We start from the raw sequence: 71,618 nt of genomic DNA, 5'->3' as shown, positions 1-71,618 counted from the left end.
AGATAGATTGTGAGCCCACCGGGACAGAGAGGGAAAATGCTTGAGTACCTGATTGTAAAAACCGCTTAGACAACCTTGATAGGTGGTATATAAAATCCTAATAAACTTGAAACTTGACATGATAACGTTACTTTCTTGGGAACGGAGGGGAGTCCGGGACATTTCTTCCTTGCCTGGACGAGCCTTCCAGCGCATATGGGAGCCTTTTTGGACAACCTTGTCTCCAGTGGCCCGTAGTTGCATTTTGAACTGTTAGTCCCTGGCAACTGCTCTTTCCCCTGTTTCCTATGCTTTGCTTGGCATCAGTGAGAGTGGGGTGGGGGTGGGGGGGAATGGGTTGTGGGTTGGGCTGGTGGGATGGGTTCCCTGGGTATTCTGTGAAATATAGAGCTGTATTGATGCTTTTTATACTTGTTTCTGATTGTTGTTTCTCTCGCTGCTCAATAAAATATATTTGACGATATATTCTTCTCACTATCTCCAATTATTCCGCAAGCAACTGAAAACCTGGCTTTTCACTAAAATGTAATTCTATCCCCCCTTACTCTTCTCTTCTATATATAAGTTCATGTAAACCTTTTTTTTCCTTCTCTTCCTATATTTTAAGTTCTTGTAAACCGTGCCGAGCTCCACATCTGTGGAGATGATGCAGTATATAAACTTAAGGTTTAGTTTAGTTTAGATTAGTTTACTATCTCCCCCTCCTTTTTTTTTTTTTTTTTACAAAACCGTGATAGCGGATTTTAGTGCAGGCTGGCACACTGAATAGAGTTTCTTTGAGTGTCTGGAGCAGCACATTCAGCGTGCTGGCCTGTGCTAAAAACTGCTATTGCGGTTTTGTAAAAGGGGAGGTATATGACATAACAATGCTTTCTCCTTTTATATATTTTCTCTTTGAATGGGCATTATAGCGATCTCAACACATCTTTTGTGTATATGGTGTTTATTTAACCTTGATAGACTATTATTTGTCTCATTCTGTACAAGATTTCTGTCATATTGTGAGATCTTTTTTTCTCTCATGTTTGATACTTATGGCGCTATTTTTTCTCCTTTTCTGCCTTGAATTATATATATTCATAAATATTTCTCTACTATCACCTCATTCATATTTTCAGTGCTTTAAATTTTATGTACTTGCTCGACCCCAGAGATCTTTGCCTAGGGCTTTGGTGCTCCTAGATGAATTCCATCTATTTTCTGGATTGGGCATTCTTCTCCATCAGGACCTGACCCAACTTTACACCCTTAATGTGCTTCCGCTGCTTGAGAAAACGGGAAAAAGGGTGCGGGCCTGGAGCTCTTATCCATTGACTCTTCTCGGTAGAATTGCACTGTACAACATGATGGTGATCCTTCAGTGGCTTTACCTCCTTCAGACTTTACCATTGTTAATCCAGCACCGTCATTTAAACTTACTAAATAGATCTTTGCCTAAGTATTTGTGGGGGATTTCATTACACACACTCACACTTCCTACTGATCAAGGGGGTCTTGGATTATTACATTTGGGGAGACTTAACTTGGCGTGCCAACTTAGACATGTGAATGATTGGTTCTGTAGGACTAGTCATTTTTCAGTCACAAAGGTAGAATGTCTTGCATATTCCTCTTATCATTTTAGCTATTTACTCCATGTCAAATGCTTGCCTGTGCATGCTCAGTCTTATGGGGATCTGTATTTATATCCAGCACAACGCACTTGGAAACACCTATGTGCACAATTGACTGTTCGGTCTGATATGACACCGTGTTTGCCTATGGCGGTATATAAAAATAAAGTTATTATTATTATTATTGGGGGTAATGGGGACTTTGTCCCTGGGATGAGTCATGGGTCTCTCAATATGTGGTCGGGGAAGGGTTTGTATTACCTGTCTCAGGTGTTACAGTCTGATGGTACTATGCAATCATTTCAGATGTTAAACGAGTCCTTTGATCTGGTGGACAGAGACTGGTTTTCCTAGAGACAACTGCAGCACTATGTCCATTCTCTTCCTAGATTGGCATTGTTGGAGGATATTCAGGAGAAGCTATCAGAATATCTCTGTTTGACTACACAGGTGCCGATACCACTGCGATTTCATCACCACTTTTTGCAGGAGCTGGCTGGTGACTTGAATTATGAGACACTAGCGAACTATTGGACTCGTAATCTTAACCTGCAGATTACTGCGGATCTACTTAAGCGGACTGTCCGGCTGGGTGTGAAGCTGTTGACTTCTGCAGCGGAAAGAGAACGTTATTATAAATTTCTGGTTCGGGCTTATTATGCACCTAATAGAGCCTACAAGGCACATATTAACGCTACGGACTGTTACCCTAAATGTGCAGCTTCCAGGGCCACTTTGGGCCATATGTTTTGGTCTCGTCCTGACATTCAGGCCTACTGGAAACAACTGTATTTACAGATACAAACTATGTGGACCTGTACCTCGGTGCCTACAGGCAAGTTTTTATTTACACTGAAACTTGTGTTGGTCTCTGTTCGACCAGGAGCTGCTGTTTTTGTTCAGAAAGCCATCTTTTTTGGGACTCAAAACTATTCTTCAATTCTGGTTGCCCCCACACGCTCCCACGCTGGCGCACTCAGATGATACAATTGGCAGGGTATGAACGCTAGGCTATCATTGCTATGGACTCTATGACTGGCACTTTGTTCCTCCGTTGCTGGTTGCCGTTTTGTTTTACTTTAACACCAACTGCCAGAAGCAGATTTTTGAATTGAAACGCTCATCATGGTCCAGGTCAACTATTAGCTGTTCTCAAGGGGGTGAGGGAGGGGGTGGGTGTTTGTTACCAATGTGTTTTCTATTGTGTGCTTGTTTATTGCATATGTTTTATGAAGCTAATATAAAGATTTAAACATAAATTTAATGTACTATTGGAGTATATTGATGCACACCTTGTGGTTTAATGTTTTGGTTTTACCTTTTTTAAAATGCATTTGTATATTTATACATGTTTCTTACTTTTATGTATTATTTTTATCCTCTGAAGAAGGCAATTCCATAATGTCGAAACATGGATCCTTGTTGGGACTCATACAATAAAGTTTTCCCCATAGGTCTGATTTGACGTCTTGTTTGCCCCTTTTGTTTGTGGGTGTCCAGATGGGAAATTATGAATCTTCTATGTGATGGCAACACTGACATTATTAAGACATTTTTGAAGCCCCTGCTTGTGATCTCAGTTTTGGCATACACTACCCCAGAACTTGGTTGTGAAGCTGAATGGCCTGTTTCTTGAAGTGTTCAAAGTTCAGCTTTATTTAATATACCACAAATCACAAACCTCTATGGCAGTTTTGTAAAAGGAGCCCAAACTCTTTTGAGCAGAAGCTTTTGTAAATGGATCTTAATAAAGCTATAAGCTGTCTCAAGCATTGTTTGGAAACGCAGGCTAAAAATCCAAGAATTAAAATCCCACATCCCAGAATTAAGTTGAACTGACACCAGTGGGTTGAGATGTGAAAATTATTTACAACGTTGTTGATTCAATTCTATTCTATTCTACAGGTTCCAGGCTAGAAATCAACTACCCAAAACGATGAATGATTTTGACATTATGAGGGAACGCAGAAGGCCAATCCTGGACAGGACAGGCACTTCTGGAAGCACTGAATATGTATACCCTGGAGGAAAGGAGGGGCAAGGGAGATACGATTAAGATGTTCAAATACTTGAAAAGCATTAACGTAAAACAAAATATTTTCCAGAGAAAGGAAAATGGTAAAACCAGAGGGCATAATTTGAGGTTGAGGGGTGGTAGATTCAAGAATAATGTTAGGAAATTCTTCTTTACAGAGAGGGTGGTTGATGCATAGAATGTGCTACCGAGGGAGGTGGTGGAGAAGAAAATGGTGACAAGAGTTCAAACAAGCGTGGGATGAACACAGAGAATTTTGAATCAGAAAATAATGGGTGTACATTGAAGGAACTAAGGCCAGTACTGGGTAGTCTTGCACGGCCTGTGTCCCGTATATGGATATTCAGTTGAGGATGGGCTGGAGAGGGCTTCGATGGCTGGGATAGTTAAGATGGGCTGGAGTGAGCTTTGACGGAGACACCATTACATAGAACCTAAGCACACTACAGAACATGGCTCTGGGTTTCCGGCCCAGAAATATCTAAGAAAAAGGACCATTTAAATTAAATGATTAATTTATAGAACGTGAATGGATGGTAAAATAGAGGTATGCAAGAGAGAGAAAGATTAATGGAGTGACACTTTAGGAAGCTAGGTTACAAATCTTGTATAATAAGGAAAGGGGATAAGGGATATGAACAAATTAACTCTAAATGAAACAAGAGGAGGGGAAAAATCCAGAGGGTGTGGAGGATCATTATGTATATGCCAAAAAGAAAACTGGAGGGTGCTGAGCAGGATAAACCTGTCATGCCATTGTATGTTTGTTCTGATGTGAATCAATATTTGAATTGTAGGTTATGTAGGTGGTACTGCATCTTATTCAGCTGGATCAGGCTGTCAGTCCCAGCTTGGACAGAAAGATAGAGGAAAGTGACCATTATTTGCTCCATATTCAGACTCATACAATTTATTTTTTATTTATTTTAGTACTAGTGTTTAAGCCCGTTACATTAACGGGTGCTAGAATAGATGTGTAGACTTTTAGCACAATGGGGCGCTGAGACCTTTCTTTCTTTTTGTCTCTCTCCCTGCCCTCTACATGTCTTTCTTTCTTTCTGTCTCTCTCCCGCTGTCTGTCTGTCTTTCTTTCTGTCTCTTTCCCTGGTCCCCTGTCTATCTGTCTTTCTTTCATTCTTTCTCTCTCCCTATGAAAGCGAATAGAATGCTAGGTATAATCAAGAAGGGTATTACAATCAGAATGAAAGAAGATATCCTGCTGTTGTATCGGGCGATGGTGCGCCCGCATCTGGAGTACTGCGTCCAATATTGGTCGCCGTAGCTAAAGAAGGATATGAACTCGAGAGGGTTCAGAAGAGAGCGACACGTTTGATAAAAGGTATGGGAAACCTTTCATATGCTGAAAGATTGGAGAAACTGGGGCTCTTTCCCCTGGAGAAGCGGAGACTTAGAGAGGATATGATAGAGACTTACAAGATCATGAAGGGCATAGAGAAAGTGGAGAGGGACAGATTCTTCAAACTTTCGAAAACTATAGGAATGAGAGGGCATTCGGAAAAATTAAAAGGGGACAGATTCAGAACCAATGCCAGGAAGTTCTTCTTCACCCAATGGGTGGTGGACACCTGGAATGCGCTTCCAGAGGGCGTGATAGGACAGGGTACGGTATTGGAGTTCAAGACGGGATTGGACAATTTTCTGAAGGAAAAGGGGATAGAAGGGTATAGATAGAGGGTTACTATACAGGTCCTGGACCTGATGGGCTACCGCGTGAGCGGACTGCTGGGTGTGATGGACCTCTGGTCTAACCCAGCAGAGGCACTGCTTATGTTCTTATCTCTCTTCCCCCTGCCTGTCTGTCTCTCTCCATGGCTCCCTGTCTGTCTTTCTTTCTGTCTCTCTCTCTGCCTCCCTGTCTGTCCTTCTGTCTCTCTTCCCCTGTCTGTCTTTCTTTCTTTCTTTCTCTCTCCCCATCTGTCTGTCTTTTTGTCTCTCTCCCTAGCCCCCTGTCTGTCTTTCTTTCTGTCTCTCTCCCCATCTTTCTGTCTGTCTTTCTGTATCTCTCCCTGGCCCCCTGTCTGTCTTTCTTTCTGTCTCTCTGCTAGGCCCCCTGTCTGTTTGTCTCTCTTTCTGCCTCTCTCCCTGCCCACCTGTCTGTCTGTCTTTCTTTGTCTCTCTCCCTGCCCACCTGTCTTTCTTTCTTTGTGTCTCTCTCCCTGCATCCTGCCTGTCTTTCTTTCTTTCTGTCTCTCTCCATGGCCCGTATCTTTCTTTCTTTCTCTCTCCCCTGTCTGTCTTTTTTTCTGTCTCTCTCTCTCCCTGCCCTCTGTCTGTCTTTCTTTCTGTCTCTCTCCATGGCCCCCTGTGTCTTTCTTTCTTTATTTCTCTCTCCCTGCCCCTCTAGCCATCACCGCTGATTTAAGCCATTGCCGGATAGGTAAGCGCAGAACCGGGCACAGCTTCTCGCAGGCCATCTCTGGGGGAGCGGAAAAGAGTTTGCAGGAGACCGTAGCCCCGGAGTGGGCCTCAAGACCTCAGGGGGGGAGAGAAGGGGGAGAGACTGGTGGAAACCGCCTTATTTTTGTGCTTTCTCAGGCGGGTAAATGCACCTTTGTGCTGTTAAGGTTAGGGAGGGGAAGGACTGAGTACGAGTTGGGTGGAAGGAGGGAGCTAAAGACAGACTTTTCCGGGTTGTCTGTTTGCCTTTAGAAAGGCTTCCAGGATCGCACAGTTTCAGCTTCCCTGCTTGGCGGTTCTATTGTACTGCACATGCGTTTGTGGCACGGAGTTTCAAAGTGCGCATGCGCGGCTAAGGGTTTTATTATTATTGATTTATATACCACTTATAACCTAAGTGGTTTACATTCAGGTATTCAAACATTTTTCCTATCTGTACTGGTGGGCTCACACTCTGTCTAATGTACCTGGAGCAATGGGGGATTAAGTGACTTGCCCGGGGTCACAAGGAGTAGCATAAGATTTGAACCCACAACCTCAGGCTGCTGAGGCTGTAGCTCTAACCACTGTGTCACACACAATAGATCATGATAGATAATGTGACATGAAGTGACATCATTGTGTAAGAGAGTTATGCGACCTCTGCTTTGATCTTACCTTACCTCAGTATCCTCAGAGATAAGGTAATGCAGAGACCTTTCAGAAGAAGGGTCCCACCATCTGTGAAAGACTTTCTCTTGCTGTCAATTAAGGCAGCTTAGTGTCCACTCAAATATATAGTTGAGGGTTAATACAAGAACTGCCCTCTCCCTACCTTCTGTGCAGCACAGAAGGAAAAAGTGGCACACCTGTCTATGAGCTGCCCTTTCAGTAATGCAGTTTGGCTAGAGGTTGCAAACTGTTAAGTATATCCTGTTCATGGTATGTGAACAGAATTTATGGGATCGAGTTACAGCCCAGTCAGCTTAGATGGGTGCTCACAGTTTCTAACTAATTTTTCTAGTGCAATAGGTGCGTCATTCTGGACAGTAGGCTATTTGCCCCATGCTCAAGAGCCATGCAGAAGGAATCCATTCCAGATTTCAACTCCTCCTCTTTCTCCAGAGGGCTCTGCTGCCCCCTTCCGTTTTTCCTTCGGCACACAAGCCAGAAGGTGTCATTCTGATCTGCTCTGTATATTTCTTTATTATTGGGGGGAATTTTATCAGTTTTTACGGGGGAAAGCTCTGCCTGTGTGGAGAAGAAGCAGACTTGGGTTTGCAGCTGGCAGGTTAAGCCCTTGTGGACCTATTTGGCCAGCCTGCAGAAAACTTTGAGGAGTTTGGGGTCCATAGCTCTAGTAGTTTAGTTCATCTAGTGAACTGCAGGGGCTTGAGCACAGGCTGTTAGGCATCCACAGGGGGCTCAGCGGGGCTCTTCAGAGTGCCAGCTGCAATTTTGCCTCCCCCGACTTCGCATGCATGGTTCCACAGGGGTTGAGGATCAGTTCAACTGTCAGACCAAAGATTTCAGCATTGAAGAACTGGCTGATTGAGTCAGATTCTTCTCTCAGATCCAGCTACCGTATTTTTTGCACCATAAGACACACTTTTTCCCACCCAAAAGTGGGTGGAAATGTCTGTGCATCTTGTGGAGCAAATATAACAATTTTTTTACCCCCCCCCCCCCCAGTACCTTTTTAAATTCTGGTGGTCCAGCAGTGTATCGGCATGAGTGAGCTTTCCGTGCTCCTGCCCTTCCCTCGCTGGACAGCTGCCTCATCATATGTTGCTTCCAGCGAGGCACAAGGCAGGAGCGAGCTTTTCGCGCTCCAGCCTGGCCCCGTGCCACTCCCTCAATGGCTGCCATCAGGACTTGCGGGAACTGACAGCAGCCATTCAGGGAGCGGTGTTAGTTGGCTGGGACAGATCGCTCCTGATATCTTTTTCCTGATATCCTGATATGAGTGTTTTAGTCACAGAGTACTGGAATGCTCCTGAGGTCTTTTCAAAGGTAGCCACGTATAAATATGAAAAAATGAATGCAGAGTGTGTGGGGTTTAGCAGTACATTTAATAGAGTGTGGAGTCCATTGACTATATTTGTAACATCATAATAATTGTAATGTATGTATTTATTTATTTTTTGAGCTTGGTAGAATTCCACAACTGGCCTTGATTCTGAGGCGAGTTCTCATCCTGATTAGTGAGGCGATGTCTGCAATAACCAGGAAACCAGGGATGTGGAAAGAACATTATGCTCCCCAGGTATGTGGACCATTCTGGAGAAAGCTGTCTGTAACATCTTGCCATTAAAAGGATTAGTTATGTGATGCAGTGGTTTCAGTTTGTCCTATCAAAATAATGTAGCTACTGTATATATGTTAATATTTTGTTCATTAATATACCTGCCATTTCCATGTTCCCTGCTGTTCCACGTCTGTCATGCCTACAGCTCTATTAAATCCTGCTTTACAGCGCCCCCTGCTGTTCCACTCCCAAGACATCACAAGCTCTGCCAATTCTGCCCTGTAGTGCTCCCTGCTGCTCTTACTCCCTGGATCACATAGCAAAAAACTTCAAATCATTCTTCAGATATGTTAAGGGGAAGAAACCAGCGAGGGAGGAAGTAGGACCGTTGGATGATGGAGACAAAAAGGGAGTGATAAAGGAGCAAAAAGAGGTAGCCGACAGGTTAAACAAGTTCTTCTCGTCAGTCTTCACAAGCGAGGACACATCCAGTGTACCGGAACCCGACGTGATCTTCCATGGTGACCAAGAAGAAAAACTGTCAGCAATAGAGGTGAGCCATGAGGATGTCCTCCAACAGATAGATAGATTGAAAAGCGACAAATCACCAGGCCCGGACGGAATCCACCCTAGGGTACTAAAAGAACTAAGAAACGAGATAGCGGGAATACTCCAAAGAGTTTGCAACCTATCCTTGAAAACTGGAGAGATTCCGGAGGACTGGAAGATAGCAAATGTTACACCTATCTTTAAAAAGGGGTCAAGAGGAGACCCGGGAAACTATAGGCCGGTAAGTTTGACATCGGTTCCAGGCAAGATGGTAGAAGCACTGATAAAGGACAGCATCTGTGAGCACATTGAAAAAAATGGGCTGATGAAAGCGAGCCAACATGGCTTCTGCAAGGGAAGATCGTGCCAAACAAACTTACTGCACTTCTTTGAGGGGGTAAACAGCCAGTTGGACAAAGGGGAACCTTTAGACATCATTTACCTTGACTTCCAAAAGGCCTTTGACAAGGTACCCCATGAGCGGCTGCTTAGGAAGCTGTGGAACCACGGGGTGGAAGGGGACGTATACAGATGGATCAAACACTGGTTGGCAGGCAGGAGACAGAGGGTTGGAGTGAAGGGTCACTACTCGGGCTGGAGGAAAGTCACGAGCGGAGTTCCGCAGGGGTCTGTACTTGGACCGCTGCTGTTCAATATATTTATAAATGACCTGGAAACGGGGACGAAATGTGAAGTTATAAAATTTGCGGACGACACTAAACTCTGTAGAAGGGTTAGAACTACGGAAGAGTGTGAGGATCTACAAAGGGACCTAAACAAACTGGAGGAGTGGGCGAATAAATGGCAGATGAAATTCAATGTAGGGAAATGCAAGGTCATGCATATAGGGAGAAAAAACCCGATGTTCAGCTACCAAATGGGGGGATTAGTATTAGAGGGAAGTAACCTTGAAAGAGATTTGGGTGTACTGGTGGATACAACAATGAAGTCAACGGCGCAATGCGCAGCAGCCGCGAAGAAGGCAAACAGAATGTTGGGTATTATTAAAAATGGTATTATGACCAGAACAAAAGAAGTCATCCTGCCGTTGTATCGGGCAATGGTGCGCCCGCACCTGGAGTACTGTGTTCAGTATTGGTCACCGTACCTCAAGAAGGATATGGCAATACTTGAGAGGGTCCAGAGGAGAGCAACACGAATGATTAAGGGCATGGAAAACCTTTCATACACTGAAAGACTGGAGAGGCTAGAGCTCTTCTCCTTGGAAAAGCGGAGACTCAGAGGAGACATGATAGAAACCTACAAGATCATGAAGGGCATAGAGAAAGTAGAGAGAGATAGATTCTTCAAAATTTCAAAACATAAAAGAACAAGAGGGCATTCGGAAAAATTGGTAGGGGATAGATTCAAAACAAATGCTAGGAAGTTTTTCTTTACTCAACGGGTGGTGGATACCTGGAATGCGCTTCCAGAGGACGTAATAGGGCAGAGTACGGTAATGGGGTTTAAGAAAGGATTGGACAATTTTCTGTTGAAAAAGGGGATAGAGGGGTATAGATAGAGGATTGCTGCACAGGTCCTGGACCTGTTGGGCCGCCGTGTGAGCGGACTGCTGGGCGCGATGGACCTCGGGTCTGACCCAGCAGAGGCATTGCTTATGTTCTTATGTTACCAAGTGCTTCCCTGCTGTTCCACTCATCATCCCCACACAACTCTGCCTTGCAGCACCCCCTGCTAGTTCACTGTATTCCTTTCTCTATAACAGAAGTCCTGTAAAATGATGAACCAGACAGTGTAGTTACTTACCTGTAACATAGGTTCTCCGTGGACAGCAGGATAGTCAGCCACATATGGGTGTTGTCCCAACACCTCCCAATTTGCGGATAAGCTCTCCAATAGCTCAGAGAGATTTTTTTTTTTTTTTTTCTCTGAGCATGTGCAGTGCCCGGGCCCCACTGGGCATGCCCGAGCCCTACCCATTTCCCCCTGCTTCCCCCTAATCCCCAGGATGTTTCTAGCTGTGGCCGGGTCGGCCGTATGGGGAGGCGGGTGGGTTGTGTGGCTGACTATCCTGCTGTCCACGGAGAACCTACGTTACAGGTAAGTAACTACACTTTCTCCTAGGACAAGCAGGATGAGTCAGCCACATATGGGTGACTCCCTAGCCGAGGGATGTACCGACTGGACCTGCGTCTTAGCGCTTTGTGCATCGCTCGCCTGGCTGTGGAGGCCGAGCCGGGCAGGGTAATCAGGCAAAGCAGGTAAAGTTGTGGAAACAAGGTTTTAGATAAAGTGCTGTGTTAACTGAGCAATAATACTCACAGAACAGTGAACTGGTCAATGACAATCAATGAACAGTGAGAAACCAACTGGTCAAAAGTGACAATTCGTACTTGCATGTGAGAATTCATACTTGCCTATTCCACATTCAGTCTAGACAGGAGTGCTGGAAGACCTACTTAACTCACAGAACAGCGAAACTGGTCAATGACAATCAATGAACAGTGAGAAAACCAACTGGTCAACAGTGACAATTCTTAACTGGTCAACAGTGACAATTCGTACTTGCATATGAGAATTCATACTTGCCTATTCCACATTCAGACTAGACAGGAGTGCTGGAAGACCTACTTAACTCACAGAACGGCGAAAACTGGTCAATGACAATCAATGAACGGTGAGAAAACCAACTGGTCAACGGTGACAATTCATAACTGGTCAATAGTGACAATTCGTACTTGCATATGAGAATTCATACTTGCCTATTCCACATTCAGACTAGACAGGATTGCTGGAAGACCTACTTAACTCACAGAACAGTGAAATTGGTCAATGACAATCAATGAACAGTGAGAAACCAACTGGTCAACAGTGACAAATCGTACTTGCATGTGAGAATTCATACTTGCCTATTCCACATTCAGTCTAGGAAGGAGTGCTGGAAGACCTACTTTATCAATATCTATAACACCCTACTTGAACAGTGTTTGTCGATATTTATAACACCCTACTTGATCAGTGTTTGTCAAGGCTGTGCTAGTGGTTGCTGTCCCTCCCGGGAGGGAACCTGTGCTTGGTGAAGGTGTGCATGGAGGACCAAGTGGCTGCATCGCAGATGTCCCCTATTGGTGTGTGGTGCAGATGTGCCATTGTGTTGGTTATGGTTCTGCGCTGGTGGGCGTTGGCTCCCACCTGCGGTTGATGCTGCGCTTTTCTATAGGTGAAGGGGATGCACTCTTATATCCAGCGCGCGCGCCTGCGTTTGGTGGCCGGAAGTCCTGGTCTGTTTTGGTCGTAGGAGACGAACAATTGAGGCTTGTCTAATCTGCTGCATAGTCAGGGCCCGCACACAGTCCAGGAGGTGTTGCTGAGGTGGCAGTTTGCCTCCCTGTGGGGAGATGTAGAGTGCCGGGAGGCACGCTGAAGCCGCCTTCGGCAAGAATCAGGGGTGGGTTCTGGGTACCACCCTGTTCTCATGAGGGAGTGTGTCGGTAGACACGATGGTCAGGGTTTTCCCAGCCAGGAATACGGGGTCTGCCTCCCCCAAAGGTTTGAAGGGGTCGAGGTGAGAAGATGCGGCACCAAGTTGAGGTCCCATCCGGGCGGTGGTGGTCTGACCGGTGGGTGCAGATTGGACAGTCCCTTCATGAAATTTTGTGATTACTGGATGCCTCGACACTGGTTTGCTGTCTAGGCCAGCGTGGTATGCCGTGATTGCACTTAGGTGGACCTTGATGGAAGTGGGTTTTAGGTCCCCCTGAGATAAGCTCAGTATGTACTGCAAGGTGTCCGGTATGGGGCAGTTGTAGGGGTCTCGCTGCGTGTCTGTGCACTGGTAGCGGAACCTTCTCCCTTTCAACCCATAGCGTTTTCTGGTTGAAGGTCTTCTGGCTGCTATAAGAGTGTGCTCCACGTCTTGTGGTAGGTTCATCCTCTCATCATCCATGCGGTCAGGGCTAAGGAACGCAGGTCGTGGTGGAGGGTGTAATGAAAACTGCACTGATCTGGAGCGGGGAGAGGTGGGTGAACCGCTATCCCTTGCCGGAGCGGGAACCATGGTTGCAGGAGCCCGATCAGGGCAATCATGATCACCGTTGCTCTGTCCTGAAGAATCTTCTGCAGGACTTAGGGTGTTCCAACTCACAGACAGACCGTCGGGGCTGAGATGGCGATGGGTTGATCTCTTTGCGCAGAAGGTCGAGTATTTTGAGTTCGGTTCGGTTGCAAACAGGTCAATGCTCGGTGTGCCCCAGGTGCTGAAGATCTTCTTCATCGCCGCTGGGTTGAGACACCACTCATCGGGATCCAGCTGGTGGCTGAGTCTTTCTGCCAGGTCGTTCTGCTCCCACAGGAGGTAAGTTGCCTGGATGGTGCATTGAATGGAGTTGGAGAACTCCCACATGTGGCAAGCTTCCTTGCATAGCGAGGTTGACCCTGTCCCTCCCTGTTTGCTGATATAGTGCGAGGCCACCTGGTTTTCTGTTTGGGTGAGGACTGCCCTGCCTGTTTGAAGGTTTCGAGGGCATTCCCTAAGGCCCTGAGCTCCAGTGGGTGGGTGGTCAGAGGTTGGGTACACTGGTCCCAGTGACGTCTGAGGTGCCCTTTCAGGGATCACATGAGTAGTCTGGTGTGTTGCACAACAAAGACCGGAGCGTGCTGACGATGAGCTGCTGGCAGGGATGCATTGGGCCAGGGATGTCATGGCGTCGATCTGGTAGTCCCGTAGGACGGCCTTGGTCTGTGTGGTGTCGATGACTGCCCAGATGAACGATATCCCCTGGGTGGGTATCAGGTGGGGTTTCATGTAGTTGAGGAACCCCAGTTCTTGGAGGAGGGTTATGGTGGTTGACGGGGCTGCCAGCTGTCGAGATAAGATAGGACGCGCACCCCTTGAAGGCGAGGAAGTGCCACTGCCACGCACTTTGTGAACGCTCTTGGAGCCGTTGAGAGTCCAAGGGGCAGGACCATGTTGTTGTCTTGGCTTTAGAAGCGACGATGCCTCCTGTGGGCTGGGTGCATGGGATACTAGCCAATACTCGGGCTGAAACAGGGCCAAGACTGTACCCAGAGAGTGCATCTGGACCTTGTGTATGCATCTGTTGAGCTTACAGAGATCCAGGGACGAGCGTTGTCCTTGTCCATGGTGACGCGGGGGTTCCTGGAGTAGAAACCCCTTGGTGATCTCCTCTGTTCGTCACCGCCTCTATTGATTCTGCTGAAGCAGGTCCTCTCCTTGCTGCAGGAAAGTTGGGTCGTCAGATGGAGGGTGCCCCGCCCACTCGGGGGGGGGGGCGGGAGTGGAGACGAATTTGGAATCCCTGCTTGATGATGCTGAGGGCCCACTGGTCGATGGTGATCCTGGGCCAAGCCTTCGCAGACAATCTGATCCTGCTGGGCCGGAGGGTGGTCAAGGTTCTGTTTTTGTCTTGGGGAGAGGGCTGCCCTTGGATGCCCCTGCCCCTCGGGCGGTGCTTGTTTGCGTAGCAGTTATGTTACTGTTGCGAGCGCTGGGGCACAGACTGCTGTCAGTGTGGACTGGCTCAGTTGTGAGCTGGAGTCTCTATTTTATTTTATTTATTTATTTCCTCTCACTGGCCTCCTGATAAAGCCGCATCTGGAACTGGAGCGCAGCAATTCGTGCGCTCAGCATTGCGCCCTCGAAGGTCTTTTTCCCTGTGGAAACCAGGGTTTTTCAGGTCCTTCCCTGACGGGGGTTGGAGGGGGGAGGAGGGGGTCGTGCTGCCCTGTTTCTCTTAAGCTACCGCATTGTCCATGTATGGCTGCTGCGGGTTGTCGAATCCCTGGGCTGGAAAGATCTGGTACTTCAATCCCAGTCTCCTTGATGTTGGTTGCCCTGAGGAGGGAGTCAGCCAAATCTCGTCTCTGCAGTCCAGGAGGTTCTTGTGGACTGGAATCGCCACTGCCTGCGTGAAGTACTGGTACTGGTAGTTCAGGCCTTGTAGTACTCTGTCTTGGGTACTTGTTGTCCACCCACGTGGATCTTGAGAAAGGCTGTGAGTTTCTGGAGGGACTCGGGATGAGTCCTCGTTTGTGGGGGTTTTTTTTTTTTTTTTTTAGTAAATATTTATTTATTTTTGTGGGTGGTGACTCGGGGCGTGGCTGGAGGCTGGTGTGTAGCTTGTTCCTCCGTTGCTTGGGTGCATGGCATGCCGCTGAACCGCGCCATGTTGTTGTGCGTGGCTCCCTCTAAAGGGGGACATAGTGGGGAGTGTAGCCCGCTGAGAGAGGAGTGGGTCAGCAGGAGGATTAACTGTGGCTGCTGGTCCCACCCCTGGTGGTTCGCAGGTTCATGTGCTGTTCCACTTGACTGGTTGGGTGGCTCCATGTACCCCACCGCCCTTCTCTTTCCTTCTTGAGAGGGGGGGAGAGCCTGCAGAGAAGGGGCAGGATGCACCCCTTCATCTGTGCCAGTGCACCTGGCTGCGTTTCCCACTGTGCCTGGAGGCAGAGAAAGAGGAGTGATAATGCCTCTTGAGTGGGCTTCTGCTGCTGTACTGCCTATTGTATATTAAACTGTACAGCGCTGCATATGCCTTTCAGTGCTATAGAAATCATGAATAGTACAGAGTCCCTCATGCTAGCTGGAAAAGCACTCTGCCTAGGTTTTATGAAGAGCAAACAGCTTTTTAGACAGAGGATTTTCAAACCCCCACCCTTGGAGAGGCATGGTCTGACATGCCGCATCTCTGAAGATATCAGCACCCTGCTGAGAAAGGCAGACTCCTCGTTCCCAACCTGAGAGGGGGAGGGGGGCGGGGTGGGAAAGGTGTGAATTGTAGACTCTGCAGGACCCCAAGAGGGAAAGAAACATCGAGTTTTATTTTTTTGTTTTTTCTTCAGCATGTCCTTTATAAGCTGAACTCTGGGGCAGCATGTCTCCTACTGGGGGGAGAGGTCTGCAGGTCCCCTCCAAGGATTGGGAGGAGGGTGGGGCAGAGCCCTCGGGGCTGCAACAGATTATCAGAGGTTTTCCCAAAAACAAGCAGATAGGACTTACCTTTGAACCCCAATCGGCTCCCTTCAGAGGCTGGCTGTAAGAGGCAGCATGCCGTCTGGAGGGTGAAAGCCCCGATCTGTTGTTTGCAGAGGCTGTGGAGTTACGCAGCAGCATGCAAGACTCCTATCGGCTGCCCTGCAGAGGATGGCTGCGTGGCAACATGCAGGGATTCCTGGAGAGATCTCTCGGTCTGGCGAGACTCCTATCGGCTGCCCTGCAGAGGCTGGTTCTAAGCGGCAACATGCAGGGACTCCGGGAGATATTTCTCTACCGGGCCAAGTGCAGGCGGGGGGATTAGCTGAGCCAGGGCATCCTGGAGGCTCCTTGCCACTGTAGCATGTGGATCCCCCGCTGCTGCATTCTGATGAGGATGGCTGCTGGAGGAAGATTCTCGGGCCTCACTTCTCTTCATGCCCTGCGGAGGCTGGCTGTAAGCAGCAACATGCAGGAACTCCTGGAGAGATCTCTCGGTCTGGTGAGACTCCTATCGGCTTCCTGCAGGGGCTGGCGGCTAGCGACAGCATGCAGGACTTCCGGGAGAGATTTCTTGACCGGGCAAGTTGCAGTCGGGGGGGGGAGGGGGGGGTTGACTGAGCCAGGTTGTCCTGGAGGCTCCTCACTGGATTCGTCTGTGGATCCCCCGCTGCTATGCTCCGATGAGGATGGCTGCTGGAGGAAGATTCTCGGGCCTCACTTCTCTTCATGAAGTCTCTCAGTGCCCTCTTTCTTAGCTTGCGTGCACGTGGTGACATGTGCGCACAATGCAAGCCACACAGAAACCTCGAGCGCCGGATCCAATCAGTGGGCACACAATTCATGAGGATCCAGTGTGTTCATCCTCCTCCTGCATCCCAGTTGTTTCTTTAGATGATTCAGGCATCTTCAAGTTGAGTAGAAAAGTTGTAATGGAGAGCTGTAGAAAAATCCGATCGATGGGAACGGGCGGAAACTAAAGACTGGGGATTAGGGGGAAGCAGGGGGAAATGCTTATCCTTTCCCTATTTGCCAGGACTCAAGGTCCTCTGATCAGCCTCCTCTGAACTGGAAGGGAATTGGGACTGCTCTCCTGGTTGTTTTCTTCCTGGTTACCATTTTCATTATCTTCCTTATGCCAGGTAAGCAATCAAATAAAAACTGCCATACTGAGGCAGACCAAATGTTTCCAACAATGGCCAATCCAGGTCACAGGTAACCAGCAGAATCCCCACACATAGCCACAGTCCATGCTGATTTCCTTCTAGACTACCTTTATCATGGTTTTGGGATTTTTTTTCCTCCAGGAACCTGTCCAAACCTTTTTTTTTAAACCCAGCTACACTAGCAGTTTTTACTGCATTCTCCAGAAATGAATTCCAGATTTGTATTACCGTATATTCTCGAGTATAAACCAAGATTTTTGGGCCATAAAAATGGCCCATAAATGGGGGATCTCTGTTTATATTCGAGCACCACCTGACCAGCTGCTTCCTGTTATCCTGTCCTCTTGTTCCCCGCTGAACTCTGGTGCCACTATCCTGAATACATGCCCCACCCCCTGGAACCACTATCCAAAATACACCCCCCAAACCCCGAGTTGTTAACCTCTATACATGCCCCCCCACACACACACACACCTGGAGCCGCTATCCTCCATACAGCATCACACTTACCTGTTGGTGCCACTGTGTGCTGATCCAGGGCAGGACTTTGAGCATCTCTGCATACTAAATGCCTGCCTGCTCCCACCCCCCACCCTGCTGAGATTCTCAGAGAAGGTGGGAGCCAGCAGGCCTTGCGTATAGAAACATAGAAGATGACGGCAGAAAGGGGCCATGGCCCATCAAGTCTGCCCACTCTAATGACCCCCCCCCCCCATGACATTACCCCCCTAGAGTTCCCACATGTATATCCCATTTCCTTTTAAAGTCTGGCACGCTGCTGGCCTCAATCACCTGAAGTGGAAGTTCATTCCAATGATCAACCACCCTTTCAGTGAAGAAATACTTCCTGGTGTCACCATGAAATTTCCCACCCCTGATTTTCAGCGGATGCCCTCTTGTGGCCGAGGGACCTTTAAGAAAGAAGATATCCTCTTCTAACTTGACACGGCCCGTGATATATTTAAACATTTCAATAATGTCTCCTCTCTCTCTACGTTCCTCGAGTGAGTATAGCTGTAATCTTTTCAGCCGTTCCTCATACAGGAGATCTTTGCAGATACTCAAGGCCCTGCACCGGTTCAGCTTATGGAATCAGTGGCAGCAGGTGATCCTTGATGGGAAGAATGCTGGCCTAGTGCCGAACCCTCAGTAAATCTGGTTCTAAGAGAGAGGTTGTAGAGGCTCAGCATTAAAGATAGTTTTTCACAGCAACCTGTGAACTACTGTCTGGGAAAGGTAAATTTGGATTTCAGTAGGTTATATCATTGTAGTTCTCTTTTTTAGCTCATCAAAATCAGTTAGGCAATAGTGTAGCCCTTAGAGTCTCTGTTAGGGTTTAATACAAAACAGTGTTTTACCCTAGATTAGTGTTTGAGGTTGCATTTCAGGGCTTAATATCAGATTAGGGCACAAATAGCTGTTGAGGAAAGGCTCTGGTGTTAATTTAATTACCTCTCGCTCACCTCAAGGCAGAGCTTTTTGATTTATAGGCTCTTCAGCCATAGTAACATAGTAGATGACGGCAGATAAAGACCCGAATGGTCCATCCAGTCTGCCCAACCTGATTCAATTTAAATTTTAAATTTTTTCTTCTTAGCTATTTCTGGGCAAGAATCCAAAGCTTTACCCTGTACTGTGCTTGGGTTCCAACTGCCGAAATCTCTTAAGACTTACTCCAGCCCATCTACACCCTCCCAGCCATTGAAGCCCTCCCCAGCCCATCCTCCACCAAACGGCCATATACAGATCGTGCAAGTCTGCCCAATACTGGCCTTAGTTCAATATTTAATATTATTTTCTGATTCTAAATCCTCTGTGTTCATCCCACGCTTCTTTGAACTCGGTCACAGTTTTATTCTCCACCACCTCTCTCAGGAGCGCATTCCAGGCATCCACTACCCTCTCCGTAAAGTAGAATTTCCTAATATTACCCCTGAATCTACCACCCCTCAACCTCAAATTATGTCCAGTCATGAACAGGTATTACTTTGGTAGACGTTTTCTGCCCTTTATGCTTCCAGGTGTTAAGTACTTCTGCACCATCGTATGGCTGGGAAACATCATATCTCCCAAGCTGCTGCTCAGGTTACACCTTCTGTCTCTGTGTAGACAGAAAATGTTACCCAGACAGAGGGAATGGTTCCATATGCAAGTTGTCTTCAGCTTGAATCTCTCATGAAGGAAGTACAGGAACTGAGAGGAGGTGGCAAGACTGAGAGGCATCTGTGAGAATGAGAGGTACATCGATGAAATGGTTCATGAGGCGTCAAATATTTCCAGCAGTGAGGAAGAGGAGGCTGTGCTGAGGGAAGACAACTGGACGCTGATTATGGAACACCTCAAGATTGGTACTGTGACTCCCCTTGCCCTTGAACTGAAGAACTGGTATGCTGTCCTGGAAGTGGAGGAGATGAGAGCATCCCAAGAAGAGGAAGAATCAAAGCTTGAAATCCCCCAAATTACTGGATCCATGACCACTAGGAGGCATAAGATAGTGGTAGTTAGTGATTCGCTTCTGAGGGGTACAGAAGCATCCATCTGCAGACCAGACACGATGTCACGAGAGGTATGCTGTCTGCCTGGTGCCAAAATACAAAATGTTACAGAGAGCTTGCCAAAATTCATCAAGCCTGATGACTATTATCTGATGCTGCTCATCCACGTTGGCACTAATGATACTGCCAGGTACCCCTGCGAATGTATCAAAAGCAACTTTGTGGCTCTGGGAAAGAAGGTGAAGCAGACAGGTCCAACCTCCCTGTCGAGGGTAAAGGCCAGCGCAGAGAAGCTCGCATCCTGGAGCTGAATGCGTAGCTATGTGGATGGTGTCGTCAAGAGCGTTTTGGCTACCTGGACCATGGGATGATTTTCCAAGGGATGGTGTGCATCTATTAAAGAAGGGAAGAAGTGTCTTTGGCAGTAGGCTGGCTAATCTACGGAAGAGGGCTTTAAACTAGAAGTGATGGGGAAGGGTGATCAAAGCCCCCAGGTAAGTAAACCTTCAGATATGCAAATCACTCAATACAGAATGCACTGCGAATGGGGCCTAAGATTCCGGTTGGCCCAGGGGCCTTAAGCTATGTTGTTTTAGATATATAACATTGATTTTGTGCGTTCTTAGATGACTTAGACCCCTGAAGAAACCATTACCGAGGCGAAACGGGTCTCATTGGGCACTGAGTATTTTGAATCAATTTTTGAGCTGAGCGCAAGACTACAGAAGATAAGTGCCATTTTGATTGATTTTGCGTAGAACTCTGCACTTTGAGTTTATTGCACATAGCATTTGCACTTTATATTATTCTTTAGAGCTCAATGAATGATATCAGTAACCTACATGAGCCGTTTGAACAATCTAATATGATTTGACGGTGTAGGTATCTGAGAGCTCTGCACATATAGGCATTTCACACACAAATCTGTTTGGGTGATTTTAAGGATTACATAGTAACATAGTAGATGATGGCAGATAAAGACCCGAATGGTCCATCCAGTCTGCCCAACCTGATTAAATTTAAATTTTTAAATTTTTTCTTCTTAGCTATTTCTGGGCAAGAATCCAAAGCTTTACCCAGTACTGTGCTTGGGTTCCAACTGCCGAAATCTCTGTTAATACTTACTCCAGCCCATCTACACCCTCCCAGCCATTGAAGCCCTCCCCAGCCCATCCTCCATCAAACGGCCATATACAGACACAGACCGTGCAAGTCTGCCCAGTACTGGCCTTAGTTCAATATTTAATATTATTTTCTGATTCTAAATCCTCTGTGTTCATCCCACGCTTCTTTGAACTCAGTCACAGTTTTACTCTCCACCACCTCTCTCGGGAGCGCATTCCAGGCATCCACTACCCTCTCCGTAAAGTAGAATTTCCTAACATTGCCCCTGAATCTACCACCCCTCAACCTCAAATTATGTCCTCTAGTTTTACCATTTTCCTTTCTCTGGAAAAGATTTTGTTCTACGTTAATACCCTTCAAGTATTTGAACATCTGAATCATATCTTCCCTGTCTCTCCTTTCCTCTCCTCATACGTCTTCTGGCGCAAGCCTCCTCTGGACCGCCTCAAGTCTTCTTACGTCCTTCGCCAGATACGGTTTCCAAAACTGAATACAATACTCCAAGTGGGGCCTTAACAATGACCTGTACAGGGTCATCAACACCTTCTTCCTTCTTCTGACTACACCTCTCTTTATACAGCCCATCATCCTTCTGGCAGCAGCCACTGCCTTGTCACACTGTTTTTTCACCTTTAGTTCTTCGGACACTATTACCCCAAGGTCCCTCTCCCCGTCCATGCATATCAGCTTCTCTCCTCCTAGCATATTCTCTCCTCCTTCCTATTATTAATCCCCAAATGCATTACTCTGCATTTCTTTGTATTGAATTTTAGTTGCCAGGCATTAGACCATTCCTCTAACTTTTGCAGATTCTTTTTCATATTTTCCACTCCCTCTTTGGTGTCTACTCTGTTACAAATCTTGGTATCATCTGCAAAAAGGCACACTTTTCCTTCTAACCATTCAGCAATGTCTCTCACAAACATATTGAACAGGATTTGCCCCAGCACCGAACCCTGAGGGACTCCACTACTCACCTTTCCTTCCTTCGAGCGACTTCCATTAACCACCACCCTCTGGCGTCTGTCCGACAGCCAGTTTCTAATACCACTTTGGGTCCTAACTTCAGCCCTTCAAGTTTGTTCAACAGCCTCCTATGAGGAACTGTATCAAAGGCTTTGCTGAAATCCAAGTAAATTACATATAGCATATGTCCTCTATCCAGCTCTCTGGTCACCCAATCAAAAAATTCAATCAGGTTCGTGTGGCACGATTTACCTTTTGTAAAGCCATGTTGCCTTGGATCCTGTAACCCATTAGATTCAAGGAAGTACACTATCCTTTCTTTCAGCAACACTTCCATTATTTTTCCAACAACTGAAGTGAGGCTCACTGGCCTGTAGTTTCCTGCTTCATCCCTGTGACCACTTTTATGAAAAGTTCATCGGCCCCTTTTTGGATGTTCTTCTCTTTTGAAAATGAGCCCCTTTGTATATTGGCTTCAAGATTAAAAAAAACAAACATATGCCATCTTGAACAGGGACCCCAATTGAATCAGCAACTCTGAAGCAACAATTCGGGTTCGGATTGCATGATGAGATTTTGAGGAAGATGATGGATTGGTGCATGGAGGAATAGCCAATGATTCCATTCCACAAATTGCCTTTTCTTCCTTTGCCCACCATTTAGCAGCTCAAAGCAATGTCCAGATGGGAAGGAGGATTACCTATCTAGAGGCCTAGAGGTGAACCAAACAGACTTTATATTCTCAGACAACAAATGGATGGTCTAGGTGTGTCCCAAAGAGCCGAGGACTCTCTTCCCAGGGACATCTCCCAGAGACTAATACAGACGGAGAGGAATCAGGCAGAATTCTTCATACAGAGAGCGAGAGAGAGATCCAGAAGACTACAGTGAAAGTCAATTTAAGGAAAGAGATGATAACAGAGAATACAGAAAGAAGATCTCAAAGTTTCCCTCTAGGAAAGGTAGGGATTTCAGGTGCTACAGTTGCCAGCAACCTGATCACTTGGCACAGAATTGATGAAATGAGAAAATTGCAGAGCATCGGAAAGAGGTGGAGATAGCAAGACTCAGTATCAGTGCTGAAGCAATAGCCAGAGGTGGGAAGGCTACCAAGAAAAACCACCAAAGATAAAACCAGAGATGCATTTTTATATGGTTATGTAAAAGCCAGTAGGGAATAGGTCTGTGAAAATGTCATTAAAAAGAAAGGGCTGGGAGTCTTGCAAGAAGAAAGCCATGATGGGACAGTCTTCAAAAGTTGATTTATTTATTGATGGTGTGAAAACCTGTTGCACCACAAACACAGGATTAGTAGTCAACAATTTTAGCCAGCTATTTCCTCAAAAATTTGGAGAAAATTAAGAAGGTTAAATGGATGAGTTAATGGTACATATTTTCCAGTCCTGGGATGCACTGAGGCCCAATTTCAGTTTTGAGGACTACTTAATTCTGTAGAGTATATTTTAATTATAAAGGACTACCTGGAATGGGGAAGTGAGTCAGATGAGTTTACAGTAGGTTTGGTGGGTATGAATATACTCCAGCATGTGGAAAACTGTTTTCTGAAAATATTGAAAGCACACAAAAAGTCACCAATAATCACCAAGGTTCAGATCAATAAGATAATAGCAATCATTAAAGGCAAAAGGAAAGAACAATAAGATAAGGCACACAAAATTATCTCATGCATATTTACTGTGGGTATCCTGAAAAGGGAAAGGGTAATGAGATCTGATATACCACTTTTCTGTGAAAACCTGACTAGATAAATGTGTCCAGAAAACTAGATTTAGATCCCATTTCAGCACTGAAACAGTAATAGCTGCATAGTTAGACTACCTAAAAAGCTTATTAAGCAAAGGCAGTAGTGCACTGGTGCTCCAATTCAATCTCGGTAGTGCTTTCGACCTTGTAGACCACACCAATCTATTGATCTGCTTGGATGCTCTGGGTCTTTAAGAAATTGTCTATTCATGATTCAAAGGATTCTTGGAAACCAGACTCTACCAAGTTAGGTTTAGGACTCAGCTCTCTTCTACCTGGAAAAAATCCATGTGGTGTTCCCCAGGGATCTCCATTTTCACCCACATCACTAATAATAAAACCCTAAGTGCGCATGCACACTTAGATGGCGTGTTCCCTGTGACCGTGGTCTCTGGGTCCATGCTGAATTCAATTTTTGAACACTGAGGCAGGGAACACGCTGGCGACCCCCCCCTCCCCAACCGCTGCCACCACTGCTGCTCCTCTTCATAGAGGATGCACCAAGTGACACTACATATCGCTATGCGTCAGGCTTTCTTCTTTCACTTGCCATTAGTCACTCGGGCTCCTTCAAGAAGTCACAGTAGCAACCTGTCGCTGGGCCAAGCACTAGGAACCCGTCTCTCACTTCCCCAGTTAACAAACATTTCACAGCTATGGTTTCTGGGCAAGTTCCCTTCGCAGTTTCAAAGGGCTCCACGTGATTTATTTAAAATTTAGCGGAGGCAGGCAAGCTCTCTCCCTGCTGGGATGAGCCAGGACCCCTGAGACACGCGCAGAGAGCCCGGGGCCATTGTGGGGCTAGCGATCGCCCTCTGCCACCCCCATGGGAGGGGAGAACAGAAGGGGGCCATGAAGCAGGCAGGCATAGCACAGCAGGGAGCCAGGGGGGAGAGGGAAAGGGGGCTGCTGTTTGGGGGGAGGGGTGTGCTGGGGGGCAGACAGCAATCATGCTTTGCTCTGGGAGGGGGGAAACAGAAGGGAGCCATGGAGCAGGCAGGCATAGCACAGCAGGGGGAGAGGGAAAGGGGGCTTCTTTGGGGGAGGGGTGTGCTGAGAGGCAGACAGCAATCATGCTTTGCTCTGGGAGGGGGGGAACAGAAGGGAGCCACGGAGCAGGCAGGCATGGCACAACAGGGGGAGAGGGAAAGGGGGCTGCTTTAGGGGGGGAGGGGGTGTGCTGGGGGGCAGACAGCAATCATCCTTTGCTCTGGGAGGGGTGAAACAGAATGGGGCCAAGGAGCAGGCAGCATAGCACAGCAGGGGGAGAGGGAAAGGGGGCTGCTTTGAGGGGAGGAGTGTGCTGGGGGGGCATACAGCAATCATTCTTTGCCCTGGGAGGGGGGGAACAGAAGGGGGCCACGGAGAGACAGGCAGGCAAGGCGCAACAGAGAAATACAGGCAGGCAGGGGGCCATGGAGAGAGAGACAAAGAAAAAAAATCCCAGACAGACATCTACTCTAGCACCTATTAATGTAACGGGCTTAAACACTAGTTATTTAATGTTTACCTTTCATTGCTAGGCTTGTGCTTGAGCAATCTGGATATAGGAATATTCAGTTACGCTGATGACATTACAATCGTCATACCCTTTCAATTTTGGAGGTAATCTGAGACAAAACTGAGTTAGACTATGATGAATTCTTGAATGCAGCAATTTATACTTAAACTCAATTCTGACAAAACAAAGTTTTTCATGGCATCTTCCAGTAAAATTCTTTATAAACCCTCCATTAGTATAAACTCATCTTTGTACGTAATCCATCCAACGATCAAAATATTAGGAGTCATCTTAGATCAGCATCTCACTATGAAAACTCAGATAGATGCAGTAGTATGTAAAAGTTATTTTACCTTATGGAGGCTTCGAACAATCAGATAGATCTTACTTTGAATTTGCTGCCTTTAGACTACTGGTTCAATCATTATTACATTACATTAGAGATTTCTATTCCGCCATTGTCTTGTGGCTCAAGGCTGATTACAAAAGAATTACAAAAAACGTATTACGTGAAGAAGATATCTGGTAATTTCTAGGGGAGATATGGAGTAGATGAGGTTGCTTTGGGGAATCGGGATGGTATTAGGGAGTGGTATTGAAAAGTGGGAAGGAGCTAGCGTTATTAAGTCATTTGCAGGAATTTCTTGAAGAGTAGAGTCTTTATTTCTTTTCTGGATGTTTTGTAGTCTGGGGTCATAATTAGTAGACTGGAGATTTGGTTGTCGAATTTTGCTGCTTGTGTGGCTAGGAGGCCATCATATAGTTTTTTTTCCATTTGACTTCTTTGATTGGAGGGTACGTGAATGGGGTGTGGGTTTTCCTATGTCTAGTTGATGTAGTTTGGATGAGACGGTTGTTCAGGTAGATTGGGCTGTCGCCATTTATGGTTTTAAATAATAGACAGTAGAATTTGAATAGTATTCTTGCCAGAATTGGAAACCAGTGTGAGTTGAGGTATGCCTCTGTGATGTGGTCATGTTTCCTCAATGAATAGATAAGTCTCAGTGCTGTGTTTTGGGTTGTTTGTAGTTGTTTTATCATTGTTGCTGGGCAGGGGAGGTAGAGAATGTTGCAATAGTCTAAAAGACCTAGGACTAGTGATTGTACCAAGAGCCGGAATTGTGTTCTATCTGTCTTCTTGACGATTGTAATATTGTCTATTTGACAATCACCAAGAAAGAACTAGCAAGACTTGTATTAATACAGTGGTCAGACTGATCTACAGCTTGAAGAAATACAATCATGTCACACCCTTTTATTGTGAGCTGCATTGGCTGCCTATGGAGGCTCGAGTACTGTTTAAGCCAGGTTGCTTCTGTTATAAGGCTCTATATCAGGGGTGCCCAACGCGTCGATCGCGATCGACCAGTAGCTCAGGAAGGCAACTCGAGTCGATCAGCCTTCCTCTCCAGTGTTCTCCCTAGGGCCTTTTAGCTGGGCGGTCCGTCCAGCTGTCCTCTGCCGCTGCTGAACATTAAAACCCCCCCCCAAAAAACCGGCTTGGAAATTTCAGCCCCTAGCGAACTTATGCTCCGGGCTCTAACGTGTGCGTGCAGGCTTCTCTTCTCTTCCCTCCGAAACCGGAAGTTATGTCCGGGGGGGGGGGGGGGAGAAGGGAAGTCTGCACGCACATGTTGAGAGCCCTGAAGCAAGCGTTCGCTACGGGCTAATGCGGGAGACAGGTTAGTGAAGCATTTGTTCTTCTTCCTGCCGGGTCCTGCCTACTTTCTGTTTCCGCGAAGGTAGGACCCGGCAGCATTTCCCCCAACAACTCGATCGCGATGCTGGTCGGCCGAAGCAGGGAGAGGTTGGGGCGGCGTCGGCTTTCGGGCCTGTTATTGGTGGCGGTTTGGGGCCTGTTATTGGTGCGGTTTGGGTCCTGGTCCCTGATGGCAGTGGCTTGGGGGAGGGCAGGGAGAAAGAAAGAAAAAGGGCAGGCAGGGAGACAGAAGGAAAGAAGAGAAACAGAAAAAAAAGAAAGGGAGGCAGAGAGAAAGAAAGGGCTGGGAGAGAGGAAGGAAAAGTTAGGGGAGGGAACGAGATCTAGAGGAGAGGAAGCATACAGGCTAAAGAAGAGAAGAAAGATTGGATGCACAATCAGAAGAAGAAAGTGCAACCAGAGACTCATGAAATCACCAGACAAGGTAGGAAAAATGATTTTATTTTAAATTTAGTGATCAAAATGTGTCTGAATTTATATCTGCTGTCTATATTTTACACTAAGGTCCCCTTTTACTAAACCGCAATAGAGATTTTTAGCGCAGGGAGCCTATGAGTGTCGAGAGCAGCGCTGGGCATTCAGCGCAGCTCCCTGCGCTAAAAACTGCTATCGTGGTTTAGTAAAAAGGGAGGGGGGTATATTTGTCTATTTTTGTATGGTTGTTACTGAGGTGATAGTGCATAGAGTTATCTGCTTTGACCTCTTTGAAAAATCCTGGAATAGGAATGATAATTAACATTTTCTATGCGTACAGTGTGCATTGTGTTTTTTTAAAATTTTATTGTTGGTAGATCATTTTGACTTGGTCATTTTAAAAGTAGCTCGCAAGCCCAAAAAGTGTGGGCACCCCTGCTCTATATGGTACAGCCCCCCTTTATTTGGTTAATAGATTTTCTTTAGCTTCATACAAACATAGCAGAAAAACCCATGTCCTGTTTAACTTTCCTTCTGTTCAGGGTTGTAAAAGCAAGACATTTCTTAATCATACTTTAGCGTTTCAAACAGCTTCTCACAATAAAGAATTTTGAACACTACTGCTCACAGCTTACTCCCACAAACATTTTAGAACATAGCTGAAGACCTATCCCAATATAATGGGATAAGGAATACTCAAACAAAAATTCCAGATTTCTTTAAAATTTCTCTGGTATTCAGTTATTTAAAGTTAGGAGACATTTCACCTAGTTTTATTAAATAAATACACAGCTGTTCCATTTCAGGGACTTTGCCAAGTTCACCATGGCACATCACATACTAGACTGGGGTAGATATTAATACCTACATAGAGTCCCTCTCTCATCAAGAAGGGAGGAAAATAGTTTACAGATTGAGAACTTTTATTAGCCTAATGTGTTGCCAAATACACATGGAAAGTAATTTTACGAAATAAGAGCTATTTAAAAAAACAACAGACTTACACTTTCTATTTAATAAATACAAGTTACAGGTTTAACTGCCTCCCACAGTAATCCCCAGTAGTACATAAATGCTCTCATACAAAGATACACCTGACTCAAGGAAAGTGCAACGATGTGGATGAGCACTAATGTAGGTACAGTTGGATAAAATAAATACAACAGCTCCACCCAAGTGTAGACCTCAGTCAGGAGCATCTATAGTACAGGCAAAGCCTCTAAAAAGTATGCATGTTCCTGTTGTCACGTATGCTTACACAAGCCTTTATAAAAGCCTATTTCCACATGAAGAACATAAACCACACACATAGAAAACACTTTTAAGACATTTGTATTCAAAGTGGTTTAAAAAGAAAAATTCCTTTTCAAAATTGCTATGAGATCTTACATGTCCATATTCCCAAAGCAGTAAAGTGTGAGAATGCACAAGCCCATGCATGGGCGATGCAGGCGTAATGTCTTTTTATCAGACACGCGGAAGGCTGGTGGTAAATTTCGGAACGGGGACGGAGGCTCTCTCGGAAAATCCTGCGTCTTGACCTCCAAACACCTCCCAGACAAGCCCAATATAGAGACAAGAGGTCTGGGGTGCAGACACACAGCTCTCCGTAAGACTAGCATCTCTCCCGCGTTCTTAAACTCCCCGCCCCGCTCGTCCAACATTCCTCCTCCAGCGCCCCGCCCCCCTCTGACGCATTTCCTGCTTCCAGCAGGGCGGAAGGCAGCAGAGGCAGGGAGGGAAGTTGGGTCAGAGTGGGCGGGGCATCGGATTAGGAGATCTGCGGGTCTGGGGTGAGAGACCTTATGCATGAGTGAAGGTAGGATGATGGTTTGGGGGGGGGGGGAATTTGAGCTCGAGGGAGGGATGCTTGATCGCAGATGGGGATATACTGGTCCGGCAAGAGCGAAAGAGAGGGAAGACCAAGGGGGAGGGGACGAGACCCTGGCCCGGTCCTCCAGTGCGTGTGAAGAAGGGTGCTTTGCGTGAGCGCGAGGGCAGTCAAACGCGTGTGACTTGGTAATTCTGGCGGCGCGCTGGCATTGTCAGTGCAGAGCCCTGGAGATCGGAGGAGGTCAGCCATCGCAGAAAATAACTTATTTAACGTTAGATGTGTTATTTACCTTAATGTGATGCATAACTTTTTTTTAACAGATAATTAGTATTTATATGAAATCCGAATGTGAAACATGAGTACACAGGTAACTATCCACTTGAGCATGGTTTGGTTTGATTTAGTTAGGCTGGACTTGGTAATGTGCATGACGTTCATTTTCTCTTTTTATTTCAGTATAGTATTCTCTTCAAACAAGAACAAGGTAAGTCACTTATAAGGATGTTGTTGGAAAAAAAAAGAATAGCCATATTGAGTAGACCAATGGTCCATCTATCCCAGTATTCTGTGTCTACAGTGGCCAATTCAGGTAACAAGTACCTGACAAAAACCCAAATTACGCTCCCCCTTTTATATTTGAGGAAGCTAAGGACAAAGCGAGCCCACCAAAAAAAAAAAATATATATATATATTAGTGAATAATTTTAGGGCTGATTCTGAACCATCCCTGCCTCCCTCCCATCATACTTCTCCATACCTTACTTTTAAAGTTTGGTGGTGAAGCGGAGCAGGAGCAATCTTCCTATACTCCTGCCCCATGCAGAGCCACTATCAAAAATGATTGCTGTGAGTTCCTGCTGCAGTCTCACGAGATTGCAGGAACTATTGCGGCTCTGCATGAGGCATATTTCGTTTTTTGGAATTTTTTGTTTTCGGAATGATAAGGTTCTTACCTTCTTTCTTGTAGATATGTCTAGTGGTTCTTTTCTAACTTCAGACCTTTTATTCTCAAATTCATCAGTGAGAGCCTAAACACTTCCTCCTTACCAAAGGCTTGGAAACATTCATTAATTCACCCTGTAATCAAAAACCCCAAAGCAAGCATGCAAGAATGCTCAAACTACAGGCCCATTGCAAACCTACCTTTTCTGGCCAAATTGGCCGAAAGGGTAGTTTACAATCAAATTTCTGACTTTACCAAAAAAACCCCAAAATCCTGCATAATAATCAAACAGGTTTTCATCAATATCACTCCACTGAACACTCCTTATTAGATCTGACCACATCGATTCAGTACTACCTTGATCATCATAAATCTGTCATTCTCATTTCATTGGATCTATCAACAGCCTTTGATTCTATTGACCATCAACTACTTCTGAAAAGATTATCTTTGGTGGGAATCACTGATTAAGTTCTTGAATTGTTTCACTCTTATTTTACAGACCGAACCTCTACTGTGATCTTTAATAATTCCGCATCTAACACCTACATAAACAACTTTGGCATTCCTCTAAGGTCCAAACTTTCCTGATTATTATTCTACATTTACCTCGCTTCCCTGCTGACGCTATGCCAATCAATAGGTTTCACAGCATATGCGTATGCTGATGATATTCAGCTTATCCATCCACTTGATCCCTCCAACAACAATGAAATTGAAATTGGGCAGTATTAGTAACTGGCTAAGAGAAAATATGTTATCCTTAAGTATCTCAAAAACCAACTCCGTGCTCTTCCCTTAGAAGGACGGAATTCATTTATCATCACCAATTTGCATAGACAATACCCCGATCAATATGGTCTCTGAGGTTAAAATCTTGGGTAAAAACTACCACGCACAAATCGAAACCGTGGTCAGAAACTGCTTCCATAAACTTTGAATGATCAGATCTTTAGTAAGCATCCTTGAGCAATCATCTCTAAACATATTGATCCATTCACTTGTGATATCAAAAATTGACAACTGCAACTCCCTATACAAAGGGATATTGCAAAAAGAGATTAGACGTCTTCAATTGATTCAAAATACGGCTATTATAATCATCATTAATTCCAAGAAATATGATCACGTCACTGTTGAAAAAGCCCATTGGCTTCCCATCCCCCACAGAATAACTTATAAAATTACGTTAACCTTCAAAACTCATAAAACTAAGGAACCTGCCTTCATTGACAAACTTCTCATCCTTCATGTTCCCCTCAGGGTTCTCAGATCTACTGCCCTACACTTATTATTTGTACCCTCACTAAAGATTATTAGCACTCACCGCACAACAATATTTTCAGTAATGGCCCTTCTCATTTGGAATTTACCCATTCACATTAGGGAAGAAAAAAAAATTTTGACAAATTTAAAGGGGCATTGAGATGTTTCCTCTTTAAAGACGCCTTTGAGCATTAATATCTCCCCATCTCATCCAAATTAGTAATCCACAGCTATAAATAAGTACAACCTTCTCCCCTCTTCCTCCTGTATTTACCTCTTTATATTCCCTTTTTTAACTTTATTGTAGTTCTACCTTCTCTCCCTACTGTTTAATAGTAAGACTGTCTATGTCCATGTAATCTGTTTTATATGTTGTCGTTTTTATATTTTGTATAACCCCACATTTTATTGCACATCGTCTAGAATCCATGATAGACGATTAATCAAATTCTTAATAAAACTTGAACTTGAAACTTGGATGGCCCAGTCCTTCGCCTAAAAGTACGATTCTCTAACTGGTTAGAGAATTGTGAAACCATTCCCCCCCCCCCCCCCGCAATAATTGCGGCAGGAGGGATGCACAGTCCCACCTGCCCAAAGTCACCATGACCCCCTTACCCCCTCCCCCCGAAAGTTCTCCAGCAGGAGAGATGCCCAATCCTTCCTGCTGAGATCCCCCAAACTGTCCCGCAATGTTCCTTGGCAGGAGGGATGCCCAGTCCCTCCTGCTGACACCCCACAAACCCCCCCCAATGAATGGTGGCAGGAGGGATGCCCAGTCACTCCTGCCGCCACCCCTGCAGTCCCCTGGAAGTTCGCCCCCCACGTGGAACATTGCAGGAAAGTTCAGGGGATCATGGCAGGAGAGATTGGGCATCTCTCCTGCTGACAATCATTTGGGGGGATCGTGCCCGCTTCGGGCAGAAGGGACTGGGCATCCCTCCTGCCATGATCGTTGCGGAAACAGGGGGACTGGTTGCATGGGCCGCTGAGCTGATCGCGGCTGCTGCGATCAGATCAATGGTCTGATCCAGAACTAATACTTGTTTTGACTTGGTCTAAGTCAAAATGTATAAGTTCCGTCCAGGCAACCTGTCAGAGTTTTTGATTATGGCTGCCGGACGACTAAGTGTAGGTCGGCCCACATCCCGCCCACCTCCCGCCTTACCCACTCCTCCAAAAACACCCCTTTTCACTCTGGGCGCACAGAGGCAGGAAAAAGGCCTAAGCTGGTTTTAGATACATCTAAAACCCTGTTTGATTATCGGTACTTGGATAATCTGCCTTTTTGATCGTCCAAGTGCCGATTGGCTGAATTTAGGACTAGATTTCCAACTATTTTCAAGATGATTTACTGAAAACTGACCTCTCTTTGTCCAAGTTCTGTACTGCTGAATGATATTGTTACAACATATAAAGAAAGACCTAATTCCCTTCCTACATAGCTCATGATGATGCCATCTGGTCTGTGGCCTGGAGAAGAAATGAGAAGGATGGCTCAGAGACGATCATCACAGGCTCTTTAGACGATCTGGTCAAGGTCTGGAAATGGTGAGTTAATGGTAATTAACACTAGTCTCCCTAGCCCCTTTCCCATTATGAATGAATAGATTATCCCAGGACAAGCAGGCATGATATTCTCACATGTGGGTGACGTCATCTACGGAGCCCTGATGCGGAAGCATTTTCAAGCAAACTTGATTGAAGATTTAAGTTTGCTCTGCTGCTCCAAGCATGCGTGCCTTCCTGCTCCACTAGGGGGCGCATCCCCTCGTGGTCTCCAGTTCAAAATTTTCCGCTGAGCCTAGAAGTCGTGTTTTTTCAGGCTCTGCCCCAACTGCCTTCTAGCACCGCAATTTTTTTCTTATTTTTCTCGATTAAGTCGCTGTGCGCGAATTTTTTCTTGTTTGAACTTGTTCCTGCTTCGTTTTTGACCGACCCGGAGGCTTCCGGGTCCCCGTGACCGCGTGGCTACTCGAGCCGCGGCCAGTTCGATTCTATGTCCCGGCCTTTGACCGGCTTTAAAAAGTGCACCCGGTGCGAGTGGCTTCTTTCCATCACAGACCCACATCGCCGGTGCATCCTCTGCCTGGGGGCCGCTCATCCAACCGACTCCTGCCCCCAGTGTGCTACTTTCCAGAACCGGGCCCTCCGCCGAAGAAAAGCCCGCATGGCGGATCTCTTCACCGCCGACCAACCCTCTACCTCGGCCTCGAGGTCGGCCCCGGCCTTGACCTCGGCCCCGAATACCTCGGCATCGCCTCGAGACTCGAATCCGAAGTCCTCGGGACAACAGAAAGCCTCGGCTCCGGGTAAGTCCCCTCTTCCCTCTTCAGGTCCTGTAACAGCAAAGAAGCCAGCCTCGGGGACACCGGCGACGCATGGCGGAAGTCCCATGCTTACAGCCCCAGCGAAGCCCTCCAAGCCTTCGGGCCGTGCCTCCACCACACGGAAATACTCTGATACGAGGTCGCCCCTGGTGGAGCGCACCGAGGCAGTGGACATGCCCTCGATGCTGTCCGTGCCCGTTTTCCAGGACCTACTCCGAGCGATGATCTCATTGGAGCTGTCCGCTGCAATGGCCCATCTACAACCGGCCTCGACCTCGACCCCGCATGTGCCAGACCAGCCTGAGTTTTGCATCGAGCCACCTCGGGGAAAAGCGCGCAAGCTTCGCCGCATTCCATCCTCCTCGGACTCCTCGCCGAGACACCCGAGGCGCTCTCCCTCCACAGACCGCCGCGGGGCAAAACGTCGTGCTAAAACGACAGAAACCTCGAACCGCCGTACCTCCAAGAAGGCCCGGGGTTCCCCCACTCTACGAGGCCGTTCACCTACACCTCGTTCGGGACCGCTGAGGGTGGCGGAGCTATCACTCTCCAACCCGCGCATCCTCTGAACTCCCCCTCGGACCGGGGCTCCGATCTGAGGTTTCAGACTTTCACCGAGGGAGTCCGGGTCGAGGTCACCGATTCGACATCGATCGGTACCCCGAACCCCGGCATCGTCTCCGAGGGGCACCTCGAGACGTCGGAGATCCACGACCCCGGAACACTTTTACAGTGCTTCCCCGGTCTCGGAGCGTGGATCGGAGCAGGAGCCTCGATACTACTCGAGGGAAGCCTCCCCATCCTTCTCCACCCGACGGAGGTCTCGTTCACCGACCCCGCAAGGGGCCTCGGGAACATCCCGCCCATCCTTCTCTCGCTTTGTCCAGGACATGGGCCACGCTTTAGACTTGGACCTCCAGTCCGACTCCAGATACTCTAAGGCAGGGGTGCCCACACTTTTTGGGCTTGCGAGCTACTTTTTAAATGACCAAGTCAAAATGATCTACCAACAATAAAATTAAAAAAAAACACAAAGCACACTGTATGCATAGAAAATGTTAATCATCATTCCTATTCCAGGGTTTTTCAAAGAGGTCAAAGCAGATGACTCTAAGCACTATCACCTCAGTAACAACCATACAAAAATAGACAAATATACCCCCTCCCTTTTTACTAAACCACGATAGCAGTTTTTAGCGCAGGGATCTGCGCTGAATGCCCAGCGCTGCTCTCGACACTCATAGGCTCCCTGCGCTAAAAACTTCTATTGCGGTTTAGTAAAAGGGGACCTTAGTGTAAAATATAGACAGCAGATATAAATTCAGACACATTTTGATCACTAAATTTAAAATAAAATCATTTTCCCTACCTTGTCTGGTGATTTCATGAGTCTCTGGTTGCACTTTCTTCTTCTGACTGTGCATCCAATCTTTCTTCCCTTCTTTTAGCCTGTATGCTTCTTCTCCTCCAGACCTCATTCCTTCCCCCCAACTTTTCCTTCCTCATCCCTGCCCTTTCTTTCTCTCTGCCTCCTTTTCAGTTTTTTCTGTTTATCTTCTTTCCTTCTGTCTCCCTGCCTGCCCTTTTTCTTTCTTTCTCCCTGCCCTCCCCAAGCCACTGCCACTGCCATTACCATCGGGGACCAGGACCCAAACGCCACCAATAACAGGCCCCAAGCTCTCCCTGCTTCGGCCAACCAGCATTCCTCTCCCCGACGTCAATTCTGCCGTCGGGAAGAGGAAGGCTGATCAGCCCAAGATCGTGATCAACCTATTGGGGGAAATGCTGCCGGGTCCTGCCTTTGCGGAAACAGAAAGTAGGCAGGACCCGGCAGGAACAAGAACAAATGCTTCACTAACCTGTCTCCCACATTAGCCCGTAGCGAACGCTTGCTTCAGGGCTCTCAACATGTGCGTGCAGGCTTCCCTTCTCCCACCCCCTCCCCGGACATAACTTCCGGTTTCGGAGGGAAGAGAAGAGAAGCCTGCACGCACACGTTAGAGCCCGGAGCATAAGTTCGCTAGGGGCTGAAATCTCCAAGCTGGTTTTTTGGGTTTTTTTTTTAATGTTCAGCAGCGGCAGATAACAGCTGGGCGGACCGCCCAGCTAAAAGGCCCTAGGGAGAACACTGGAGAGGAAGGCTGATCGGCCCGTAGATCAGGACGGCAACACGAGTGCGATCGACTCGAGTTGCCTTCCTGAGCTACTGGTCGATCGCGATCGACGCGTTGGGCACCCCTGCTCTAAGGAGTACCTAGCGGAGCTGGATATGCCATCACTGCCCAGAGAGTCCCTTCGCTTACCGCCTAACCCGGTTCTCCAATAGGTTTTCTTCAGGAACCTGGAGACCCCCTATATGGTCACAGCAGTACCCTCCAAAATGGAGGCCAAGTACCGTACAGTACCCTTCCCGGGATTTGAACAACCGCAGCTCTCCCACCAGTCGCTGTTAGTCGAATCCTCCTTGAAAAAGGCTCACCCCTCCAGGGTCTCAGCGGCGGTCCCCCCAGGCCGAGAAGGCCGAACCCTAGACAAGTTCGGCAGGAGACTATATCAAAATGCGATGATGGCCTCTAGGGCGCAAAGCTACACTTTCACCTTCACATCCTACCTCAAACACCTCATTGGACTACTGAGAGCCTTTGAGGCTGACTTACCGGCCCCCCGCCAATGAGCGTTTAGCCTGCTTTCAGAGTCCCTCTCCAACCTACGCCTCCATCTATTCCACGCGGCCTACGATGGCTTCGAACTCTCCTCCAGAGAGGCAGCCTTTGCTATCGCCATGCGCCGCCTAGCTTGGCTGCGCCTGGTCGACATGGACCCCAACTTACAGGACCGGTTGGCTAACCTCCCCTGCGTGGGTAAAGAACTGTTCGATGACACTATCGAGGCGGCTACAAAACGCCTCTCTGAACACGAACGCTCGTTTGCCTCCCTCGTGCGGCAAAAGCCTAAACCGCCCGCGTCCAGGCCGTTCAGGGCCCCTCCGCGCCGCTACCCACAAAAATCCACTCCTGCCTTCTCGCGGCCTCCGCCCAGGCGTCCGCAAGCCCACCATCGGGCCCTGCCCAAGCCCCCTCCGCCATAATCCCAGGCCTTCTTCCCATCGGGGGTCGTCTCAAAGTCTTTTACCCTCGCTGGGAACAAGTCACGTCGGACGCATGGGTCCTTGGCGTGATCTCATCAGGATACTCTCTCAACTTTCGGGCCATTCCTCCAGACAACCCCCCAAGGAATTGCCCTCCCAACCGGACGCAGCTACCCCTACTCCTTTCCGAAACTCGAGATCTGCTTCACCTGAGAGCAGTGGAGGAGGTTCCCCCCGGCCAACGGGGGAAGGGCTTCTACTCCCGTTACTTCCTGGTACCGAAAAAAATGGGAGACCTTCGCCCAATACTAGACTTGAGACACCGCAACAAATATCTGGTACGGGAAAAATTTTGGATGCTTTCCCTACCGACCCTCTACCCCCTGATCGACGAGGGCGACTGGCTCTGCTCCCTCGATCTGAAGGAGGCGTACACACATGTTCCAGTGCACCCCGCTCACCGCAAGTTCTTGCGTTTTCAGGTGGGAGACCTGCACCTGCAATACCGAGTCCTCCCCTTCGGCCTAGCATCGTCACCTCGGGTCTTCACCAAGTGCCTCGTGGTGGTCGCAGCTACCTTACGCTCCCAAGGTCTTCAGGTATTCCCCTACCTGGACGACTGGCTGATCAAAGCCCCGTCCAGGGAAGGGGTTATCTCAGCGACCCAACAGACTATTATCTACCTACAGAGTCTGGGGTTCGAGATAAACTTCCCAAAATCCCAACTACGCCCCTCGCAGTCCCTACAATTCATCGGGGCCACGCTGGACACGGTTCACCTCCGTTCCTTCCTCCCCCCTCCGCGTCTAGAGGCGTTAGTAAGTCTGAGCCGAAGGATCTCACTGCTGATCTCGGTATCAGCGCGACAGATGATGACTCTCCTGGGCCACATGGCCTCCACCGTCCATGTCACACCCTTCGCCCGTCTCCATCTGAGAATCCCTCAATGGACCCTGGCCTCTCAATGGCGTCAAGACCGGGACCCGATCGATCGTCCCGTGACAGTGACTCCTTCCTTGCAACGATCGCTCCGCTGGTGGGCCGACTCTTCAAATCTTTCCAAAGGTTTGCTCTTCCTCGCCCCTCCTCACAGCAAGGTACTCACCACGGACTCGTTGGAGTACGCTTGGGGAGCCCACCTGGACGGCCTCTGCACTCAGGGGATGTGGTCAGCAGAAGACCGCCGCTGTCACATCAATGTGCTAGAGCTACGGGCCATCTATCTCGCAGCTGTAGCTTTTCAACACCTGCTTCACGACCGGGTGGTCCTCATCCGAACCGACAACCAGGTAGCAATGTATTACGTAAACAAACAAGGGGGGACAGGGTCTTGGTCCCTCTGTCGGGAAGCCATGCGCCTCTGGAAATGGGCAATCTCCAACAACACCTTCCTTCGAGCGGTGTACATACAAGGAGAACAAAACTGTCTGGCGGACAGACTCAGCCGCCTCCTCTAGCCACACGAGTGGTCACTGCACTCTCAGACCCTACGACAGGTGTTTGAAAAGTGGGGGACGCCTCAAATAGATCTGTTCGCATCCCCCCACAATCACAAACTGCCCCTCTTCTGCTCCCGGATACACTTCCCGGACCGACTCGAGGCCGACGCCTTCCTCCTCGACTGGGAGGGAAGGTTTCTGTACGCATTTCCGCCATTTCCTCTGATCCTGCGGACGCTGGTCCACCTGAAAACGGTGAAAGCCACCCTGATCCTGATTGCTCCTCGCTGGCCACGCCAGCCTTGGTTTTCCCTTCTACTTCATCTCAGTGTCAGAGATCCACTGCCTCTGCCTCGGTTTCCCTCTCTACTATCACAGAGTCTGGGTTCGCTGTTACATCCCAATCTTCAATCTCTTCATCTGAATGCTTGGTTTCTTTCCCCCTGACTTCTCTCCCCGTGTCTCAATCAGTCAAGGAGATATTGGAGGCCTCTAGAAAGACCTCGACGAGAACCTGCTATTCTCAAAAGTGGACCAGATTCTCAGCCTGGTGCTCCTCTCACAGCCAGGACCCGGTGTCGGTCCCCGTCCCTCTGGTCCTTGACTATTTACTTCAATTATCTCACTCCAGCCTAAAGACCAACTCCATTCGAGTACATCTCAGTGCGATTGCGGCCTTTCATCAGCCCCTGGAAGGAAAAGCCCTATCGCTCCACCCCTTAGTCTCTCGCTTCATGAAGGGTCTTCTGAATGTCCACCCTCCTCTCAAACCCCCTCCGGGGGTTTGGGACCTTAACGTGGTTCTGGCTCAACTAATGAAACCTCCATTTGAGCCCCTAGACAAATGCCATCCTAAATTCCTCACGTGGAAGGTGATTTTCCTGCTTGCACTCACTTCCGCCCGGCGAGTTAGTGAGCTACAGGCTCTGGTAGCGGACCCACCCTTCACTGTTTTCCACCATGACAAGGTGGTACTCCGCACACATCCAAAGTTCTTGCCTAAAGTAGTGTCTGATTTTCACCTCAATCAGTCCATCGTCTTGCCCGTGTTTTTTCCCAAGCCCCACTCTCACCCCGGAGAGGTGGCACTTCACACTCTTAACTGTAAGAGAGCGTTGGCCTTTTATCTCCAACACACTCAACCACACCGGAAAGTCCCACAATTGTTTCTGTCCTTCGACCCAAACCGGTTAGGCCACCCAGTTTCCAAGCGCACCTTGTCCAACTGGTTGGCCGATTGCATCACCTTTTGCTACGCTCAGGCTGGTCTCGCGCGGCATGGTCGAGTAACGGGACACAAGGTCTGAGCGATGGCAGCCTCCGTAGCGTTCCTCAGGTCCACACCTACTGAGGAAATCTGCAAGGCTGCCACGTGGTCTTCGGTTCATACTTTCACCTCCCACTACTGTCTGGACTCACTGTCCAGAAGCGATGGCCGGTTCGGCCAATCGGTATTGCGAAATCTATTTGCTTAAATTGCCAACTTCCTTCCATCCCTTTTCAGTTAGCTTGGAGGTCACCCACATGTGAGAATATCATGCCTGCTTGTCCTGGGATAAAGCACAGTTACTTACCGTAACAGATGTTATCCAGGGACAGCAGGCATATATTCTCACAACCCGCCCACCTCCCCGAGGTTGGCTTCTTTGCTAGTTAAGTGAACTGGAGACCACGAGGGGATGCGCCCCCTAGTGGAGCAGGAAGGCACGCATGCGTGGAGCAGCAGAGCAAACTTAAATCTTCAATCAAGTTTGCTTGAAAATGCTTCCGCATCGGGGCTCCGTAGATGACGTCACCCACATGTGAGAATATATGCCTGCTGTCCCTGGATAACACCTGTTACGGTAAGTAACTGTGCTTTTTGTACAGTAATTTTGCAACAGTATGCCTGTGTTAAGTTTATTTTATAAAGATAAATAAATCCAGCCAAAGAGCACATAGATGCTGATGCAGAATTGTAGACTTGCTGAGAAAGTTAAATTTGCACTTGCATTCTACATGTGTATCTCTGTAATTTAGAAAATAACAAAAATACAACACAACTCTACCTTCCCTCCATCCAGACTGCATGCCCAGGAAAGCCTATAGAGCTACAGCTTTCAGCATGTGCTGTTCATGTGCAATTATGGATGTACAGTTTCATACAAGGTCTTTGACATGTGGAAAAACCTTCCTAAAAGTATTCCCGCCATGTGTACATCCTGTGCAGTCATAGTTTTGCAATATTATATCCTGATGCCTAGCTGACTCTTGTTCTCCTCGGAAGGACGGAGGAGCGCTTAGATCTACGCTGGACTCTAGAAGGTCATCAGCTAGGAGTGGTATGTGTGGATATTAATCGCACGGGAACCATTGCAGCCTCCAGCTCTCTCGATGCCCACATCCGTCTTTGGGACTTGGAAAGCGGCAAGCAGATTAAATCCATAGATGCCGGTCCTGGTGAGAGCTCTGTGTGTCTTTCAGCATGGGTTACCTGTTCTCTGTGCAGTCAGCAGAGCCTTTATGTACTGATGTCTGCTCTTTGCTCTACAGTTGATGCCTGGTCTCTGGCTTTTTCACCCGATTCTCAGTACCTGGCCACAGGAAGCCACGTGGGCAAAGTGAACATTTTTGGTGTTGAGTCTGGGAAAAAGGAGCATTCCTTGGACACCAGAGGGAAGTTTATTCTCAGCATTGCTTATGTAAGGGCCTCACCTTTTATCTGAGCACAGCGCCTCTGCAGAGAGTTTGGGGATTAGGCACAACCTCACATTGCGATGTCTTCCTCCAATGGGGAGAGGGGTTGTGAGGATGACCAATAAGCAGATGCTTTCTCCAGTAGTTAGAAGGGAAGGATAACTGAGATTTTTAAGAGCGGGCATTTTACAAGTGGTAGTGCATATCTTGCAGATGAGAGGCCAGAAGTACATTTAGAATTATTATTCAAGTCAGTATTCATTTCTTATGGTCAGCCTTTGATTTAAACATCAGCTGTAATATTTTCATTATCTATATACAGTGTTGAGTGGTGCTAACTATGCAGATAGCAGGAGATATTCAGCTTCTGTCCAAATCGCTATGCAGTTAAGTTAGGACAGCCTTTTTACCATCCATAGATATCCTTAGATAGAACACTTACCCTCCACCCTCTCTCTGCCCTGGCAGTATCTGCAAGAATTTTTGGTGGTAATGTCCAGATAGTGCTGCTGAAAATTCACAGATAGGGCATTTATCCATCTACCGTCCGGTTACCTACTTAGAAACATGTATCGTGCAGGCCATAGTTGGATGATATATAGCTTATAGAAAATATTAAATACTTCCTGGGGAGTTTTATCTCTGCCATTTATTTATCATTGCAGAGTCCAGATGGAAAATATTTGGCCAGTGGCGCAATTGATGGAATCATCAATATTTTTGATATTGCAACAGGGAAACTTCTGCACACGCTAGAAGGTAGGTGTGCATGAGCCATCAAACTGACTGCAGCGAAAGGCAGCGCTTTGTTCCCAGCCAAGGTCTATGATTGCTTTAATTCTAGATTGGGGTACATCATGAATACGTTCAGTTACAGCATTGTAATTACATGGCTGATCCACATGTTACATCTCTTCTGCTTTCTCTCACTGTGTCCCAGGACATGCTATGCCCATCCGGTCGCTGACATTTTCCCCGGACTCTCAGCTGCTGGTCACTGCCTCTGATGATGGATACATCAAAATTTATGACGTGTAAGCTATTTTTCTTTTTGGAAACTTTCCTAGAATTTCTAGTTTCAGGAAACCATAACCATGTATGAAAAGTGTCCAGTAAAGGTACTGTTCTTTCATTGCAGGACAGTAAAAAATAATTCCCATTTTACTGAGCAGCTGTGCTGAATGCCTGTACTTACTAGCTTTTCTTTTCTGAAGCAATTCTTTAGGCCTTGGGGGTCAGCTGCAGGAGGCCTTGGCAAAGCATACATGTTATATTCCAGACTGTCCCTATTTCTGGGGTATCCATAGCAAGCAATCCCACTCACTGATGTAATCCATTACCCTGTTTATTAATATCCCACTCGGTAGTGTATTAACATTACCTTATCCAAAAATATCCCACAAATCTGTCTTGTGACATTGTATAGACATCCTCACTATCCATGAGGTTGCAAAATGAATCAAGGGTTGTGGATTTGATATACCACACTTTTAAGTTTACGCTTTCATTTTGAGCAAACTTGTGTCGAGCTTCTCATTGTGTTTTCTGTGATCACGAAGGGGGAAAGCCTTGCAGATACGTCAGTTGTGGCTGTAAGAGAGAAGGAGGTCTTCTGTTGCAGATTCAGAAGTGAAAAACATGAAAGTAGAAAGCAGGGCTGAGCTCTCACCATTGTGTGCGCTAGCTTGGCATCTGCCAGTCAGAGGTGCTGTTAAGATGGCCCTTTAGAACATGGCTGACCCTGGATCTCAGAGTTCTTGCCTACACCTATTAACAAACCAAAGGAGTGAACATGCTCTCAACAGAGAGTACTTCCCAGGCTAAAAATTACCAGGAAATACTCCATGTTTCTTTTGGAGATCATTAAGTACTTTTAAAATGCATACAGAAAGGGAAGTCACTGCTTATCCTTGGGATAGGTAGCATGAAATAAGAACATAAGAAGTTGCCTCCACTGGGTCAGACCAGAGGTCCATCCCATCCAGCGGTCCGCTCCCGCGGTGGCCCACCAGGTCTTTGACCTGTGAAGTGATTTGACCATTTTTATAACCTACCTCTGCTTCTATCTGTACCCCTCAATCCCTTTATCCTTTAGGAACCTATCCAAACCTTCCTTGAACCCCTGTACTGCGGTCTGGCCTATCACAACCTCTGGAAGAGCGTTCCATGCGTCCACCACCCTCTGGGTAAAAAATAACTTCCTAGCATTTGTTCTGAACCTGTCCCCTTTCAGTTTCTCCGAGTGACCCCTAGTGCTTGTGGTTCCCCACAGTTTGAAGAATCTGTCCTTGTCCACTTTCTCTATGCCCTTCAGGATTTTGAAGGTTTCTATCATGTCCCTTCTAAGTCTCCTCTTCTCCAGGGAGAACAACCCCAGCATTTTTAACCTGTCAGCGTATGAAAAATTTTCCATACCTCTTATCAGTTTTGTCGCTCTTCTCTGGACTCCCTCGAGTACGGTGACCAGTACTGGACACAGTACTCCAGGTGCGGGCGCACCATTGCACAATACAGTGGCATGATGACTTCTTTCGTCCTGGTTGTGATACCCTTTTTGATGATGCCCAGCATTCTGTTTGCTTTCTTTGAGGCTGTCGCACACTGCGCCGATGGCTTCAATGTTGTGTCCACCATCACCCCCAGGTCTCTTTCAAGATCGCTCACCCCTAGCAATATTCCCCCCATTTTGTAGCTGAACATCGGGTTCTTTTTCCCTACATGCATGACCTTGCATTTATCCACATTGAAACTCATTTGCCATTTTTTTGCCCACTCTTCTAGTCTCGTCAGGTCCCTCTGCAGGTCTTCACAATCCTCCTTGGTTTTGACTCTGCTACAGAGTTTGGTGTCATCAGCAAATTTAATGACCTCACATTTCGTCCCTGTCTCCAGGTCGTTGATAAATATATTGAACAGGAGTGGTCCCAACACCGATCCCTGAGGGACTCCCTTGTGACCCATTGCCAGTCTGAGTAATGCCCTTTTACTCCAACCCTCTGTTTTCTGCCCGCCAGCCAGTGTCTGATCCATCGGTGTACATCCCCTTGTACCCCGTGATTCCACAGCTTCTTAAGCAGCCTTTCGTGAGGTACCTTGTCGAAGGCTTTTTGGAAGTCAAAGTAAATGATGTCTATGGCTTCCCCCCTTGTCCATCTGGCTGTTTATTCCCTCAAAGAAGTACAGTAAGTGCTTGTGACCTGGACTCGCCACTGTTGGAAACAGGACACTGAGCTAGATGGATGTTTGATCTAACCCAGTAGGGCAATTCTCATGTTGTTATGATAAACTCAAAGCACCAGGTGTATGTAAATCATCATAGAAGGGTTAGAAGTCTGGTGGTGTACTGTTCAGCTGTAAATAATACTGTTTAAAGCTGTGGCCCAAAAGATTAACAAATAAATTGTTTTCATTCTTTCTTTCCTCCCCCGACCTTTAAAAACTTAACATTGTTCTTTTCTTGTCTCACAGGCAACATGCCAACCTAGCTGGCACATTGAGTGGCCATGGTTCCTGGGTATTAAACGTGGCTTTCTGCCCTGACAACATCCATTTTGTTTCCAGGTATTCTGTTTTGTTATACTTCTCTTGAAGAGAGAGGAAATCATTTTGGAAATCACTCTCATTAGTCTTTTACTTTTTGATTTATGGTTTATTTTTTTCTCTTTCTATTATCATTCTGTACTTTTTTTCAATTATTGTTAACCGAGTCGAGCTCCTTATTTGGTGATGACCCGGTATACAAAGCCAAGTTTTAGTTTAATTTAGTTATTGTAGCCTGATGAGAGAGGAATGTGCATCTCGTGGAACCCCCCGTCCCATCCCAGCACAGGGTTCCATGCCACCTTCTCTTTGTGCTGCACTTTGAGCATACAGTTTTATACCCCACTAGTTAACCTTGTGTGGAAATGCTTGTATAAAATTGTAATTGGGTGTACATAAAAAGTAGTTGTGCCAAAAGATAGTGCTTGCTGTATTGTGGACCATAGGTAGGCATTCTCAGGGGCATACTGCTAGATGCACAAAAGACAGCGATTATCACTAAACCTGTTTTCACAGTTTTAGAGACGATCGCATTTACTGATCTGATTCACAAAATGGCTCATTGTGTGTTTTTCCCCTCAATCGCCTTATTTTCCAATCCGGCCATGCAAATTAGCTAAGTGATTGATGCATTAACATCACTTGGCTATACAAAAAAAAAAACCCAAAACATGTCCCATAAAAAAAAGTCCCCCACCGCAGATGACGGCCCTCCCCAATGAAAACGGCATTGGGAATCCCCCCCATGAGAGAAAATTGGAAGGAGGGATGCCCACTTCCTCTTGCCATGCTGATACCCCTCCCCTATGAGAGGCTCCTCACCGTGCATCACATAGTGCACCGGGGAGGGGAAGGCCCGTCATTTTCGACAGGCAGGCCTCGGAACATGAGGAACCATGTTTCACTCCAGCTGCCAATATCTATTAAAGGTATTGGGGGGGGGGGGTTCAGGGAGCATCCGGTGGTAGGGGGGAGTGGTCATCCCTCCTGCCTTTTTTTTTTGGGGGGGGGAGGAAGTGGAGAGGGTACGAGATGATTTGAAGGCGTGGGCATCCTTCCTGCCAATTTTCTCTCGTGGGGGGGTGGGGACGGCTTGGCAGGAGGGAGTGGGCATCCCTCCTGCTGTTTTCGCCACTGAAGGGGGTTGGGTGGAGGGTGTTGGTTGGTTCCTGGTGTCGGGACATCATGGAGGGCTTTTTTCTTTTTTTTTATGGGGCAGATATTGTGCATGTGTCCATTAAAAAAAAGAGAAAAAGGTTTCCTGCCCCGAACAGCTGAGTGGCAGGAGGCTGCCTCTATCTGCCTCAAAACACCTTGATTTGGCTTAAAATCAGGTGAGATGGACTCCACAGGCCAGGAAACCTTGGATTTATGCCAGATTTGTACTGGATGGCAGGCCGAGGACCGTTCATGTTCCACTTACTTTCCCTGGAGGTTTGAGATCTCAGATGGCTTGAGTTCCTGGTCAAAAGTCATGGTTAGAGCTGGGAAAGAGCGAAAGTGTGCCCCAGACGAAGCGCAGCTGCACACCTGCCACAAAACTCCAGAAAGGGACATGGGAGCAACCACAAGGGACCTCAAGAAACCCTGAGCACACTTTTGCTCTAAAATTTTTTAGTGTGCTGTATGAAGCATATTTGACAGCAGCAACATGGATCCCTCGGGGGTCGCAGCGATTCTGGCACCAGGGGTCTCCTCACCTAAGGATGCAATTCTCCCCTAAGGATGCAAGAAGTGGGGGGTTCAATCACAGGAGGACTGGGATGAAGAGGACTCACTCTCCGTGTCTTTACTTTCAAAGTCTGGGTCCTCAGTAGCGGATGATTCTGCAATACATTTGGGAGAGCTGGATCCTGAACAGGTGGAGACTCTGGATCTCGGAGAAGACCTCACTCCATAGGCTGTTTAAGCCATCAGTGCTTTTGGAGATAATTGTGGAGTCTCCACAGACCTCAGCTACGCAGTGCTTGCTTATGAGCAGTACTAAGTCGCAGACAACATGCTTTCCCTCACATCAGGATATTACTAAAATGTTAACAGTCGGGAGGTTATGTTATGCAAGGGATGCAGATTTTAATCAGCTATTTATCCCACCAAAGGTGGATTCCCTGCTGTATCGGGTGACCTATCGGATCTCCTTCCCCAGTGAAGGCAGAGTGGTGTTGAAAGATACCCAAGACCGCAGACTAGATTTTGTTCTCAAGTAACAATTTGAGACTGTGGCTGTGGGTTTAAAGGCAGCAGCAGCGGCATCTTATGTAGCACACCCTTGCCATCCAAGTTGCACTGTGATCCGGATGCAGAGGCCAGGAGGGATCTCCAGTTTCTGTCAGATGTTCATTTTGTGGCAGATGCTCTATACCAGGGGTAGGCAATTCCAGTCCTCGAGAGCCAGAGCCAGGTCTGGTTTTCAGGATATCCACAATAAATATGCATGAGATAGATTTGCATCTCAAGGAGGCAGTGCATGCAAATCCATCTCATACATATTCATTGTGGATATTCTTAAAACCTGACATGGCTCCGGCTCTCGAGGACCGGAATTGCCTACCCCTGCTTTAAACAATATCTCAGGGATAGGGAACTCCGGTCCTCGAGAGCTGTATTCCATTCGGGTTTTCATGATTTCCTCAATGAATATGCATGAGATCTATTTGCATGCACTACTTTCAATGCATATTCATTAGGGAAATCCTGAAAACCCGACAGGAATACAGCTCTCGAGGACCGAAGTTCCCTACCCCTGCAATATCTTCAGGGTATTGAACAAAGTTTCTGCTTATGTCATTTCAGGCAATGGGCGGGGACTCATCCTCCAAGTCAGCATTGAACAAGTTACCCAGTAAAAGACAATTGTTCTTTGGGAAAGGTCTGGATGACCTCATGGCCAGTGTGCAGGATCGCAAACCTAAGCCTTTACCAGACAGCAGACCGAGGACCCCTAGGGGGTCAGGTCAAGATAATTTTAGCAGCTCTAGTACTCATCAGCCCAAAGATTATTTCAAGACACGAGACAGAGATTTGGGGGCACCCAATGTCCCCAATCTTCTATATCTTGCTTGTCAGTCGCCCACAAGAAGCAGTTATGATGCCAAGGCACAAGCTGGACCTCCAAGGATCACTGGTAGGTTAATGGCCTATTGGGAGGCATAGGTGGGATTCACTTCAGGCTGCTGGGTACTGGAAATTATTCAGAAGGGGTACAAACTTGAGTTCTTTTGTCCCCTCCTGGACCTTTTTCTGGGCTTTCCAGTAGGAAGACCAAAGATTGTGGTCAGAGTTCGAGTGACAGTGAAGAGGCTACTAGATCTAGCAGCCATATAAAGCCGTACCAGATGAAAAATCTGGCTTAGGCAGATACTCGATGTACTTTATAGTGGCCAAAAGACCCCGTTTTCATATGGAGATGGTGTGGTTTGTCATTGCTTCGGGGAATTTCTTGCCTCTCTGGATTTGACAGAGACCTTCCCATTTTTACAGAGCACAGGAGGTTCTTACATTTTCATGCTCTGGAGTAGCACTTTTCTTGGCCCTGCTGTTTGGATTGGCCACGATGCCATGCACCTTCAGCAAGGTAATGGTGGTAGCAGCAGCCCATCTCTGCAAGGTGCATCTGTATCTGGATGATTGGCTAAGAGCCTCGTCTGAATTTGAAGGAAGGACAGCAGTGCAGCTTGTGGTCCAGCTCCTGCAGAACCTGGACTGGGTGATCAACTTTTGGAAAAGTCTCCTGTAGCCAATGCAGTTCCTGGAGTACCTGAGCATTCTATTCAACTCAAAGGAGAACAAAATTTTTCTGCTAGAAGCCTACAGAACAAAACTCATGTGGCAGATCAGGGAGTCTTGGGACAGGCCAGCACTGATAGTTTATCATTACCTGAAGGTGCCGGGGTCAGTGATAGTGACTATAGATGTGGTTCCCTGGGAAGGATGCACTTAATGCTCTCTCCAGGATGCGATCCTATCCTGATGGTGCCCAGAAAGGGATGCGTTGCAGATGCTTCTACCTTGGAGGCACATTACAGTCTGAACTGGTGGCTGATGCCTCAGTCAGTGGCTCGAGGAGTTCCACTCCACATCTTCACAAGGGTGATTCTGACTATGGATACCAGCCTTTATGGTTGAGGAGTGCATTGCAAAGGGCGTCCGGTTCAGGGGCGCTGGTCCCACCCTCCCAGAGGAAGTGATCAATCAACCGGTTGGAGCTGAGAGCCACCCGCCTGGCCCTGCAGGCATTCAGAAGCATACTACAGTCTGCGTACGACTAAGTCTAGGTCAGCCCACGTCACGCCCTCACCACTCCTTCAAAAACGTCCCTTTCAGCTCTGGGTGCACAGCGGGATTCACGGACTTAAAAAGTCTTTGGATACGTCTAAAAACCCGTTTCGATTATTGGCACTTGGACGACCTATCTTTTAGCTTGTCAAAATGCCGATTTGGGCAGATTTTTAGACATATTTCTGTTTCAATTATGAACCCCATACTGTACATCAGTCTCCAGAAGTAATCAGCCCATACAAACAATACTTAATGAAGTGGTAGCTGGTCTTTCATAGTGAATGGCTGTCTCAGAACTGCACTGGGGATTGAAATGCACTTGGATCAATATTTAGTGGCCATTATTTGAGCAGAACAGCTCCTACCCAGACACACGTAGCTCACCAGAGCCACCCCTGGATTTTCAGCACAGTATCTCTGGGCAGAGTGTCTTGGCACTATCCAGTGGTGTTCGGAGTCTGAGGGTGTAACTTCAGCTACCAGGTAAGTGGTGACAGTCAGGCTGTCCTAACTTTATCCAGGTCCTAATATTGTGGTAAGTGCTAATGGGCAGCATACACTATATTCAGCACTGTTTTCCACTACAGCCTGGTGCTGAATATCCAGGTATAACTTTAAATTCTGCAGCATTTGGATTTAACATTGTGTTGGAACTGGTGGGATGTATCAAAGCAATCCCTGGAACCTAGGCCAGGACAGATAAGCCTGCTGAAAATAAGGAAGATCCAAACTTGGTATCCACATTGGCTACTAAATTCACTCTATAAAACTTTGTGAAAATATGGAGGGAGTACAAAGTGGCCACCCTACAGATTTCCTCAGGGGAAACTGATCTAGACTCTGCCCAATATGAAGCCATGTTTCTACTGGAACACACCTTTAAAGGCACAGGAGAACACTTCCCATTTCCCATACAGGCTGAAGAAATGGCCAAATGAATCCCTCTTGAAATGGTCACTTTTGAACCTGGTCGGCCCCTGCCACTACAAAGAGATGATCTGACAGTCAAAACTCATTCATCACTTCCAGATAACAAAGTAAGATCCTGCAAACATCCAGCAATCTGAAGATTTTGTCCCTTTTCTTAGACCCTGAGGGTATAAATGTAGGCAACCAAACTTCTTATTTGATGTGAAAATTGAATACAACCTTCGGCAAGAAAGATGGTACCATATGCAGTATTATTCCAGACTAAAATTCTGAGAAAGGGGTCTCTGTATGAGACTGCTTACATTTCTGACACCCGTCGAGCTGAAGTGATTGCTACTAAAAAAGCCACTTTAACCTTGAGTCCGATATGGATGCCTGTTCCAGGTGAGGCTGCCTGGATGGAACTTATATGTTGTGACTTAGGTGATCTAAAAACAGGTCTATGCACAGAAGGTATGCAAAGTGACCAGATAACCACTGCAGATACAAAATACAGACCCCCCCCAAACACTCCCCCCCACACACACACTGCCATGAAAATTAGAATAAAAATGTACATATCTGCATCCAGAACATCAGCACCTGGCATAGGAAAGCCTAGTAGAGCTGCACAGAGAGGAGGACCCAGGCCCATAAGCCACTCTAACCACCACATTCATGGGGGAAAATGTGAGTCTACCAAAACCCTACTGTACTGCCATATAGGTGGCACCTGCAGCCATAAGGGCTATTAGGGTTGTAGACAGGTGGGTATAGTGTGTTTTGGGGGGGCTCACCATGACCTGCAAGGGAGTTGTGGTGAGATGTTTTATGTAGCAACCTTTTTTGTGACGTTCACAGCAGTAACCTGTAAGGTGGCCCACTACTCGGTTGTCATGTCTGGGTGGCCAGTCCATCACTTTGCTGGCCCTTCTCATGTCCAAAAGGTCTTGTTCTAGGCATTTGGGACTTGGATGATTTTTTGGGACGAGAATGTAGTATCAAGATAGATGTACTAGCGGTCTGGACGATCAAATGGTTGGCCGTAGAAGTAGATGATTTTCAAAAAAAAAATTTGGGAGGACGTATTTTTTTGAGAATGGACTTTAGACGCTGCCAACTTTGGGCGACTAGCACTCTAGGCCCAAAACGGTTTAGATGTTTGTTTTGATTATGCCCCTATATGTCACTACAGCATGCACACAGTGTGCTGTGCCAGTACATGTTGCTGGCCTGTAAGTGCCTGTTCTCAGATAGTAATGTGCACATTACGGCAGAAGTCCAGACCCACAGCAAAATCCAGAATGGTTCTCATCTCATTTCTAGCAATTTTGCATGGAACAGCTCTCAGATAGTAATGTGCACATTACGGCAGAAGTCCAGACCCACAGCAAAATCCAGAATGGTTCTCATCTCATTTCTAGCAATTTTGCATGGAACAGCAAGTGATAGGACCTAGACATCCCCAAATGATCCTGGAAATTGGTGACCACAGGACACACATATTTAGCAAATGAAGATTGTCAGTTTAATTTTATAATGTCTCATTATTGTTGGCCAGGGACATTTCTCTTTTTAAACACCTATGGTTTTAAGATGAAGTACATTTTTTTAAACCTTTTTTCTCTTGTCACTGTTGCTTTTCAAGTGAAGATTTTTTTTCCAGTCTAGGACTTGAATACGATTTGGAATAGTCCAGATTATACCTTGAGACTGTGAAAAACACTGTGTTAGGTGGTGGCTATATGTCTGTGTGGTATAAGAAGCTTTTAATGCACTTTAAAGTTTTCACTATATCACAGAATCCTTCACCCCAAAAAACCCAATGGGGATTAAATAAGATCACATGCAGTGCCGTTTTTAGTGAGTGCCTTGTCATACTTCTGGTGTCACAAAAATGCTCATCCTTATTTTGACTTATATTGGTTTGCTTTTAGTGAGATCGATATAAGATGTTTTAAGATCAGTATTTTTTTAGCAAAAAAATCTTGTAACCCTTTTGCTACTAGTTTATTGTGCTGTGTCGCTCAACTTTAGTTTCACAGCAACCTTCATTCTTTTCCCCAGTTCATCGGACAAAAGTGTAAAAGTTTGGGATGCTTCTACCAGGACCTGCATTCACACCTTCTTTGATCACCAGGATCAGGTAGATGAGAAAATTATAGTTAATTGCTTTATAGTGGCAGAAATCATGCCTTAGCATCCCTCTCACCCAGTCAGTAGTTGGATGAAATCCTTAAATACGTTGCAAGTCTTCTATCAGAAATGTTGGGATTAATATTCAGCCGACGCTCTATGTCCCTGGATAAAGTGCAAAGTATCTGGGTATAAAATAGCCACCAGCATACTGGTGATATTGAAACCAGCACCCAGATGACCTGAACAAAATTAGGATAGTTGCTATTGGGGTAACTCCCAGCTCCACCTTTGTTCTGCTCCCAGATCACCCCTATCGTGGCAGCCAGTGATAATTTTCAGCAACATTATCCAGATAATGCCTCTGAATATTACTAGTTGGCTTTGGTCAGAGTTATTTTATCCATGTAGGAATTGGTTTAATTCCAGATTATTTGTTCTAACTGTGGATTACAAATGTGATCAATTAAAAACAAATGTGTAAAAACTTTCAAGGGAGCAGAAGGCTGTGAGTAGATACTGTATTTTTTGCTCTATAAGACACACCTACCTGTAACAGAAACATAGAGTATGATGGTAGAAAAGGGCCGACGGCCCAACAAGTCTGCCCACTCAAGAACCCTCCCTCCTTGAGAATCCATCTTTTAAGCATTCCTCTGGCGCGACCCCACCAGATGGTCCCATCGTCCCTTGAAGTCGAGCATGGTATTGGCCTCAACTACCTGATGTGGAAGACCATTCCATCGATCAATTACCCTTTCGGTGAAGAAGTATTTCCTGGTGTCCCCAAGAAATCTCCCCCCCCCCCCCCCCCGTGGGACCCGTAGGATAAAAGATTTCTTCTTCCACCTGTAGAGGAGGAAAAACCAAGAAAAAAAAATTATATGAACCAAATGGTGTACCCTGTCCCCCTCTGGTGATCTAATAGCAGGTCGGGACAGGGCAGACAGGCCTAGTGGTAGGCAGGCAGGGCCCCCCCAGTACTTTTTAAAAATTCCAGCAGTCCAGCGCTGAATCGGCAGGAGCTTTCCCTGCCCCTCCCTTTCTGGACAGCTGCCTCATCTCTTACAGCAGAGCGGCGCACAAGGCAGGTGCGAGCTTGTCACGCTCCTAACTGGCCCCGCCCTGCTCCCTGAATGGCTGCCATCAGTTCTTGTGGAACTCGTGAGAACTGATGGCAGCCATTCAGGGAGCGGCGCAGGACCAGGCAGGAGTGTGAAAAGCTTGCGCCTGCCTTGTGCGCTGCTCTGCCGCAAGATATGAGGCAGCCATCCAGCAAGGGAGGGGCAGGAGCACGGAAAGCTCCTGCTGATACAGCGCTGGACTGCCGGAATTTTTTTAAAAAAAGGTACCTGGGGGAGAGGGTGTGTGTGTCTTATTTGCTCCATAAGACGCACCTACATTTCCACCCACTTTTTGGGGGGATAAAAGGACATCTTATGGAGTGAAAAATACGGTACTGTTTCTAAAAAACCTTACTTTTTTCTGAATTCATTTATCTAGTTATTTACCCTGGACTCATGCAATTTTAATTTTTTTTTAAATCATAAAGCTGCAACAGAGCCCTGGTCACTTGAAAATAGAATTGTTTGTCACCTGTTAATGATTTGGGGCTCCTTTTAGCAAACTGTGGTAGATGGTTTTACTGCGGGCTGACGAGGTAAATGCTGACGCTCATAGGAATTGAATAAGCATCAGAGTACCGTATTGTCACGTAGATAACGCGCACCCGTGTAAAACGCGCACACAGGTATAGCGCGCGAAAAACACAAATCTATGTAAAGAAATTTTTATATACCGCGCACACCCGTATACCGCGCATGCTGCCCGACTCTCCTTTCGCCCGCCCCGACTCTCCTCTCCCCCTTGAAGTCCTGTCCCCACCCTGAAAGCCTTATGCCCCCCCCCCGCAGGACTGCTCGAACCCCCACCGCGAAGGACCGCTCGCACGCACCCGCACCCCCACCCTGAAGGACCGCTCGCACCCCCACAGGCTCCCGACCCCCCCCCCCCCCATCATGTAGAAGCTCCTACCGGTGTCCTGCTGCTTCCTCTTGGCGGTCCCGACTCCCCGACATGATCGGGGCAAGAGGGAGCTCAAGCCCTCTTGCCCCAGCCAACCGCGGCACCCCCGACACAATCGGGCTAAGAGGGAGCTCAAGCCCTCTTGCCCCAGCCAACCGCGGCACCCCCGACACGATCGGGGCAAGAGGGAGCTCAAGCCCTCTTGCCCCCCCGACTCCCCGACATGATCGGGGCAAAAGGGAGCCCAAGCCCTCTTGCCCCGCCGACTCCCCAACTCCCTGACAATATCGGGCCAGGAGGGAGGCCAAGTCCTCTTGGCCCTGGCGACCCCACCCCCCCTGCTAGTTGTTCGGGCCAGGAGGGAGCCCAAACCCTCCTGGCCACGCGACCCCCTACCCCCACCCCGCACTACATTACGGGCAGGAGGGATCCCAGGCCCTCCTGCCCTCGACGCAAACCCCCCTCCCAACGACCGCCCTCCCAAGAACCTCCGACCGCCCCCCCAGCCGACCCGCGACCCCCCTGGCCGACCCCCACGACACCCCCACCCCCCCTTCCCCGTACCTTTGTGTAGTTGGCCGGACAGACAGGAGCCAAACCTGCCTGTCCGGCAGGCAGCCAACGACGGAATGAGGCCGGATAGGCCCATCCGTCCCAAAGCTCCGCCTACTGGTGGGGCCTAAGGCGCCTGGGCCAATCAGAATAGGCCCGGGAGCCTTAGGTCCCTCCTGGGGGCGGGGCCTTGGGCACATGGTCGGGTTGGGCCCATGTGCCTCAGGCCCCGCCCCCAGGTGGGACCTAAGGCTCCCGGGCCGATTCTGATTGGCCCAGGCGCCTTAGGCCCCACCAGTAGGCGGAGCTTTGGGACGGATGGGCCAATCCGGCCTCATTCCGTCGTTGGCTGCCTGCCGGACAGGCGAGTTTGACTCCCGTCTGTCCGGCCAACTAAACAAAGGTACGGGGAAGGGGGGTGGGGGGGTCGGCCAGGGGGGGCGCGGATCGGCTGGGGGGGGCGGTCGGAGGTTCTTGGGGGGGCGGTCGTTGGGGGGAGGGGGGTTTGCGTCGAGGGCAGGAGGGCCTGGGATCCCTCCTGCCTGTAATGTAGTGCGGGGTGGGGGTAGGGGGTCGCCGTGGCCAGGAGGGTTTGGGCTCCCTCCTGGCCCGAACAACTAGCGGGGGGGGGGGGTCACCAGGGCCAGGAGGACTTGGGCTCCCTCCTGGCCCGATATTGTCGGTGAGTTGTGGAGTCGGCGGGGCAAGAGGGCTTGGGCTCCCTTTTGCCCCGATCGTGTCGGGGAGTCGGGGGGGCAAGAGGGTTTGAGCTCCCTCTTGCCCCGATCGTGTCGGGGGTGCTGCGGTTGGCTGGGGCAAGAGGGCTTGAGCTCCCTCTTGCCCCGATCGTGTCGGGTGTCGGGACCGCCAAGAGGAAGCAGCAGGACACCGGTAGGAGCTTCTACATGATGGGGGGGGTCGGGAGGCTGTGGGGGTGCGGGTGCGAGTGCGTGTGAGCGGTCCTTCGGGGTAGGGGTGCGAGCGGTCCTGTGGGGGGTGAATCGGACGTCGGGGGGGGGGGGAACTATGTAAAATAAATTTTGTACAACGCACTCACGTGTATAACGTGCGAGGGTATGCGCGGTACGGAAAAACCACGTATAACGCGCACATTATATGCGAGAAAATACGGTATTTACCTTACTGGCCCGCTGTAAAAGGAGCCTATTGTTTTGCTATATAGATGGCCAAAATAATATGATGGCCATGTTGTTCCAGTTGAATGTACAAAAATACAGGTTACCAAACCAAAACCTTTGGTGACAGAGAAAATAACCTAGCTTGGCATTCTCTCTAACAGCTTGCTTTTTTTATGATGGTGTTCTGTGAATTAGGGTACATCCTTGTCCTACTGTCATGAGTAGATACAGTACATTTGTCTCCACAGGTCTGGGGGGTGCAGTATAATGGAAATGGTTCTAAAATTGTCTCTGTTGGTGATGACCAAGAAATCCATATCTACGACTGCCCAACGTGAAGCTCAGCACATGTTGCTCAGGCCATCCATGGACAGCAAGGTTTCTGAGTTGCTCACTGTTCTACCTGTTTTATGTGACACCTTTGGAGTCTTCATACAACAGATGTGCATGTACATTGTACAGCTTCTGAGCCAAACTGGACCATATTTGTATTTTTTATTTTTTTTTAGTTTATATGTGATGTAGAGGAAACATTTTTAATGTATAAATAAAACAATACACTATGAAATCTGTGTGGGTGATTTTTTTTTAATATTTAATGAAATATGGTCTTTTATTAATGCTGGTGTCACCATCAGCAGGAGGGAGCATTTTTCTCAAAGCCAACCCCAAAGCCCTCTCTATCTGCCAGGATGAATCCCCATGAGCTCCCTTTTGCAGGGGTGGGGAGCATGAACTTTGAGATGGAAGGGCCTGAATAGAGTCCCATGAAAATAGAGGGGCTGGGGGAACCTGGGGATGGTTAGTTGCCAGATCCCGAGGATATAAATTGGACCCTGCAAACATGGAAGAGACCCAAACTATGGAATGGATGTGAGGGAAGGGAAGTTCCCAACTATCCTTTTAGCTCAAGGTGATGGCTATAGGTGGGTAGACCCTGGTAGGAGAAAGAACTATCCCAAGATGTGGTGATGCCAGAGTCCCTGGATGGAAAAGGTATGTTAGCAAATTAAATAGGAACCATGAAAAAGACTTGTAGTTGAACAGAGATTTCTGGGTGTTCTTATTTGCATCAGAATTAGGAACATTTTGAATGGGGATATACAAGAAGAGGGAAGAAGCCAACCTGGCTAAAAAGTGGATGCCATTAGAGACTGTTATCCACCTATCCTAAAGGGGCAAGGGAAATGTTGAATTTTTCCTTTTCACCCTGAGAGGTGAAGGTAGTCCCCAAGGAAGGCCTGTGAGGGAGATACAATCACAGGGATATTAGAGACCCTTTTGGGGCCTGTTGCAAAAATAATTTTTGGTCTGAAGGAAACTCTAAACCTCTGGTGACTGAGGAAGGTGCATTCTGTTGGATTGCTGCTTGGACATAATAGTGCTATGCATACTTTCAAGTGGCCAGGAACTTTGACTGCTACACTGGTCAATGGGAAGAGTATCTTAAGATTGTTCCTCTTCTTCTCCCCCAGCCTATCTCTTAGAAATGTAACCTGTTGCTGGGGTGTTTTTAACCACTCAGATTATGGGGGAGGAAAATGCTGAGTTTTTACCTGGGGCAAGAGTGCCAGGGAGGTAAATGCACCTGGCTTTAACTGCCTAACGACAAAACAATATATTTAACCAGATCTATTTTTGTATTTTTTTTTTTTAACTTTCTCACTTCTCTCCAGAAGTATTTGTCAGCTGGTTGGCCTGAAGAAGTAGCTGGACAGGGATACTGTATTTGTAAGCTTTTTTTGAGCAGGGACTGACTTCTCTGTGACTGTATAGCACGCCTTCCATATCTAACACATTATGTACATCCCTTCAACACCCTCAGTCTCAACACTCCAGGCAGCGGTAGATGGTGTGCATTACAGCAGGGCAGGATTCTTCAAGGGCCCCTAGGCACACAAGTACACTGGGCCTCCCTGGCCCTGCCCATTCCCCACCCCCATTTATCTGTTTTCTTATTTACTTCTTTATTTCCACTTGTATTTCTTTTTTTAATTCAAAACAAAGATTAGCTTATCAGTGCAGTTTTTCTTCTGTGCAACCCCCCAAACATCTCTGAACAAATCCCCCTTGCTTTAATCATCTTGTCCTCACTCTCTTCTTTCTAGACAGCATCTGTCCTCTGTCTTCCATGCAGCATCAGCCCCTTCCATCCACTGTCTGCCCTCTCTCTGCCCCTTCCATTTCTCTCTGCCCCTTCCATTTCTCTCTTCGCCCTCTCCCCATTCCATATGGTATCTTCCCTCTTTCTATGCTCCTTCCATAAACTGTCTATCCTGTGCCCCTTCTCTCCTTTGTACATGATTCATTTCAGCTTCACCCCCTCTCCATTTTTCTGTCTCCACCCCTCCCCTATGCTCTGACATCTTTCTTCTCCTTTCTTTCCTTCCTAACCACTCCACCCTATAGTCTGGCATCTCTATCTCCTTCCCTCCCCTCATGCCCTGGCATCTCTCCTCTCCTTCCAACTCTCCCTTCCCCTCCCCATCCATTATCTGGCATCCCATGGCCTGACATCTGTCTCCTTCTCTCCCCCCCATGCCCTGGTATCTTTCTCTCCATGGTCTGGTATCTCCCTCCCATGGACTTGGCATCTCTCATTCCTCTCCCTTTTCCTTCTCTCTCTTTCCCTCTTTCTCCCCAATTGGGTGCAGCATCAGCATTTAAAAAAAATGCTCCCCAGGTAGGCCGCCTATGTTGAAGGCGCCTCCAGGAGCCTAGGGAGGCCTGCAAGCCTGCCTAAGCTCCCCTAAGGCTAGGCAGTAGCCTTAGGCGAACCTAAGCCACCCTATGCATCTCCCTAATAGAGCGGGGATGCTTACAATGTAGGCCAGCAAAATGCTGGCAAACATTGTAAGTAGACGCAGCCACTATACTTAATCGTGGCAAGGGATCTCCCTGCTGCCAGTTTCCCCCTCCCCTAAATGAACGAGGCAGGAGAGATGCCCAATCCCTCCTGCCGAAAGATACTGGTTTTCCTTGGGTAGCTGGATTATAAGAAATGAAAAGCTGGTTAGATTGTCGCAAGGAAGCCGTTGCTCTGAGATAAAAAAGCAATGCTCGTCTGCAGTCCAATGTGCTCTGAAGAAGAATGCAGAAGAGGGAAAAATGTTGGTAAAGTTATAGTTGGTTGAGATTGAAATCGGTTGCAACCTTAGGAAGACATTTTGGATGAGTTCTGAGTTGTACTACAGTAGGGACAAATTGAAGATAATATCGAGCCCAGTTAGATTTAAGACCAGACTCAGACAAATGCAGGAGATATGGCAAAATGTGTTCTGTTAGACAGTTGATAGGATTCTGATGGTGACTTTGAGACCAGATGGAAAACCGTTTCTAATCAGAATGATAGGATTTTCTAGTAGATGGAAATCTTGCTGCTAAAAGAACACTTTTCACCTGCTGAGAAAGTGGGAAACATGCTAGGAATGAGATTTCAATTTCCAAGATGTCAAGCTGAGACTGCAAAGGGTGGGGTGAAGTAATTGGCCCTGCTGTTGAGACAGAAGAAACGGATGGTCGCCAAAAGGAATTGGGGGAGCATCCAGAAGGTCCAGGAGGAGTGGATACCAGATTTGACGGGACCAACAAGGAGCAAAGAGGATAATGTGAGCCCTGTCCATAGCAACTTTCTGAAGTACCTTGGATATTAGAGGAAACAGAGGAAAAGCGTAGGGAAGGTTGTGGCCCCAATGTATGGAGAAAGCATCCCTTGTTATTGCTTTTGAAGTTGGACAGAGAGAGCAAAAAATTTTGTAGATGGCATTGTCATGAGAAGCAAAGAGATCCACTATGGGAGTTCCCCAAAGAAGAAATATCTGATGCAAAATGGCAGGGTCAAGGGTCCACTCGTGGGGGTTGAGTTTCCTGCTGAGAGAATCTGCAAGGATGTTGTGTTCTCCCGGAATATAGACTGCTTGCAGATGGACCCTATAATCAAAGCATAAGACCACAGACGAAAGGCTTCTCTGCAGAGAGGAAGAGATCCTGAACCTCCCTGCTTGTTTACATAGAACATTGTGACTTGATTGTCCATTTGAATCAGAACTTGTTTGTTGACAAGCCAAGGATGGAAGACTTGAAGAGCATAGTATATTGCCCGGAGCACCAGGTGATTGATATGTAGCTTTCGTTCACTCGCTAACCATGGCCCTTGAGTGCACAACTGGTCGAGATGCGCACTTTGGCATGTGTTGAAGCATCTGTCGTTATTGTGATGGAAGGAGGAAGAGGCTGGAAAAGACAACCCTCCTTCATAGACTGGGAATGAATCCACAACAGGAGGGATTGTTGAATGTATTTTGGAAGTGGAATCATTCTGGTGAGAGAATGATGACGTTGATTCCAATGCAATTTTAGGTGCCACTTCAGCGGTTTCATGCGCAACTTTGCATTTGGTACTAGAGATAAAGAAGCTGCTATGTGCCCTAGAAGTCGCAATATGGTCCGAGCTGGCATGGCTGAAACATGTCTGAAGTAATCTGCCAGGGTAATGATGGACTAATGTCTGTTTAGAGGAAGATAGGCTTTTGCAGCTTCCGTATTCAGGAGTGCTCCGATGAACATAAGAGAGCAAGTTGGAATGAGGTTGAACTTTTGATAATTGATGATGAATCCTACAGATTGAAGGGTTTGAACTGTGGTATGGATGGTTAGAAGCAACTGGTCTTTGGAATGTGCTACAAGGAGCCAATCGTCTAAGTACGGAAAGACCATGTGGTGTTGTTTTCGCAGATGTGCTGCTACCACAGCCAGGCACTTCATGAAAACTCTTGGTGCTGACAAAAGGCCAAAAGGTAGCACCTTATACTGGAAATGCTGAGTCAGGAATTTGAACCGTAGGAAATGCAAGTGAGAAGGATGAATGGAAATGTGGGTATAGGCATCCTTGAGGTCTAGGATGGCTAACCAATCGTATTGTTTCAAAAGAGGTTGGATAGTTGACAGAGATACCATTCGGAATTTTTCTTTTTTGAGGCAGGCATTGAGAGGTAAAGAAGAAACTTTCTGTAGAAACTTCAGATAGGAATACTCTTTTGAGGAGCTCGGCTGAATAGGCTGCCCCAGCTGAGAGTGAGACTCTGATAGGACGTCGGGCTCTGACCAGGCAGGTGGAGACTACATTAGAGAAGAGCAGATAGGTGTACCAGGACCCCATGACGCTAGAGGCGACGGTACCACTGAACTTGAGAGTAGAGGTTCTTCTGGGGCAACCTGTTGAATATAAGTTAAAGCAGGTTGAGCCTCCAGAACAGGAGGAAGCTGGTGAGAAGTTTGCAGGAGAGAAGCACTATCCTACATAAACTTTTATAGCAGTAACAAAAATCCAGTGACAGCCTGAAAAGATTTAACTCTCTGTGAAGGTATTTCTGGCTGCATAGCAGGCATAAAAATCCTTTTGGGGAGAAATAGGCTCCGTTTATAATAAAATAGAAAGCCCCCACTTTTATTTTAGATTTTTAGTAGATTTACTAGAAGTACCTGTAGTCTACGAAGTAGCAGGCTGTACCACAGGAAAGGACTGCGAGGCTGAGCCCGCAGGAGCCTTTGCATGCTTTGAAGTAGAAGCCGCTGCTGCTTTTGAAGTTGAGCTCTGGGAAAATGAAGACGCCGGTGGAGAGGGTGTCAAATTTCTGTCCAACACCGGGATCTTCTTTTTTCCCGTCGATATTGTCATTTTTTTGTTTAATAGCAGCATCGGCATACGTTGGCTTCCCTCCCCTTGAAGTGCCGAAACAGGGCCTTGGGGGGAGGGAGCTAGAGGCGGTCTTGGTAGCTAACTTGCCTGAGGTAACATTCCGGCGCCAATTAAATGCATTAGAGAATCTGTTGATCTGCAGGGCCGACACCTCCATCAGGCCCAAGACATTGTTCTGTAGCCACCGGTCCTCGGTATGATCAATGCGGTGTCTTCGGGCTGGCTCCCTGAGTGCTGCAGTGCACAAAGGCTCCTTGGGAAAAGGCTCCTACCCAAAGCCTGCACCTGACCCGGAAGCCTTCTCTCGCTGCCCACAGCTTTGTGCAATCCAGCACTCAGGAAGCCGGCCCGAAGACCCTGCGTTGATCGCACCATGGACCGGCCTGAAGCTAACACCGGGGGCAGGCCAGAAGGCAAGGCACAAGGAGGGAGAGAGACAACAATGGTAGGGGAAATGCTTTTATTTTTTTTATTTAGTGATTTTACATCTGCCCTAATTGTCCTGTCTGTTCAGGAAGAAATGCATTTGTTTGTTTTTCTCTGGGGGTTGTACTACTTGCAGAGTCTTGCATCTTAGGGTTTGTTTGTAAATATTAGTACTTTTAGTTTTTGGTCCTGCATTTGCATGGGGTTATGTTTTCTGGTAGGAATGAATGTTGAAAAGCATAGTGTGCTTTGTGTATTTAAATTTTGTGGTTAATATGTTGTTAATATTCTTCTTCAGCCGGGCACCAGCAGGAGAGGAGCGTGTGAGCCCCGCTCCGCCCCCCTCCCTAACCCGACGCCTCAAAGCCGCCGCGCCCCCGGAGAGCGGCCTTCTTCAGCCGGGCACCAGCAGGAGAGGAGCGTGTGAGCCCCGCTCCGCCCCCCTCCCGAACCCGCCGCCTCAAAGCCGCCGCGCCCCCGGAGAGCGGCCTTCTTCAGCCGGGCACCAGCAGGAGAGGAGCGTGTGAGCCCCGCTCCGCCCCCCTCCCGAACCCGACGCCTCAAAGCCGCCGCGCCCCCGGAGAGCGGCCTTCTTCAGCCGGGCACCAGCAGGAGAGGAGCGTGTGAGCCCCGCTCCGCCCCCCTCCCGAACCCGACGCCTCAAAGCCGCCGCGCCCCCGGAGAGCGGCCTTCTTCAGCCGGGCACCAGCAGGAGAGGAGCGTGTGAGCCCCGCTCCGCCCCCCTCCCGAACCCGACGCCTCAAAGCCGCCGCGCCCCCTGGAGAGCGGCCTTCTTCAGCCGGGCACCAGCAGGAGAGGAGCGTGTGAGCCCCGCTCCGCCCCCCTCCCGAACCCGACGCCTCAAAGCCGCCGCGCCCCCGGAGAGCGGCCTTCTTCAGCCGGGCACCAGCAGGAGAGGAGCGTGTGAGCCCCGCTCCGCCCCCCTCCCGAACCCGACGCCTCAAAGCCGCCGCGCCCCCGGAGAGCGGCCTTCTTCAGCCGGGCACCAGCAGGAGAGGAGCGTGTGAGCCCCGCTCCGCCCCCCTCCCGAACCCGACGCCTCAAAGCCGCCGCGCCCCCGGAGAGCGGCCTTCATCAGCCGGGCACCAGCAGGAGAGGAGCGTGTGAGCCCCGCTCCGCCCCCCTCCCGAACCCGACGCCTCAAAGCCGCCGCGCCCCCGGAGAGCGGCCTTCTTCAGCCGGGCACCAGCAGGAGAGGAGCGTGTGAGCCCCGCTCCGCCCCCCTCCCGAACCCGATGCCTCAAAGCCGCCGCGCCAACGGCGTGCAGCCGTTCGGCGTGCCGTCGAAGGCGCACGTCTAAGGCGCGTGCGCCTTAGCACGCGCCTTTGCAAAGCGACTGCGAACGACTCCTGTACCTGGCGAGCCCGATCCCCTCACCCGGATCCCAGCAACACCCAGCCTACCAACAACTGGGCTGCCATCTCCTCTCTCTTCTTTTCACGTTGCTCTCTCTCGCTCTTACGGGAGGCTGCGGTGATCTGAAAAATTCAAGCAAACCTGTTGGGCATCGCGCCGGAGAGAACGACGGGAACCAGCAGGTACCACCAAAGCCACAGAGGAGACCCCCGGCCCGAGTTGTGAGGAGCGTGAAAGCACTGCTCCGCCCCTCTCCCGACGCAGCTCGGTGGACCACATACCGCCAAGAATCGACCCTGCTCAGCCGGACACCCCTCCCGAACCAGCAGGAACCCAACCGCGAAGCACCTGCGGGAGACACCCGCACAGGCAGCCTCCGATACCGCCCACCGACCACAGAGCCTGCCCAGACCACAGAGACAACCACAGATCGCCACTACAGTCACAGCCCCAGCACTCCGACAAAGACACAACCGTCTCAACCCTAAAAGGAACTCCTTCCCACGAGACAGATCCAACAGCACCGACTCCGGGTCTCGTGGATATAACCCTGATACCCCCAATCCGGATAAGTTTTACTGTTACATAAAACTCTAGTGTATAACCCTGCCGGACCTATACAGATCATAGCACCACTGTATTGAAACCACTTTGTTTATCCTTGTTACATTGCTTAACCTTCAGGACATCTTACAGGAATCTACTAAACCGCCCTTTGACCCACTAATCTAGAAACCCCAACTTCCGTTTTTCCCCCCTTGCACTAATCCTGACCTCAATCGCAGGAAACTCCCCAACGTCTCCAACCACAGCTGGGACGAGCCCCTCACAATGGCCAAGCCAAATACACAACAATGCGTAGCTCTACTTATACTCCTCTTGCTCTCTTCCAGGCTCTGCAACGCAGACAACTCCAATGCATCCCCCATTCCCATCCACATCACGCTGCACCGATCGGTAAAGCCCAGAACCACTACATACACTCTCCACACCACACAAGACCACCCGCACGCCCACTTGCCCAACAACCCCCCTCACCACTACAAACCGACCAAGCCCCACCCAAAAAAACTAAGAACCCTAAAAAAACTGGCGTACTCCCACTACTCCCCACCCAATCACACCAACCACCAGTCCCTGCAGGGCTTTTACCTGAATATCAGATCTATGAGGAATAAATCCACACTAATCAAAGACTGGCTAACTGAAAACAACCCCGACTTTGTCCTTCTCACAGAAACCTGGTTGCTTTCAGACAAAGACATCATTATTAAAGATTGTCTACCACCAAGATTCAAGATACTCTCCCTAGCCAGAACATGGGGAAGAGGAGGAGGACTAGCAATAATCTTCCGAGACCATCTCAATGCTTCCGTTCTTAACACAACCTCTTCACCTAATTCCGAAATTCTAACCATCGCCCTAGCATCAACATCTCTGCCCTCCTCACTAACCATCACTTTATTTTACATACCCCCCAAAAAATGGACCACGACCAAAGACGACTTCGCTGAATCACTTCTTACCAATTCTCTAACAAGCCCATACAACCTACTGTGTGGGGACATCAACATACACCTCGAGCAAACTGACCAACCTGAAACCGCGGACTTCTGGTCACTGCTCTCACAACTAGGCTTTGACAAACACCCCCCGATCAAAACCCACCAAAGAGGACATCAGTTAGACCTGGTAACTCTATCCTCCAAGGAACAGACCAATCCCACTTTTTATTGGAAACAAGGCAACTGGTCAGACTCCCTTTGGTCCGATCACCGCCTATGTAGCTTCACCATTGGATGCCAACTTAAACCTCCTAAAAGCGAAAAAACAAGAACCGTCAAAACCCACAATACCAGAGGAAAGATTGACCCAATGGAATTCTGGTCCCACTTCGAAATCAACACCAATCCAATAGAAGATACGGAACAAATCATGACCTCCTGGATACAAGATAGTACCAATATACTAAACGAGATTGCCCCCAAAAAAACCCGCAGAATAAGAACCCCCAACCAAGAGGGCTGGTTCGATTCTGAACTGCTGCAATGCAAGAAGGATCTCAGAAAAGCCGAAAGATCATGGCAAAAATCCGGAACGCTAGAACACAGACTGGCATGGAGACAAAAATTAAAACAGTACAAAACCCTCACTAGTGAAAAAAGAAAAAAATTCTACTCCCACAAAATCGGTAATCCTAAAACCAATAGCAATAACCTCTTCAGATTGGTCAACGATCTATACAACATAGACACAAACCTACACGAAGAAGCCACCTTAACCGCCAACACCCTTGCCGACTTCTTCAATACCAAGATCCAAAAAATAAGAACAACTCTACCAGCCAGCCCCAACCCCCTCGAGCTCTTCCCCATCCTCACAGACATGAATCCACCAAACCCAGACCCGGGAGCCAAAGTCGACCTTAGTTGGAAACAATTCGCAGTAACCGATTGGCAAACCTTCAATACTTACTACAACAAGTATACTCACTCCTACTGCCATCTGGACACATGCCCACCAAAAATCATGAGAACGGCCTCCCCCCATTTTAAAGCAAAAATGATGACATGGGTTAATTACATGGGTTAATTCCAAAGGTAACTTCCCGTCGGAGCAGGGTCAAATAATGATCACCCCAATTTTAAAAAATGAGAAAGAACCACCAAATTCCCCATCTAATTATAGGCCGATCGCCAGCATCCCCCTATTTACCAAAATAGCGGAAGGGTTGGTAAACGCGGAACTTTCCGCATACCTTGAAAAATTCAACATTCTAAGTGACAACCAATCAGGATTTCGTGCGGACCACAGCACTGAAACCATCATAGCCTCCCTTCTCGACCACCTCCTCACACTCTTCAGTCAGGGCTCAAGTGCCCTGATCATACAACTCGACCTGAGCAGTGCTTTTGACCTGGTCGACCACACCATTCTCCTGGAATGCCTAGCGCACATAGGCATCTCAGACCAGGTCCTCAATTGGTTTCAGGGGTTCCTACAAAATAGATCATACAAGGTACTCAAGAATAACTCTTTCTCATACTGCTGGGACAACACCTGCGGGGTCCCACAGGGCTCCCCCCTATCCCCCATCCTATTCAACATATACCTAGCCTCACTAGGTAAACTCTTACACAACCTAAATCTCAAATTCTTCATTTATGCAGACGATATCACAATAACCATCCCATTAACCAACTTTTCACAAGAACTACTCGACCACATCTCAAACACTCTCAACCAGATAGAACTCTGGATGCTTTCATTCAGACTGAAATTAAACCCAGACAAAACAAAATTTTTCCTAGCCTCCCCCAAAGATAAAATTAAGGAAACCACAATTCAACTAAAAGGAAAGACCTTCCCCCTTGATCCGACCATAAAAATTCTGGGAGTCACGCTGGACAAAAACTTATCTCTAGATAACCATACCGACCTCATAATTAGGAAAAGCTTCTCGGTACTTTGGAAACTTCGCACCATAAAAAAACACATCTATGACAATGCATTCCGCCTACTTGTACAATCCTCCATCCTCAGCATCCTCGACTACTGCAATATCATCTACCTTAACGCCACTAAGAAAACTACCAGGAGACTAAAAATAGTCCAAAATACCGCGGTGCGCCTCATCTTTGGCCTAAAGAAATGGGAACATGTCACCCCTTTCTATCACCAACTACACTGGCTACCATTTGAATCTAGAATTCTTTTTAAATTTGCATGCTTCTGCTACAAATCGGTTAACGGCTCCTCCCCAAGTTACATAAACACACACTTTAACCTTTACTGCAGCAACAGGACATCACGGAGAACTCAATTGTTCGCCTTCCCTTCGCCTAAACACTGTCCTCTCAAAAGATTCCTTGATAGAACTTTTGCCTTCCAAGCAGCCAAGTCGAACCCATGGCTAGCACAGATGATACTCGAGGCCCCCACTTACCTATCATTCAGAAAACTACTAAAAACGTACCTTTTCAGCAAACACGACCCTTAATAATCCATTCACCTCACATGACACTTACCCCACCCCTGCCCCCTTCCTCCTTCACCAGTCCCTCCCTCCCCCACTCTCTACCTCCCCTACCTAGCTCGATCAAACCTGCAATTTCTGTAATATTGTTGTAAACCTGCCCTCTTTGCAGACAGTTAAGAATTGCTGTAATTTCACGGCTGACTGCGGCAAATCACTGTAATTTATCGTAATTCAGCCTGCAATTTGCTGTTAAAAATACTTCTAATTATGCTGTAAATCTGCTTCTAATTTTGTAAACCTACTTCTAATTTTGTTGTAAATCTGCTATTCAATGCAGATCATTTGCTAATTGATGTAAACCGCCTAGAACTCACTGGGTATGGCGGTATATAAGAATAAAGAATAATAATAATAATATGATTATATTGTATGTGTGTATATATGAAAAGTGGATGGAAAAAATGAATTAGTACTATTATGGGGGCGGGGTCTGGAATGGAGATTGGGTGAAGATGGGCACAACTTAGCCCAGTGTTCTTCAGCTGCCGGTCCGCGGATCGGTGCCAGTCCACAAAATAATTATTTTATTTCCGCCAGTCCATAGTGTCAAAAGGTTGAAGAACACTGCTTTAACTGGGTTGACGCTGAGCTAATCACAGCAAGGGAATCTCTCTGCCGTGATCAGTTTAGCGGCCGTGGCAAGGAACCCACAAAGACGACTCTTTCTCAGCTCTTCCTTATTGTCTGTATCCCATCTCGTAGCCCCTCTGCCTACTTCCTTCCATTCTTAACTACCTCCGTGCAACATCCCTCACTGCCTTCCGTTGTGCAGCCTACCTAGCATCTGGTCTCCCCTACCTACCTACCTTAACAAGCTTCTTTTTTCAAAGGAGCAACAATGCCAGCTATTCCTATACACTCTGCCTGCAACTAACTCCGAAACCTCTTTTTCCCCACTAATAAGAAGTTGCACGATGTAGGAGATACAGAACACTGCAGAGAGGCTTCCGGGTCAGTTGCAGCCAACTTATAGCACTCGCTACCACCAGGGCAGGATTAATTAATCGAGGGCCCCTAGGCACACAAGTACACTGGGCCCCCCTGCCCCGCCCCACCACCCCCATGTATTTACTTATTTTATTTTAAAATTAAAAATAAAGATTACCATACCAGTGCCAGTGTACAATTTTTCTTCTATGCAACCTCCAAACATCTCTGAACAAAACTCCCCTTCCTTTCTAGAGGAAGAGATCTTCAGCTGGCAGGGCTTTGGGAAGCCTACCAATTTATATTTTGCATTTGGGTAGGAGGCATGGGGGTAGCGGGAAGAAAATTTAGTGCCTATCATTTTATTGGACTAATACATTTCTTACTTAGCTTTCAGAGGTTAAAACTTCTTTCTTCAGATCAGTAAACTATACTGCTGTTACAGTATCCCTGTCCTGACCTGAGGAAAGGAGTTATGGTCTCTGAATGTGTAAAAAATGTATTAAAATTAGTTCAATAAACAGTATCATCTTATTTCCATTTTCTATTAATAAATAATTATCAACATAGCTAAAATAATACCTTATCCTAAAGCAAAAATAAATAAATAAAACAAATATAAATTTTTTTCTACCTTTGTTGTCTAGTTTCTGCTTTCCTCATCTTCTCATCATTCTCTTCCTTCCATCCACTGTCTGCCCCTTCCAGAAAATGTTTGTCTCCCTCTGCCATTAATGCTCCTGCCCCCTCCCCCCTTGGTCTGGCATCCATCACCTTCTCTCTATTCCCCTCATAGTCTGGCATCTCTCTCCTTCCCTCCCCCCCCTGTGGTTTTTAGCATCTCTCTTCTCATTTCCTTCACTCGGATGTGATATCTGTGTCCTTCCCTGTTCTTTGGCATCTCTCTCCTCTTTCTTCCCTTTCCTTCTCTGTTCTTCCTTCTCTATTTTCTGCCTCTATCTAAATTAAATTCTTTCTTACTATTCAGCCCTCGGTTTCCCTCTTTTCACTGTGTCTACTCACAGCTTGCCACCCTTTTCCTTCACCCCCTCCATTATCTCACTAACTATCTTCTTCCCCCCATCCAGCATGTGGGAAAGCAGTAGCAGAGGTGAGGGCTGTGCACAAGTTCTCCCCACTTCCATCATCTACCCTGCTCCCTTCTCTCCACTTCCATCATCTGTCCTGCCCCTTTCTTCCCACATCCATCATCTGCCTTGCCCCCTTCTGTCTCTCCATCCACCCCAGGCCCATCTCACCACTCACCTTTCACTCCGATTTTTTTTAGAATGGCGATGCCCCTCCCCAAGCATCAATTAGCAACCTGGACTGAAAGAAAAACAAACAGGCAATGCGGGTAAGAAAGGCAACGGGAACTGTAATTTTGCAAGCGGTGCTGCTTGCCCAAAGCTTCCCTCTGACTCACACAGGTGGAAACAGGAAGCTGTGTCAGAGGAAAGCTTTGGGCAAGCAGCACCGCTTGCAAAATTATAGTTCCCGTTGCCTTTCTTATCCGCGTTGCTTGTTTATTTTACTTTCCGTCGATGGGGGAGGTCGTATTGCCGATCGAAGCTGGAGGAGGCCTATCACCGTTTGGAAAACCAATGTTGATGCCCTCCTTCGGGCCTCCCTAACCATTTCGGGCCCTAGGCACGTGCCTACTTGGCCTATTGGTTAACCCTGCCTTGGCTACCACTGCTCTTTTGAACAGAAACTCTTAAGGGAGGGCGAGAAAGAACTGGTGGGAACCATTTGATTCCCCCATACCTGCTATTAAATCTGTAGCGCTGTTGGGTGGGCCCAACTCGGGTCCACCCGTGGCTATTCGGAACTGAAAATAAAATTGCGGCATCCCCGTACTGGCTAGACACTCACCCGGGTAAACCGTGGACCTCGCACATCCAAAGGTACACCCTTAAATATTTTGTTGCGCCTACTGCCTTTAGGCACGAGGCTGGCGGGGGAGTTCGGTTATTCCTCCGTCTGACCTCACCGCTGCAAGAAATCTAAAGGATGGACACCGGCAAAGTCTATTTCATTCGCAAAGATGTACCTGTTTTGCAGACAAGTTTATAAAGGAAATATCTAGGCACTAAAATTCAAACCACATATTGTGTTTATTTAAGGTTTGATATACCGCTCCTGCATTTTACTGATCAAAGCGGTTTACAATATATTAAAAAGCATGCCACTCCTCGATTCCCTGCTCTAATAGCATTTAACAATTTGTACGTGCAATAGTAAAATAATTCACACCCCTGAGGAGATCGAGATGAAGTGTCATTGGCTCAGCCTAGGGCACAATGGATTCCTATGGTCGTTTGTGATTGGCCCGTTGTGCTGCAGCTGAAGTGAACCAATGAAAAAAAAAACCCCACAAAAAACCAACAACTCAACAATAGGAGGTCCGGCAACGTCATCCGTCCAAAATAGCCCATTTGCCTGAAAAGTAGCCCCCAAACTCGCCACCCGACAATGCCTTTTATTTCCTGCCGAGAGCTTTAAAAGTATCCAAACTCAGCGGGAAAACCGCCAAACTGGCAACATTGACATACGACTATTTCCCCCTCCGTACCCCTCCCCTGACAGCCCACGTGGAAAGGAACGCCACGCTAACAAGGTCCTCCAGTTCTGGAGGGGCAGGAAGGGCAGCTTTAGCTGTCCGACGTATGTCTCGTCTGTCCTAGGTATCTTTGCGAAAGGATTAGAAAGCGGTAGCTGTGAGTAAAGATGATCGACTCTTGTTGAGTGGGAAGGGTGTATTACCCAAAGATAGCGGTGGCGAAAAGAACGCGATAAAGGCGCTGGAGTGGAAACAGGCGCGTTACAGGGCAGGCCCATGCGCGGGAGCCGTCAGAGGAGGTCCTCGGAGCGGATCCGCGCGGGGGGCTGGATAGGGATTTGGAGCTGCAGCAGGTGAGCCCTGGGGGACGATGGTCTTTGCTGCGGATTTCCCGTCGTTAACCCCGGTGATACTTATTGCAAGGAAAGTGAACACAGTAAGAGGGGGTGGGGGGTAGGCGAGGTTTCTGTCCTTGTCCTGTTGCTCACGGGCGGAGGGGGAATTCTCTGAAGCAGGTGGAGGCAGGGAAGGTTGTGCCTCCTCTCCGGTCGTGTCGCTTGCAGCTGCTCATCTTGAAAGAGGTGGCCGCTGACTGGCCTCTCTCTGCCCTGCTGGTCTTTGAACTGTATTAGGTGGCGTGTACCATGATAATGGAGTTGCATTTGTTTTGCAGGTTCAGGCAGCAGTTTGTAGCAGTGTTTAACGATGAATGTCTGGGGCTTCAAGTTTGTCTGTTTATCTGTCTTTCTGGTGTCTCCGCTCCACAGTGTCTGCGCCAGGAGGAGTCAAGATCTGCACTGTGGAGGTACAGAACAAAAGATTGTTTGTTGCACGTCCAGTCACTAATCCTGAGTATCCTAGACTACTGCAATATCATCTACCTAGGTTCATTAAAAAAAAAAAACCATCAAACGCTTAAATCTCGTTCAGAATGCAGCCGTTCGACTCATCTACAATCTCAAAAAATCAGACCATATAAGCCCCTTCTACAAAAAACTGCATTGGCTACCAATGGAGGCAAGGATTATCTTCAAATTTGCTTGCCTCTGCTTCAAAACCCTAACGGGCTCATCTCCAACTTACCTGTCAGATCACTTTGTCCGTCCTGGCCCCACCCGCACATGTAACGCCCACTTGTTTGCCTTCCTGTCCCTAAAGTGCTGATCTACAAGAGATTCCTTGACAGATCCCTGGCGTTCCAGGCAGGCAAATGGAACAAATGTCTATCCACTCTCATCTCTAATTCTCCCTCCTACCAAACTTTCAGGAAATCAATCAAAACTTATCTCTTTGACAAATATCTCTGACTCCCGCCCTCCTTGTATCTCTACCTTTATCTATGCTTTGTACCTCCTACCTACCTGCACCCGACTTCCTAAGCTACGCTGATTGACTTGTTTATAACCTCGCTATCTCCTTCTTGCCTGCTCCCGACTTGCTAAGCTATATTGATTGATTGACTTGGCTGTCAATGTACAGTCTCTTGT

At 47.7% G+C, this 71,618-nt stretch overlaps 2 protein-coding genes across 8 annotated transcripts in view; both read left to right on the top strand.

The window, feature by feature from the left end:
* Positions 1–28,673: 28,673 nt before the first annotated feature.
* WDR61 (WD repeat domain 61) lies at positions 28,674–55,668 on the top strand. Of its 2 annotated transcripts, none has more exons than XM_033939488.1 (11): positions 28,674–28,764; positions 29,100–29,146; positions 29,236–29,263; positions 32,434–32,539; positions 40,112–40,284; positions 40,378–40,526; positions 41,187–41,280; positions 41,462–41,555; positions 43,990–44,082; positions 51,316–51,394; positions 55,349–55,668. In XM_033939488.1, exons 2-11 carry the CDS (start codon positions 29,135–29,137, stop codon positions 55,436–55,438), a joined length of 918 nt encoding a protein of 305 aa, XP_033795379.1. In that variant the 5' UTR covers positions 28,674–28,764; positions 29,100–29,134; the 3' UTR covers positions 55,439–55,668. The 2 variants fall into 2 exon arrangements, with proteins under 2 accessions (XP_033795379.1, XP_033795380.1); XM_033939489.1 differs by lacking the exon at positions 28,674–28,764 and adding an exon at positions 28,864–29,019.
* Positions 55,669–69,159: 13,491 nt separating this feature from the next.
* Positions 69,160–71,618, top strand: part of CNPY2 (canopy FGF signaling regulator 2) — a 23,091-nt gene continuing 20,632 nt past the window's right edge. The window contains exons 1-2 of one of the 6 annotated variants that reach the window (XM_033938721.1): positions 69,160–69,475; positions 70,805–70,936. In XM_033938721.1, coding sequence (XP_033794612.1) covers positions 70,837–70,936 — 100 coding nt within the window. In that variant the 5' untranslated portion in view covers positions 69,160–69,475; positions 70,805–70,836. The other 5 variants (XM_033938719.1, XM_033938717.1, XM_033938716.1 and 2 more) reach the window with 5 other exon arrangements.

Source organism: Geotrypetes seraphini, chromosome 3 (assembly GCF_902459505.1).
Source record: "Geotrypetes seraphini chromosome 3, aGeoSer1.1, whole genome shotgun sequence".
In the NCBI taxonomy this organism is placed as follows: Eukaryota; Metazoa; Chordata; class Amphibia; order Gymnophiona; family Dermophiidae; genus Geotrypetes; species Geotrypetes seraphini.
Note: the sequence above shows the minus strand (reverse complement) of the source record. Positions and strands in the feature narration are given on the sequence as shown.

Excerpts from the sequence above, each read along its gene's own strand:
- WDR61 (XM_033939488.1), top strand. Across the intron at positions 40,527-41,186 it reads TTATTCTCAGCATTGCTTAT|AGTCCAGATGGAAAATATTT; the intron begins GTAAGGGCCTCA and ends TTATCATTGCAG. Across the intron at positions 51,395-55,348 it reads TCTTTGATCACCAGGATCAG|GTCTGGGGGGTGCAGTATAA; the intron begins GTAGATGAGAAA and ends TTGTCTCCACAG.